Source organism: Gossypium hirsutum, chromosome D04 (genome assembly GCF_007990345.1).
Source record: "Gossypium hirsutum isolate 1008001.06 chromosome D04, Gossypium_hirsutum_v2.1, whole genome shotgun sequence".
In the NCBI taxonomy this organism is placed as follows: Eukaryota; Viridiplantae; Streptophyta; class Magnoliopsida; order Malvales; family Malvaceae; genus Gossypium; species Gossypium hirsutum.
The window spans coordinates 40,412,802-40,484,890 of NC_053440.1; the positions used below are offsets into that span (position 1 = coordinate 40,412,802).

At 33.8% G+C, this 72,089-nt stretch overlaps 1 protein-coding gene and 2 pseudogenes across 1 annotated transcript; all 3 read left to right on the forward strand.

The window, feature by feature from the left end:
- The first annotated feature begins 2,788 nt into the window (after positions 1-2,788).
- Positions 2,789-3,184, forward strand: LOC107898238 (uncharacterized mitochondrial protein AtMg00860-like). Its single transcript, XM_016823766.1, has one exon. The coding sequence runs from the start codon at positions 2,789-2,791 to the stop codon at positions 3,182-3,184; it is 396 nt and encodes a 131-aa protein (XP_016679255.1).
- Positions 3,185-15,496: 12,312 nt separating this feature from the next.
- LOC107898237 (thaumatin-like protein 1) lies at positions 15,497-16,180 on the forward strand (annotated as a pseudogene).
- Positions 16,181-25,646: 9,466 nt separating this feature from the next.
- Positions 25,647-28,171, forward strand: LOC107898236 (thaumatin-like protein 1; annotated as a pseudogene).
- Positions 28,172-72,089: the final 43,918 nt, after the last annotated feature.

The window sequence follows — 72,089 nt, forward strand, 5'->3', positions numbered from 1 at the left end:
GAGAAATGTGAAATTGTGCCGCTAGACGATTTGGCCCAACTTACTTCCCTTTTACGATAACAGTTTTGTGCTTGAAAGCTAAAATTCTTGCAAACGTAAAGAAGACAGGTTATAGCCGAGGCACAATCACAGGTTGGGACCTCTACTAAATAGTCGAAGACTCTGTTCTGCAGCAACGAGTTCAAGAGAGCGAGGATCTCGAAGAAGAAGATCCCACAGAGATCGAACCAATGAAGTCAGCTGAAAACCCTGATAAGGCCGAACCAATGGAACTAATAACCGAACCTGACATGGAAACCTCAACATTCAAAGCACAATCGCCTCATCCAGATCTTTGAGATGAACTGTCAAAGTTGATGGACATAATTCAACATATGTAGTAGAAGCAACAAACTTACTAGAGATATTCAAAAATATGGGATGGCTTAATGAGAAGAGCTCTTACGAAAATAATCAATGACCCGTTTACTTTTGTGCTTGAGTTTTTCAGATTTTATATTTAAACCATGGAGTCCAATATCAAAGAGGGAAAGAAGCGATTCATGCAAAAACAAAGATGATGGAGCAAAAGATGAGTCAGATTCCGAGGGATCTATAAATAAATAAAAAAATGGGGAATCTTGACTTTATTTAATTTTTCTTTCCTAGGTTATTTAATGTTTTCGGATTAGGTTCTATTAGAATTTTTATTTCTCGCATAATAAAACAAGAGGTGGAAATCACAAATAAAAATGAACAAGTTTTAAAATAATAAGTGTGACAATAGATATGTACATTTCTAGGATTGGATCTAGGGAGAGTCTGGTACTTAAGCAGTCAAATTGACTCACCTCATCTTTTCTAGAATCTTACCTGGTGTATAGTATCTATTCACTTCTAACAATTAGGACATTGTTCATCTTAAGTAGGTGGACTGAAAAATTGAAATTATTTCCTCTCCAAATAAAATTTTCTTTTAATTATGGTTAGGTTATATTTTGTTCAAGATTTTGAAATTTTGTTAAGTATGCCAAACTTCAATATGAATAAAGTTTTATCATTTCAATAAGTGTTACGCTAACTGAATTATGACATAAATGTACTCTTAATAAAGTATGTAAATCATACCATAAAATTTTAGTTCCTTAGGAAAGCTAGGCATGCATGAAAGTTTATGTCTCTAGAGTTGATTTAGTAATTTCTTGAGGCAAAAATCCTAAGAAACATGGAATGTTGAAAATGATTTACGAAACTTTTTTTTGGACCGTTTGAGCCTTTCAAGCCAACTTGATAAATTTTTATCCCTTGAAACCAAAGTGTTTTTAATTACATTTATAAATAATTCTTTTCATAGTCTCTATGGGTACGTTAACTCGAAATTACTTGTCACTTCATTACTTGTTGCGATTGTGTACACTTGCACATTTCCATCGTTCCAAGCACCGTATTAGTGATTGCCCACAAATTTTTGACCAGATGCAAGCTCCAACTCCAGGATTTATTCAGCCTCAGCGAGCAGTTCAGTTGCCTAGGGGCTGTGGTCTGGCCAGGGTGGTAATGGCATGGGTAAAGGAAAGAGAGCACCGGACAGAGGTGTTAATCGGACTAAGGCGAGGTAGTCTGCATTGGTTTATACTGCTAGATGTCGTGAGGACAGAGGCACCTTAAATTTTATTGTCGGTACATTCTTTATTCATACTGCCCCTTATTTTGCACTGATAGATATAGGGTCAACACATTCCTATGCAGCTAGCTTTGTTTCTGTAATTTGGGGATTTCTGTTGAGAGCACTTCTGGAGAGATTAATGTACTAAGTTCGTTGGGTTAATCCGTTCGAGTTAGTAGACTATATAAAAATGTACCATTGGAGATACAAGGGGTTGTGTTTTTGGCTAATCTAATTGAGTTGCCATTTTGGGAATTCGATCAGGTCAGTTTGGATTGTGCTATTAAGAGGATAGTTCTAAAATCTGATAATGATGTAGAGGTGGTTATGATCCAAAATCATCAGGATTACTTATCCAATGTGATCTCCACTCTTGTGGCAAAAAAACTGGTTCGAAAAGGGTGTGAAGCATATTTGGCTTTTGTGAGTGATTCAGTTTTTATGGATTCGTTTGTTGGGAACATCTTAACAGTTAGAGAGTTTTTAGATGCTTTCCTCAAGGATTTACTGGGTTTACCTCCGTATCAAGAATTCGAGTTCGATATTGAGCTTCTATTGGGTACAGCTCTGGTGTCCATCGCTCCTTATCGTATGGCGCTGAAGGAGTTTATGGAGTTAAAAAAGGCTCAGCTTCAGGAACTCATTGACTGTCGATTTATCCGTCTTAGTGTGTCTCATTGGGGGCACTAGTGTCATTTGTAAAGAAGAAGGATGGTACCATGAGAATGTGTATCGACAATCGTTAGTTAAATAAGTTAACAGTGAAGAATAAGTACCCACTTCCGAGGATCAACAATCTGTTTGATCAGTTTCGTGGGGCTTCTGTGTTTTCCAAAATAAATCTCTGTTCTGGGTACCATCAGCTTAAGTTAAGGAGGTTGATGTCCATAAGACTACTTTTAGGACTCATTATGGGCATTACGAGTTCCTTGTCATGCCTTTCGGTTTGACGAATGCTCCGGTTGCATTCATGGATCTTATGAACCTGATTTTCTAGCTGTACTTAGATCAGTTTATTGTAGTCTTCATCAATAACATTTTGGTATACTCTAAGACCGAAGATGATCATGATGAGAATCTTAGAGTAGTGTTTCAGATACTCTGAGAGAAACAGCTCTATGCTAAGTTGAGCAAATGTGAATTATGGTTGAGGGATGTGACTTTTCTAGGGCATGTGGTTTCTGCGGGGGGATCCGAGTTGATCCTAAGAAAATTGAGGTCATGCTTGAGTGGAAACAACCTAGGAATGTTTCTGAGATCCACAACTTTCTTGGGCTTATGGGTTATTATCAAAAAAATTTCAAGAGGCTTTCTTTAATAGCAGCTCCTCTAGCTAAGTTGTTGCTTGAGAACGCCCCATTTGTTTGGACTGATAAGCAACAATCAAGCTTCACTAAGCTCAAAACTATTTTGACTCAGGCTCCTATTATTATACAACCTAATTCTGGTAATGAGTTCGTGGTATACAGTAATGCATCTCATGTCGCTTTGGGTTGTGTTCTGATGCAAGACAGTAAAGTAGTGTCTTATGCTTCCTAACAGCTTATGTCACACGAGGGTAACTATCCTATGCACGATCTTGAGTTAGTTGCGTTTGTCTTCGCCTTAAAGGTTTGGAGGCATCATTTGTATGGTGAGAAGTGTATCATTTACACTGATCATAAGAGTCTCAAATATCTCCTTACCCAAAAGGAGTTAAACCTTAGGCGGCGTAGATGGATTGAACGACTTAAGGATTAAGGCTGAGTATCATCCTGGTAAGGCTAATGTGGTGGCCGATGTTCTTAGTCGTAAGGCAATCTCTAGTTTGAAGGCGATGTTTGTTCGCCTAAGTCTATTTGGTGATGGGAGTCTATTAGTCGAATTGCAAGTTAAACCGACTTGGATTGATCAGATTCAAGATAAACAGTTAGGGAATGATTTTTTGGTTTTGCGATTCTGTTAGGTTAAGGATGGTGGTACGTCTAATTTTGGGTTGAACAGTGATGGGTTCTGTGTTTCCAAGGATGGGTTTGTGTACCTAATAGTATTGATTTGAGGCAATCTATTCTGAGGAAAATGCATAGTAGCCCTTATGCTATGCATCCTTGTGGAAATAAGATGTATCAGGATCTTTGCAAATTGTAGTGATGGCCTAGTTTGAAATGGAAGGTAACAAACTTTGTTCTCGTTGTCTGGCGTGTCAGAAAGTTAAAGCTGAGCACCAGCTACCTTTGGGTTTACTTCAACCCGTTAAGATTCCCTTATGGAAATGAAAACGTGTGACTACAGACTTCGTTAGTAGGTTGCCCTTAACACCTAATAAGAAGAATTCTGTGTGCGTCGTCGTGGATCGGTTGCCCAAGTTTGCCTACTTCATTCCTGTTCAGACAAACTACTCCCTCCAGAAATTGGCAAAGTTGTATGTTTATGAGATCGTGACACTTCATTGGGTTTCAGTCTCGATTATTCATGGTAGAGATCCTCGCTTCACTTCTTAGTTTTAGAGGAAACTTCATGAGGCTCTGGGTTCGAGGTTTGACTTCAGTACTGTATTCCATCCTCAGACAGATGGTCAATCCGAAAGGGTGATTCAAATACTGGAGGATATGCTTCAGAGTTGTGTGATTGATTTTCGAGGTAGTTGGGAGGATTTTCTACCGTTAGTCGAGTTCCCCTATAATAACAGTTCCCAATCCAGTACTCAAATGGCACCTTGCGAGGCTTTGTAGGGTCGTAAGTGTTGTACTCTATTGTTGTAACAGCCCAGTTTAGGCCCTAGTCGAACAGTGGTTTCGAGATTACAAATTCAAGTCAAAAAATATTTTAATATTATTTTTCGTGTTTATTTTTTGTGAATTGACATGTGTGAAATTTTTTGTACTTTAATTTATCTATTTGTGTACTTAATTGAGAAAAAGACTTAGTAGTGAAAAATGTAAAAGTGACATGCTAATTGTTAAAGTACTACGGTGATATGACTTGCATGATGTAGGGTCTTATATTGAAATTATACCTTTGAAATTTTGGATGGACATAAATGCCTAAGGTTAGTGGATTATAAATGAAACCATAAAGGCTAAATAGGGAAATGTAAAATTTAAGTAATGAAATAATAAATAAAAGTAAGAAAATGAAGCCATTATGTCCATCTTTGGACGATACTAACAAGAAAAGAGAAAAAAAATTAGAGATAGGGTTCGACCATGAATTTGGGTGATTAAGGTATGCATTTTGATTTATTTTTTATAATTACCATGTTTTTATGATTGTTGTTTAACATATTATTAAGCCCATGCCTCAATTTTTGATTTGGATAAAGATTGTGAGATAGGTCATTGATAAATTTATGAATTTAATGATGTTAATTGATGAATTATTAATGATAGGTGTTAGATTAATATGTTTTGTATTGAGATTTTTTATGAATATAAGTATTTTGAGTTAAATTGTGAAAATGAAAAATGGATGGGCTAAAACGTGAAATAAATGAAATATGTAGGCTTATATGGGTATAAGAAGATTCGGCCAAGCTAGGGAATTTTTTTAAATTGTATGTATTTTGAGTTTTTTTTAAATGGGGACTAAATTGTGAAAATGTAAATTTTAAGGGCTAAAGTGCAAATTGCCCAAATTATGTGTTTATGGATGAAATTGAGTGAATATGTTAATAAACAAGACAAATTTTTATTAATTTAGATCAAGAAAAGAGGAAATCGGAATTGGATTGGGGGAAATCTAAAGTTGTCGAATAGTGGTCCAGTTCGTTCGCCTTCGTCCGAGGTAAGTTTGTAAGTAAATTGTTGAAGTTAAATTACTATATTTATTTAAAGGGTATTCGAAATCTAAATGTTTTTGCTATACTTTAATATGCTGAATTGTATTTGACAATTGATGATTAATTATGAGTTCTACTTGGTTGATTTATGACATTCGAAACATATACGAACTACAGAAATGTTTACATGTGACATCTTGTAAGACCACATCTGGGATGTTGGTCTCGATTTGATATTTACGTATAAGACCATGCCTGGGACATTGGCGTAGTATATAATTATGTGTAAGACCCTGTCTGGGACAGTGGCGTTGATATGTAATTACATGTAAGACCACGTTTGGGATGTTGGCATTGTATGAGCTTCGTGGAAATACTAGATTATCCTTTTTGTTTTTTAATGGTATATGCATCTGTAAATTAAAAAGTTTTATTTTTTTAAACATGGTAAGTAGTACTCGAAATAATGAAGTAATTGATACATGTTATAAAAGGTAAATTATATGTATATATATGGCTATTTATATTCGGCCAAAGATAGAAAAATGTGGTAAATGTCTATATATTTTTTTTATTTGCTTACGACTTACTAAGCTCTCTAAGCTTATGTTGTGTGTATTCATTTGATGTATTATAGACTTTTGGAAAGCTAGTTACGAGTTCGGGGATCGCCAAGGAAGTTCATCACACTATCGACCGTTAGTTTGGTATTTTAAAAGCTTGAATTATAAATCTTTGGCATGTATAGGCTAGTGATTATTTGGCTAAATTTTGAAGTGAATATATATATACCATGCAAATATGGCTTGTTGTTGATTTTAATTAAGATATGAATCGGCCTTGTATTTAGATTATTTTGAAAGTAAGTTTCAAGATATATCTTATGATTAATAGTGTTATAATTCAATCTAGGAAATGAAGTAGATGTTGAATGCATTTTTAATTATGATATGTAATTATAATTTGCCTTATAAGTGGCTTAGAAATGTTGATTGAGTAAGTGTGAATTTGGCATGGTACTTAAACCAAATTGGGGACTATGTTACATGTTTTATTATGTGATTATAATGTTTTTAAGAGTTTAAAATAATTGAATGAATTATTTTGGGAATTAGTCTAATTGTGCATTAAGAAATTTGTTAATAATGAAATTTCTTTGATTATTTGTAAGCTGAAATAGTATAAATGTTGGGTTTGATTTGAATTTGTGATTCAGTAATAGTGATTTAATTATGTAATTATTTGTTTAGTTATATGTTAATATGTAAATTTGTTGTATTCATTAAATGTGAATTATGTTATACCATGATTACTTAAGTCAAATTGAAATGGTAAGATTCATTATTTGGATGATTTAAAAATGTTTCATAATATGTATTCATATATTCGGTTAAAGAATTAAATTCATATTAATAAGTATATGATAAGATTTATGTTATGTATTGATTTTATTTTGGATGACCGAATATGCGAATGACTGGTTAGTATTTGTATAATTGTATAAAGTGAATTGGATATAAAGGTTTGGGTGATAAATGTCAATTGAAGAAAATGTTTAGGTCAAATTTTTCTAGCCGAATTGTTGAGTAGTAAGTTAGTTTTGAATGATAATTTGATACATTGTGAAATAAGTGAACAAGCATAAGTTGATTCGACATTTGTATATTTGAATTAAAATGACTTGATTTGATTTCATGATTATAATATAAACATGCAATATTGGTTGTGTAAATAGTTAATAAGCGAATCAAATATTGGTTTATATTCGGATTACAATATGTTAATTTAGCAATTTTAAACTTATGAAGTTACTGATTGTAAAATGGTTAACTTTGTTATGTCTATGAAATGACATATTTCAGGCTATGATTGGATGGCATAATTTTTGTACTATTCATGTGATTGATTTGGATAGCCGAATAAGTAAAGAATAAATTTGCTAATTGTGTTTAAATTTTGATATGGTGATTAGTCTATGATATTATTAATGGATAATTCAGCATTAACGGTTATTACAACTTAAGGTTTTTGTGGTGATTAGTGCATGTTTCAATAAAGCTAAATGTGCATAGAATATGTTTAAATTATGAAATGTTATGTTTGTTAAAAATTTTAAGACTCAATTTTAGGTTAAGTAATGAGTATTGAGGTGATTAAATCTTAGTTGTGAAATGAAATGACCATCTGTATGAACTTTGATATGACTAGTAATGCCTCGTAACCCTAGTTAGACGACGGATACGGGTTAGGGGTGTTACAATTGTGTTGGACTGAGTTGGGTGAGCTACGGGTTCCAAGACTAATCTGAGATCGTCTTAAGGCAGATTCTAATAGACAAAAGTCCTATGCAGATCTAAAAAGAAGGGATATTGAGTACCCTGTGGGAGACTATGTGTTTCTTAAGGTGTCTCCATGGAATAAAAAAATCTACGGTTTGGACGTAAGGGCAAGTTGAGCCCTATGTTCATTGGGACGTATCAAATTCTGAAATATTTTGGACCATCCGCTTATCAGTTGGAGCTACTTCTAGAGTTAGACCGTATCCATAATGTGTTTCACGTCTCTATGTTGAGATGGTATCGATCGGACCCATCTCATATTGTTCCTATTGAGGAGATTGAGGTGAGACCAGATTTGACATTTGAGGAGGAGCCAGTTTAGATTTTGGATTGAGATGTGAAGGTGTTAAGGAGGAAATCTATTCCATTAGTTAAGGTTCTATGGCAGAATCATAGCACTGAGGAAGCCACATGGGAACCTGAGGACTCAATTCGTCAACAATATCTGCATCTGCTTGAGTCAGGTAAATTTCGAGGTCAAAATTTCTGTTAAGGGGTAGAGTTGTGATGTCCCAAAAATTCAAGTGTTTGGTTTGTTAGATTCTATCATAAATTAATATTTGTTTAAGTGGTTAGGGGTTTCTAATTTGTGTTTGAAGCCTTGGGTTCAAATCTTGGCATGAGCAAAAAGGGTTTTGTTTTTGCAATTTTCGGTCAAAGGTGCATGGGGTGGAGTTGGTTTGAAAATAAAATACTAGGTAGTTATCAAGTTGTAGGATAGGGTTGTTAGGGGATTTTATTTTATTTTATCTGATTTTCTCTTCTTTTTCCCAACAATCCCACGATTTATTTTTTTCCCAAAAATCCATTATTCACACAACAAAATTCCTTTTACTAATATATTCCTTTGTGTTCAATTGTTCTGCTTCATTTTTTCTTCAATCTATACCTTTGTTTTTAATGTTTTCATCCTTGATTTGAGTTCTTGGAATATTTGTTCATTCCTTTGTCTTTTAAATTCTATTCATGTTTTTGGGTGGTGATTATCGCAATTGTTCATCAGGTAATGTTGCCTTTACAGGTATGTTGGGTTTTAGGGGTAATTTTGAGGTTCATTGTGGAATCGATTTTATTATCATCTTTGTTGATTATATTCTTGGGTTGTTGACAGTAGAGAATCGTGAGGATTGGAACTCCCCCTTGTAGATTGGTGGTGTTAAAAATTTTTCTAGAAGTTTGGGTAAGTGTTTGAGCGCTTGGGTTTTTGAGTTTCGACTTAGTAAAGTATTAATTTTCGTTGTGACTAAGTGGATTATTTTGGTTAAATTAAGGAATTGTGGTTGATTTGAGCGTTAATTGTTGACTTTAGGTATTGGAGGTCTCGTAGTTACTTTCGTATCAGAATCAAATCAAGTGTGTAACGAGAAACCCAGAAAATAACGAACGGTGAAAGCCAAAATTGGGGACTGTTGATGCCACATGGCCGTGTGCTAGGCTGTGTAGTAGGCCGTATGTAACATATGGCTGTGTGATAGCCCCTGTGTGATGCACGGTCTAGGCCATTTGAGGCTGTGTAGACCACACGAGCGTGTGTGGGCCATGTGGGCTACACGGGCGAGGCAATTTGGGCCATGTGGGCCACATGGGCTTGGGGGCCCAAAATTTGGAATTTTTCCCTAGGGTCATACATGTTGTCCCGATCAATTGTGAGCCTTTCATGGGGTCGATATGTGATAATATAAGCTATAAAACATGAATTTTGTTAATCTGTTAGTATGAAACCTGATGTAAATATGTGTATAAAATGTATAAGGTTTATGTATTGTGATGCGATATGTATGGTCTATTATGTATAAAGCATATTTTACGTCTGTTATATGAGCATGTATGATATGTAAATTCTGGCATCTGTTATTTCTATTTATATATGATTATGGGGCGGGATATGTATTATGTGGAGGAAGTGTTTTGTGAGAGGCGATAACTAGCCGATTAAACTGGTAGCACTGCTACGAATTTTCTAAAAAGTGTCATATCGACACTAAGTGGTCTGTAAGGCTGGATGGGTCTTTAAGACCCTAAATGGTGTGTAGGGATGGTCAGAGATGGTGTGTAGCGGATGGGGTTAGGATTGTAATTTACATATGAATCTAATTTTGTATGAGACATACATCTGTATCTGCTCGGCTCTATAGTAAATTTGGAAATAAATTTGTAATTTTGTTTTCTGTTAAGTTACACACTGAGTTATAAAAACTCGCTCTCTATTTGTCTGTCACTTTCTAGTAACCCTCAAACTTAAGCGAGTCGGTGCTACGGGAGCTCGATCATGTCCATATTTTTGTAAACTAATTTTACTTAAATTGAACTTATTTAAAATTCTGGTTTGAGAGTTTTGTAAATTTTAAACTCTTTCTGGACATTTGGGATAACTTTTTATTTTGGACTTTTAGTTTTGATTTTTGGCATGACACTCGATAAAATGACCATTTTTTCTGAAATCAACAGTTTTTGAGAAAACAAACTCAGTTTTCCAAAATATAACGTTTTAAGAATTTTTAGCTGCAACATATTTGATTTTATTAGGAAATGTAAACAAACAACAATTTTAATTAAATAAGTGTGACAAACATGTTTACAAATAAAACGGACTTTTTAGGTAACAAAGGTTCACACTGTTTTTAATAAACGGAAGTCGGATTTCAATTCATTTTATGTAATCACTCCAGATTCGGCCATAACATCCAGGTTGGGGTTGAGGTGTTACAAGCCATGTAACTCACTAAGGCCGTGTGATAGAAAAAAATCCTCAACTATAGTCACACGGCCGTGTGACTGGATCGTGTAACTAGCTATGGCCGTGTGACTAAGGAAATAGCTCAGAGATACCATAACGCATGGTCGTGTCGACCACCCGTGTGACCCCCAAAACACACACGGTTTGCCACTGATTCACATAGTAAGGACACATACCTTATCATACACGCCCGTGTAGCACTCATTCGGTTCAATTTCGATCCGATTCATTTAGATCATGTCCTTCAAACTGCAAACACATACAAACATATTAACATTCGATAATAAAGATTTCGATAAGATTTGGAAGAAATCTATCAAGAATAATGAAAGAAGGGAGTGTAGATCTTACACTCAATTGCTTAATAATACGAGATCTAAACAAATAAAGGAACTTACCACCTATAGCAATCAGAAACAAAAGTAATGGACAATAGATTTAATGCCAACAGAATCTGTAGAACAATGTGGTGATTCGACAATGAAGGAAAATCGGCAGGCAAGGAAGATGGTAGGTATGGCGACAAGAGAAGAAGGGAGGAAAAAAAGAAAAAGGAAAAGAAAATAAAAGAGAAAAGAAGAGAGGGAGAAAGATAGAGGTGTAGCGGTGAGAAGGAAAACAGAGAAGTAGAGAGGATGATAGGGGTAGGGGCAACACATGACTAGGGAAAAAAGAGATAATGGTGGCTGACCAAGAAAAAGTACGTATTTATATCTAGGTTTAGCGGCACCTTAGGGTTTTAACCCTAGTATATGCGACATAAAGAAGAAACTATGAGGGAAATAGGGTTTTTAGAAGCCCTAAACAAACAATTTCAAACAGAGGCCCAATAGTGTGACTAAACTAGAAAAATAATTAAATTCAATAATTTTCAATTTAATCCCAGAAAATTTTACCCACATTTTGGGGCATGACAAAAACTATAAATAGTTTAAGGTAAATCATGAAAAAAAAGATATGATTAAATAAGTGAGCTAAACCTAAATCTTAATTTTCTTTTTCTTTTGCTCGTAAATATTCATAAAGACTATAAAAAATTGAATTTTCAACTAATATACTGAAAGAAAATGATAGTATGTAAACGATATACTATATAGATAATTAAATATGTATATAAAAAATAAAATAAAGAAAAAAATTGCAAAAAAACAGTTGAAGTAATAGAGAAAATCAAGTAGGAGGATAAAGGCAATATTTTTTTTTTGCGTTGATTAACAGAATAATATCTTAATGTCTTTTGACTTTCCAATCCACATGGGAAAGTAAATTTTCCACATTTTATCATGGGAATTACATTACCATGTTCATGGGAACATTAGATTACAAGAGAAAGTTAGATTCTAAGAAAGTAAATAAAACTTGACATACCAAAAGTTGAAATCACTTTTTAACTGAATAAATTTCTAAGTTTGACCATATTTGCTCCTTATTTAGAGCAAATTTTATTAAATGAATTTGTTTAGTTAAAATCAAATAAAAACATTAAATCCTAAATAAAATTAATAAATACTAAAACTATTTTTTGAAATTATTGAAAGAAAAGTTTGTGTTTTGTGAATACTCAAAATTGTAATTGTAAGAAAACAATGCTGATAAGAATGTGATTAAAAATGAAAATTAAAAAAATGTTAAAAATATTTAGAAACATACTTTAGGCTATCCAAGATTTGAGCTTAAATTTTTGTTTCTATGTTTTCTTTGAATTTGCAGAGATGATAATTGTAGGATGAAAACGGGTGAACAAATGAAAGTTATAATTTGAGAAATATGTGTTTCCATACTCTAACAATCACATATATAAATATGTTTTCGAATATATTTTACCACATAAATTAATACATTAATTGATATGTTAGCATATATCAAAACGTATGTAACACCCTATTTTGGCCCGGGTCTAAAGGACCCAAATTACAAATTGGCTTAGGTGGCCCAAAATCTAAAATGAATAGAGGCCCAAATGCCATGGCCCAAAACAAATAAAGAAACCCTAGGGTTTCTACAGAATGCATCAGCGCCGTAGCCTGTCTGCGCCGCAGTCAAAGGCCGAATCTCCATGCGATCTTCACCTGCACAAAAGGAAAGAAATAAACAGCAAAGATAGAAAGAAAATCAAAGATTCGTAAATCGAATCAAACAAGATTTGTTTCTTTCTTTTATTTTTCATTCGGCTATAAAAAGCCATTGTAACACTGTAATGGGAAGGGGAAAAAATCAATAAAAAAGGACTATTATTTTTGCAGCAAACAAAACACCAAAGAGCAAAGACTAATCAAAAATCGCAAGGTTGATGTTTTAACATCGTTTTATTTTCTTTTATTTTTTTCTATTATTTTTTTACTATACTAAAGTACAATAAAACAAAAGGTAAAAACTTACATTCGTTCTGCTTTTTGAAACACCGTTGGAGAAGCCGAGGCTCGTCTCCGAGGATAGAAGAATGGAAGTCGAGGAGTTCCAAGGGATTTTGAGCGGTTTTGTGGCGATTTTTAAAGGAGTTGAGCCCAGATTTGGGCTTAGAGAGGCCTAAGGAGTCGAATAAGGGATTTTCCCCTTTTTCGACCACCGCAAATGGTGGTGTCGGCACCGGAGATCGGCGGCCGGCGCGATGGCTGGTGACCAGCCGATGACCGGGCCTTAGGCCGGTGCCCGGAGGAAAGGGAAGAGGTTGAGAGCTTTTTTTAGTTTTTTTTTTTAAACAGAAAGGGGAAAATGAAATTTTTGAAGGTTGTTAGCCTAGTGAAACGGCGCCGTTTCACTTGGCCTTCCTAGGTGCCAAAACGGCGTTGTTTTGGGGAGGCCGACCCGACCCGGCTTAGGATCCGCGTGTTTTTGAGCGGAGGGGTAAATTGTGCTTTTAGCCCCTCCGCCTTTTAATATTTTTACAATTTGGTTTCTTTATGTCTTAAAATCTATCCCGTTAATTTATTTTCAATTCCAATCTAGTCCTTTTTGAACGGCGCCGTTTTAGAGGAGAAGGGAAGATTTCCCTTCCAGCCCCTCTTGTAATTCGCACGTTTAAATGAGTCCTCTAATTTTTATTTATTTGCGGATTTACCCCAAAATTTTGAATTCCAGTTCAATTTAGGTATTTATTATTATTTTTTATGTAATTATTATTTTTTTCATTTTTTTCCTTTTTTTCTAACAAATATTCTTTTATATAAAAACATATGTATATCTATGTTTTTTATTTTCGAAAATGCTTAAATACCTATTTATTTTAACATGTATTTTATAATTTATATGTATATACATATTTTCCTACTTTTCTTTATTTTCATAAATGCATTATGTATTTTGTTCATATAAATCTTTTATAATCTAATTTTTATATATAAATTCATGTGTATTCTTCATAGTTTAATGTGTATATCATGTACCTTTTTTTTTTGCTATTTATTTGTGTTTTCATTTATATTATTTTGCTCGTTTATGTGATACTTTGCATGACATTGTTTTTTTTATGTATATTAGTTTTATTTATTTATTTGTATGCATTGTTTTTATGCCATTGTAATATTTATTATTGTATTGTATATTTAATGTAGCATCACATCATTTTTTTACTCGATTTCAAACTTTTCAAAATTGAGATAATGCTTGTATTTAGGATTTTCAAGGAAATTGAGCTCTAACGTATTGGGTTCCGATTTTCTTCGTTAAATCTAACAATCGAGCATTTCTCTTTAATAAAAAAAATAAGAACTCATTATTGGGAATTCAACACGTTGTGTCCTAATGTATTGGAAGTGACGCATTGATTTCTCGAAATGAAGATTTTTTCTAAAAAATAATAAATGAAATATTTCGAGTTTGGGATTTTGGAGAAATTGTGCCCTAACGTATTGGGCCGCGATTTCTTAAATCTTGAATAAATGGATATTATTTTAAATTTTTATTACACGAGTATTCTGGCCTAATTCATTTTTGAGGAAATTAGAACGTCGTGCCCTAATGCATTGGGTGTGACATTTTCTTTCTCATAAATGATAAGAGTCTTAATACGTAACGTTTTTAAGTTTTTGCTAAGGATTATATATTTTCAAATTTTCGACATTAAGACATTAATTAATTAACTAGGTGCCAATTTTTGGGCGTTATGAGGGTGCTAATCCTTCCTCATACGTAACCGACTCCCGGACCCGTTTTTTTTCTAAAATTTGTAGACCAAAGCTATTTTTTAGGTGATCCAATCACACCTTAATAAAAGATTGGTGGCGGCTCCAAATTTCCATCGACAACTAATTTTTATTTTTTTTCCAAAAAATAAAAATGGTTTCGACAACATATATTTTTAAAAACTACGTAATTCATATATTTAGGAATATATATTAATATATTATAGTAATTTAAAAGTTACAACCAACGAAAATATTTCAACGTGGCACAGTCAAAAAATTATCATTTGACATGCTAATTATTTACCAGGTATTTTCATTGACTATAATTTAAAATGAATATTATTTTCATCTATTTTTTATATAAAAATATATCAATGACGAGCACAGAGGGAACTTTCGCCTTTTTACTTATTGTTATTCTTTTTAGTATACTTTTTAATCAACTTTCATTCATAAATAAGGAAATCCAACTATTCTATAACATGAAAAAAAAAAGGAAATTAGCAGTTAACATTTATTGTGTATTGAGGGGCTTTAACTCAAAATCGAATACAACATTATACAATACTGATCTAGACTTCTAAATTAACCATAATTTGCTTCCAATAAACTTTTGTGGTTGTTGAAAATGTAAGCATTTAGACCTAAAATAGGCCTATATAAAGCACCATTTGTTCTCCAATGGAATCATCACAAAGGAGACTAAAGGAAGAAATAATAATAATAATAATAATAAAACCAACAACTGTTGGTGATGGAGGTTCAAGTTATCTTTGCACTTTCCCTTACCATTTTCTTCTTCCATGGTAAATAACTTCATTTGAATTCAACTAGCATCCAATTTTGATATCTATATTTGTAAATTCTTGCCCGATGAAGTTTTAATTTATTTTATTTGTTGCAGGGGCTCATTCAGCTACATTTACGTTCACAAACAACTGCCCTTACACAGTTTGGCCAGGAACTCTAACAGGACAAGGTCCTTAATTATCCTCAACCGGTTTTGAGTTAGCCTCGAAAGCTTCATCAACTTTAAATGTTCCAGCCCCATGGTCTGGTCGTATTTGGGGTCGAACCCAATGCGCAGACACCAGCGGGAAGTTCCAATGCGCTACAGCTGACTGTGGATCTGGTCAGATTACATGCAATGGTGCCGGCGCAATCCCACCAGCGTCGCTGATAGAATTCACCCTGGCAGCAAGCGCCGGACAAGATTTTTATGATGTTAGCCTCGTTGATGGCTTTAACTTGCCTCTTTCAGTCATCCCCCAAGGCGGATCAGCTGGTTGTGGTGCCACAGGTTGCCCAGCCAATGTGAATGCAGCTTGTCCTCCGGAATTGCAAGTTAAAGGATCGGATGGAGGTGTTATCGCCTGCAAGAGCGCATGTTTGGCTTTTAATCAACCCCAATATTGTTGCACCGGCGCTTATAGTCAACCATCTACTTGCCATCCAACACAATATTCGAAGATCTTTAAGAGCCAATGCCCTCAAGCTTATAGTTATGCTTTTGATGATAAGAGTAGCACATTTACGTGCAGTGGCGGAGCTAATTATCTCATAACTTTCTGCCCTTGAAGAGAATTTTCTTAAAAAATTATATTCCAAAATTTGAATATTCAAGTTGATGTATTGAATCATTAATACTAATAAAATCTTTATGTTGTTAATTGTTATTTTATTTTCTTCGTACTTATTAACTAAGAATGCTTAATCCAAAAAATTTGTTAAATAAATTATTATTATTATTATTATTATTATTATTAATGGTTAAGAATTTTAGATATTTAATCATTTGTGTGGTGTCCACATGAACACAATTAATGTATACTAGATTACCTTTTACCTACCATATGGATGACAAAAAAAATCCTTTTTATAACTTATAATTAAGTTATTAAAGTAAAACATATTTTTTTAAAATAATTGTTTTTTAAATAAAGAAAAATTAAAAAAATAATTATATTTTGAAGAAATAAAGTAGGGTTTTTTTAGTGGGTGGTTTGTTTGTTTTTTCACTAAAAAGTGGTTATTTTAACTTTAATTTTTATTAAATTTTATTTTTTTAATAATCTTAGAATTATTCAGTCCCTCCCTAATCCATAAATAGGAATCCATAAATAGGACGATAATTTTTTAAATATCCTTGATTATCATATACATCATATCCCATGTATATTTCATAAGATTTTATCTAAAAAAGGAAGTAAACAAACATGTTTACATTACAATTTTTGACACTATTGCACTCCCATTATGAACTATGAAGTACTTATTTTCAATTTGGGTCATTTACTTTTTTAATCCTTCTCTTTAAAATTATATTAGGTAAAATAATTTAAACATTAATTAATTATTATACGTATATTACATTTTATAAGAGTTTTATTTTTAAATTGATCTTATTATTAGTATTAGTGTGTTTTATAAAATTCTTTTTAAATTAATCTTAGTGTTATTCTTTTTCAAACTTCATGATGAAACATATATTTTATAGGCTACTTATATGAATTATCGATGATTAAATTTACATTACTTTATATATTTTTTTAAAATAATTATATTTCTTTTTAAAAATATTTATATTGACAAATACTATTAACTTGTACACCGTACGGATAAGCAAAATAGTAAAGTATGTTATAAGGTTCTAGCTAAATAAGGTAATAAACATCCATATTCATATTATAAATTTTAACGACACTCAATTTCAAGTACTTATTTTCAGTTTGGGAAAATTACTCTTTTACTCCTTGCATTTTAATTTTTTAAAGTTATTTCGTGTTTAATTTATTTTCTTTAGAATTTTATATGTTGTCCAATAGTAAAATAATTTAATTTAATAATATACATAATAGAAAACTCAAAGAAAATGATGACTAGATGGCCTTCATGATGAAAAGGATTTTTTATCTTACTGGAAAGAGATCAGACGATAAAGAGATTCAACATGAAAATCTACCAGAAGAGAATGGTGAACAATCCAATGTGCAAGTTGCCAAAGATCCTCAACCAATAATCAATGAAGTTGTCATTGTCCATTAACTTAAGGAGCTCATCGAAAAAGCTATCAAAGATCAAGTTGATTGTCTAACTCAACCTTATACACCTATTGTAACACCCTAAACATGGCCTAGACGTTATGGCCAGACTTGGAGAGATTACTGCAAATTTATTCGAAAAAGCCCAAAATTTTTAGTTTTGAAAAGATGTCGTTAACTCTTGTAATGTAAAAATCCAATTTATTAGAGAACATATCTTTTTAACCGATTTACTGAAAACATTGATTTTACATATATAAATATTATAATCATTTGAATTTACAATGGAAAAATTAGAGTAACGTTCAGTTTTGAAAATGCGATTTTTCGTTGTAAAATCCATCGTTTAGCAAATCAATTATAACCCACCAAAAACTTTTAAACAGTTAAAACAAAAAAACAAATAAAATCCAAATGTTAAAATAATTCCAAAAATGTCCAAACAGCATATAAGCCAAAACAGAAAATAATGAAAAAAATAGCGTAATTAACAGAAATGTTCAACAAAACTCCCGTCACCCTGACCCATTCTAAGCCCGAGGGTTACCTGAAAGTAAACAGACAAATTGAGAGTGAGCTTACAAACTCAGTATGCAACATAACATAATATCAACAGATATTAATCAGACATGTATAAGAGACTGAATTCGTATTAGATCATAATAGATGCAAATTTACAATCCTACCCCCATCCGCTACACACCATATCTGACCGTCCCAACACACCATATAAGGTATTTAAATACTCATCCAACCATACACACCGCTTAGTGTCGGTATGACACTTTTCAGAATATTCGCAACTTAACTACCTGATCATTAGGTGATTTTCGCCATTTACAGAAATATGTGTGGTTGTGCCACCAGATATGGCAGAGGTATATCTGCCCACACTTCCTCCATATTCACAAATCCCATCCAAATGCACATACAGAATTACAAATGTTCAAAATATGCATATTATACATGCTCATATAACTGATACAGATCAGACATATCAGAATACAAATCATTTTTAACGTTTCACAAAGTATACATATTATGCTACATGATAAACATGCATATTCTAACCATACTTATATCAAGTTTTATGCTACAAATTATAAAAAATCATGTTTCATAGCTTAATTTACAATATATGGATCCTTAAGGAAGGCCTACGTTCGATCAAAACGATGTTTACAGCCCTAGGGAAAAATTTAGATTTTTGGGCCCACACGGTCTGGCACACAGTCTCACACACGCCCGTGTAGCCCACACGGCCCAATTAGCCCAGACCATGTGTCTCATACAGTCCAGCACACGGCCATATGACGTCGACAGTTTAGTTTTTTGGCTTTCGTTGTTCGTTGTTTTCTCAAGTTTTTGTTGCACACTTGATTCGATTTGATATGGAAGCAATCACAAGACTTATCGAACCTAAAACCAAAGTTCAATTGACTAAATTAGCCAGAACTCCTCAATTTTTTCCAAATAACTCACTCAATCAAAACTTGAATATATGCATTACTAAATCCAAAATAGAACTCTTAAACGTTCAACAACTTACCCAAACATCCACAACAGCTCTTCACACAATTAATTCGTAGAAGGGAATACCCAACCTTCTTGATTAATGTCTAACAACGAATGTTTCACAAGATTAACCTATGCTCTAAAAGAGTAATTAAGCCATTAGCCATAAACCCCTATAAAAGTCTACAGAAAACATTTACTTACTAAAACCCAGAAAAAATACAATCATAAAATGGAGTAGAGATTGATCCTCGCCAACACAAGAACAAAGTTGAAAGCACCACTACATAAGAATCAAGAACCGATTGAAGAGAAAGAAAGAAGAAAAAAAACAAAAGGGAAAGAAGGGAGACACAAAATGATGGAACAAAAAAACAAAAGAAATAAACAAGAAAGAAAAAAAAAGAAACAAATGTGAAACAATTGGGAAATATGGGAGTAGGGAAAATCCTTAATAAAGGGATAGTCTTCCTCCTCAAGACCTTAATGTCTCACTCCAGAATCCGAACTAGCTCCTCCTCGAAAGTCAAATCTAGTCTAACCTCAATCTCCTCAAGAAATACAATATGAGATGGGCCAGAACGATACCGTTTCAACATAGAGACGTGGAACACATGATAAATACGATCCAACTCTTGAGATAGCTCTAACTGATAGGCAACTGGTTCCACACATTTTAGAATCTAATAAGGCCCAATAAACCTAGGGCTTAGCTTGCCCTTTCGTCCAAATCGAATGACCTTCTTCCACGGAGATACCTTACGAAAAACTTGATCACCCACAGAATACTCGATATCTCTCCTCTTCATATCCGAATAAGACTTCTGTCCATCAAAATTTACCTTAAGATAATCTCGAATCAGTCTAACCTTGTCCTCAGCCTCAGAAACCAATTAAAGACCCAAAACCCGTCTCTTGCCCAACTCAGTCCAACACAACGGGGTATGACACTTACGACCATACAGAGCCTCTTAAGGAGCCACATGAATACTGGATTGAAAGCTATTATTATAAACAAATTCAGCTAGTGATAGAAACTCCTCCCAACTACATCGAAAATCAATCACACAACTTATTAACATATCCTCTAGTATCTGAATCACCCTCTCAAATTGTCCATCTGTTTGAGGATGGAACGCAGTACTGAAGTCCAATCTAGTACCCAGAGCTTCATGAAGTTTATTCCAAAATAGAGAAGTGAAGCGATGATCTCTATCAGAAATAATCAAGACCAGAACCCCATGAAATCTAACAATCTCAGAAATATACAACTTAGCCAATTTCTGCAAAGAATAGTTTGTTCTGACAAGAATAAAATGAGCAGACTTGGTTAAACGATTCACAAATACCCAAACAGAATCCTTCTTAGTGGGTGTTAAGGGCAACCCACTAACGAAGTCCGTAATTACCCATTCCCATTTCCAAAGGGGGATTTTAACATGTTGAAGCAAACTTAAAGGCAGTTGGTGTTCAGCCTTAACTTGCTGGCACGTCAGACAACGACAGACAAAATCTGTCACCTCCCGTTTCAACCCAAGCCACTAGTATATCTCTCAGAGATCCCGATACATCTTATTTCTGTTGAAATGCGTAGCATAAGGGCTACTATGTGCTTCTCGCAAAATAGATTACCTCAAATCAGAGTCATTAGGAACAAAAACCCGGCCTCAAAAACATAGAACCCCATCACTGTATCAGAAGTACTACGATCCTCTACCTGACAAAACTGTAGAATCAAAGAGTCATCCCCCAATTGTTTAACCCGAATCTGATTAACCCAAGTCGACTTAACTTGCAGCTCGGCTAACAAACTACCATCACCAAACAAAATTAGACGAGCAAACATAGCCCTCATATCAGTCATTGCTCTGTGACAAAAAGCATCAGCCACAATATTGGCCTTATTGAGATGATACTCAATAGTGCAGTTGTAGTCCTTAAGAAACTCAATCAATCTGCTTGCCTAAAGTTCAACTTCTTCTAAGTAAGGGGATAATAGAGGCTCTTGTGATCAGTGTAAATGATACACCTCTCACCATACAGATAATGCCTCTAGATTTTTAAGGCGAAGATAATCGCAACCAACTCTAGATTGTGCATAGGATAGTTACCTTCATGTGACTTAAGTTGTCAAGACGCGTAAGCCACTACCTTATTCTCTTGCATCAGAGCACAACCCAATCCAAAATTAGAAGAATCGTTGTAGACTACGAATTCTTTACTGGACTCATGCTGTATCCGAACAGGTGCCTGAGTTAAAACAGATTTAAGCTTCTCAAAGTTTGATTGCTACTCATCAGTCCAAACAAATGGTGCGTTCTTACGCAACAACTTAGTTAGAGGAGTTGAGATAAGCTAAAATCCCTCAACAAACCTCTGATAATAACCCTTTAAAATGAGGAAGTTGCGGATCTCAAACACATTGCTAGGCTGTTTCCACTCAAGCACAGTCTCAATCTTTTTAGGATCAACAGGAATCCCTTCAACAGATACCACATGACCTAGAAAAATGACTTCCCTTAACCAAAACTCACATTTACTCAACTTAGCATAGAGCTTCTTCTCACGGAGTATCTACAAAACTACTATAAGATGCTCATCATGATCATCCTCAATCTTAGAGTATACCAGAATGTCATTGATGAAGACCACGATGAACTGATCCAAATATGGCTAAAAAACTTGATTCATAAGGTTTATAAATAAGTTGAAACATTTGTCAAACCAAAAGACATGACTAGAAACTCGTAGTACCAATAACGAGTTCTAAAAACAGTCTTATGAACATCAACCTCCTTAACCATAAGTTGATGGTAGGACAGAGATCTATCTTAAAAAATACAGAGGCCCCACGAAGCTGCTCGAACAATTCGTCAGTCCTCAGAAGTGGGTACTTATTCTTTACCATCAATTTATTTAGCTGACGGTAATCCACACACATCCTCATAGTACCATATTTCTTCTTTACGAATAGAATTAGTGCTCCCTATGAAGACACACTAGGCCAAATGAACCTTCGATCAATAAGTTCCTAAATCTAAGCCTTTAATTTTATAACGCGGTAGTGAGCGTTTGACACTAAAGCTGTACTCGGTAGAATCTCAATACCAAACTTGACCTTCCTGTTCGAAGGTAACCCCGACAATTCTTTGAAAAAATCTAAAAATTCCTATCAGTCTGAATATCCCCAACAGATGAACCCAAAAAAGTTGAGTCATGCACAAAGGCCAAAAATGCCTCACACTCTTTTCGAACTAACTTTTTGACCATAAGACGAGAGATCACATTTGAGAGGTAATCTCAACTCTCTCAGATTAAAATAACCTCCAAATCATCATCAGACCTCAAAGTTACCTTCTTAGTCGCACAGTCTAAGCTGACTTAATGCTCCACAATCCAATCCATTCCTAGTATCAAATCAAATTTTCCGTACAACAACTCTATCAGACGAGCCGGAAGCATAACACCTTGTATCTCCAATGGTACTCTCTCATAAACTTTGTCAACCTAAACTGACTGACCTAGTGGACTGATCACAAAAACTCCACCAGAAGTGCTCTTAATAGGAATACCCAAGTTCATAAAAACAGAGGTAGCTATATATAAGTGTGTTGAACTTATATCTATCAGTGCAAAGTACAATACAGAATTAATAAAGAATGTTCTGGCGATAACGTCTACGGTGTCTCTGCCCTTGCGACATCTTGTTGCATAAGCCAATGCAAGTTGTCTAGCCTCTGCCTGATTTGCACCTCTGCCCAATGCTCACTGTCCTCTACCCAAACCATTACCACCTATGGCTTGCCCACAGCCCCTAAGTGGTTGCTAAACTGCTTACTGAGGTTGAACTAAACCCAGAGTTGGAGATTGCACCTAATCAGAGTGGAGCAGACAATCATTGATGCGGTGCTCCATCAGCCCACATCGCAAGAGAGCTCCCAACCTCCTACAACATTCGCCCAAATAGCGCTTACCACAATTTCCACATGTCTGACCCACAGTAGAAGCAATAGATGCCTCAACCCTCGAAGGCCCATCAAATCTGGCCAATTTCTTAGGCCGCTGAACAGAACTAGAGGGCTCTGAATCCCTTTTAATCTTACCCCTCTCTGTCCCTCTTTTTACGCTCAGTGTGCTTAACCTCCTTAGCAATCATTACATTTTTCACCAAGACGGTAAAAACTCGCTCCCTTTGAGGAGTTATCAGAACCTTGAGGTCATACTTTAACCCTTCCTCAAATTGAATGCTCTTTTCATAGTTGGTCGACATGAGCTCACAATTATATCTGCTCAATATCAGAAACTCGACCTCATACTCAGCCACAATCCTATCCCCTTGAGTAAGACCTATAAACTCGCGTCTACGAGCCTCCACATAACTCGCCCCCACATATTTACTCTGGAAGATGCTCTTAAAATATTCCTACGATATCTACTCAGGCTGAGTACCCTCTTCAATGGTCAGCCACCACCAATAAGCTTCATTACGAAACAAAAACACTACACTATTCAATTTCTGCTTAGGTATGCAGTCAATATCAATCATAATCCTCTCTGTGGCCTCCAACATATACTTAGCCACATTTGAGGCAACTCCAGTGACACCCCTAAATAGCTTTGCACCATTGAACCGGATTCGTTCAGTTACCGGCCCGCGTCTCTCAGATCTAGAATGGGTCCCAATGACCTTCTCAAACACTTTCAACATGGCTTGGGACAATACGTCATCCCCAATTGTCTAAGTCTAAGACCTAGTCTCAGTAGTAGGCCTACTCGGTATTTCACTTGTATCCAGATTGGGCATACTACCCATCAAGGACAGCTCAGCTCAAGCCCCTCTTTGACGCCTATCGTGCCTGCTATTATTGCGTCCACAAGTTCCACGCACACTCATAGTATTTTATCTAAATTACAGAGTTTTATGTATCATTTTTTATGTTTATTAACATACATTTTATGCTTAGAAATTTATTAGAAGATTTTACGGAGTTGTTACAGTCTCTAACGATCGTAGAGTAGTTCTAACATTTTAGGGTTTTTCTAAACTAAAGTTTAGTTAAGTCAAAAGTACTTACAGGATCAGCGCTGGAGACTCAGTATTTAGTAAACCTACGTTTCTAATTTAAATAGAAATAAATTTTATTTTAAAATAGTTTTCACAAAATTTTTGAACCCAAAATCAAATCTCGAGTTTTGAACTCGACTCTAATACTACCAAATGTAACACTCCAAACTCAACCTAGATGTTATGGCCAAATTTGAAAAGATTACTGCAAATTCATTTGAAAAAGCCCAAAATTCGTTAGTTTTGAAAAGATGTTGTTAACTCTTGTAATGTAAAAATCCAACTTATTAGAGAACATATCTTTTTAATTGATTTAATGCAAAAAATTGATTTTACATATATAAAATTATAATCATTTGAGTTTTCAGCAGAAAAATCTTAGTAGCGTTCAGTTTTGAAAATGCGGTTTTTCATTGTAAAATCCATCGTTTAGCGACTCAATTCCAACCCACCAAAAACTTTTAACTAGTTAAAATAAAAAAATAAAATTGAAATGTTAAAATAGTTCCAAAAATGTCCAAACCATCCATAAACCAAAATATAAAAATAATGGAAAAAATAACGTAATTAACAGAAATGTTCAACGGAGCTCCCGTCGCCCTAACCCATCCTAAGTCTAAGGGTTACCTGAAAGTAAACAGACAAACTGAGAGTGAGCTTACAAGCTCAGTGTGCAAGTAATTAAATTTTTGGCACACGGCCCAATTAGCCTAGACCTTGTGTCTCACATGGTCCAGCACACGACCTGGCACATGGCCATGTAACGTCGACAATTCAAATTTTTGACAATTCAGAAGGGACGCACAAAACGATAGAACAAACAAACAAAAGAAAGAAACAAGAAAGAAAAAAATAAGAAACAGACGTGAAACAATTTGGGAACGTGGGAGTAGGGAAAAAATAATTCAAAAACAAAATGAACCTGAAACAGAGCGAAAACGTGGTATATTTTGGGGAAAATGAAAATTAATTAGTTAATTAAAAACATATTTATTTTCAAAAAGAAATCAAATCCTATCCCACTAAGTAATCAAATTTTTTTTAGTTTAAATTTAATCTAAATTCATCCACAAAAGCAACACAGAAGTAGCATAAAAAAATATTTCCAATTTGCTTACTTAAGGATTCAAACACAAGATCAAAGGATATACAGAAACTTAATCACTGAACCAATAGACTCATTCTATCACTAATCGAGTGAAAATAATATTTAATTCAAAAGTAATAAAATAGGATTAGGGAAAAACGTAATTGAAGTTTTTTCAAAAGAGAGATTTGAACCCATGACCTCCAACATAGAATCAAAGCCCCAAACCACTAAAGCTAATACTTAATTATGACAAAATTTAACAAATCATATATTCAAAATTTAGGGCGTTACACCTATACCAAGCCACGCTCCTGCAGAATTGATTATCTCAAAATGCCAGCAAGCTATCAACCTCCTAAATTCCTAGAGTTTGATGGAAAAGGGAAACCACGGCAACATGTTGTTCATTTCGTGGAGACCTGCAATAACGCTGGAATTGATGGTGATCTCATGATGAAGTAATTTGTTCGGTCACTAAAAGGAAATGTCTTCGACTAGTACACTGGCCTTGAGCCTGAAACAATTAATAGTGGGAACAACTTCAATGCGAGTTTCTCAATAGATACTACAACACTCGTTGCATTTTTAGCATGATCTAGTTTATAGCTACACTAAAATGGAAAGATAAACTAGTCATTGACTACATCTACCATAAGAGGAATTTGAGTCTGAATTGCAAGGAAAAATTGTCTAAATCTTCAACCTTCGACATGTGCATCTAAGGAATAAATTGGAGGTTGTGCTACATTTTTTAAGGTATCAAGTTAAAGTCCTTTGAAGAGTTAGCTACTCGAGCTCATGATATGGAACTGAGTATGAAAATTATTGGAAATCTAGAGTCTCTAGTCCTAGAGCCAAGAAAAGGGAAAAAGAAGCAAGAAATTCACAAAAGGGGTAGTACCATTCCCAACAAAAGAGAAAGCAAGCAATCTATGACTGTTAACTCTAAGTCCCTTAAGGTGTCTTCAAAGTCTAAGAAGTCTCGAGAAACAAAGCCTTCCCCATCTCAAGTTAGAAGTAAGGGGAAATTTAATCTAAAGGAGAGTCAAGAAAATAAGTACCCCTTTCCCGATTCTGACATCATAAGTATGTTGGAAGAACTTCTTAAAAACTGGTTATTTTAGTTGCTAGAAATGTAGCGGCCAGAAGAAGCTGATAAAGTTGATGATTCAAACTACTGCAAGTATCATCGCTTGATCAGCCACCCTCTTAAGAAGGGATTTTTATTGAAGGATAAAATTCCAAAGCTCTATAAAGATAGAAAATTTGAGGAGGAAGAAGTAGTGTCATCACACCTGACTTAAGTCAAAACGGCTTCTCAACTAGATTTGATGATAAAGTTTGGCTATTTTGATCCCATCATTCTAACCCCATATGTGAGTTGGATAGTCAATCTGCAAGAGACTAGGAGCAAACATCTTTCTCGAAAAGATAATCATGATGATGGTTGGACACTTCTCACACATGGAAAAAGTTGAAGGAAGTATCCCCAAAGCCATTAAAAGTCTTGATATCAACCAAGTTAACAAATCCTAAAGTGTCCCAAAGAAAGAAAAAGACCACTAGGCATGTGAACTCAAGAAAATTGATGGCACTGAATGAATTCATGGCATACTATAGTTAATTATATTGTTGGTAAGCTAGAATTGATGTCTCTAGCTGAATATTGAGAACTAATTTAGTTTTATCTATACTATTATTGATTGAGTTTAATGGCATAGGTTAAGCAACACTATTTCCATTAAAAAATAAATTATAATCTAAAATTAATATACATACACTATTTATGTATTTCAATATATAAAAATTTACATGCCCATTGATTGAGTTTAATGGCATAGGTTAAGCAACACTATTTCCATTAAAAAATAAATTATAATCTAAAATTAATATACATACACTATTTATGTATTTCAATATATAAAAATTTACATGCCCTGCATTAATTTTTTTCTATAACTACCTATAATTTTTAAGATGACAACGCATATATACATATATACATATAAAAAAGAGATTAAAGGCAAAAATAAGAAGAAGAAAAACCTAAAAACGTTAGTGATGGAAGTTCATCTTTGCACTTTCTCTGACCATTTTTTTCTTCCATGGTGGATAATTTTACTCATTTGAATTCAACTGGCATCCAATTCTGACATCTATATTTGTAAATTCTTACCTGATAAAGTTTTTTTTTTATTTTATTTTATTTGTTGCAGGGGCTCATACATCTATATTTACATTCACTAACAACTGCCCTTACACAATTCGGCTAGCATCTCTAACAGGACAAGATCCTCGAAAGCTTCATCAAATTTAAATGTCCCGACCCCATGGTCGAGTCGTGTTTGGGGTCGAACCTAATGCGCAGACACAAATGGGAAGTTCCAGAGTTCCACAGCGGACTGTGGACCCGATCAGATTACATCAATGGTGCCGGTGCAATCCCACTAGCATCAGTGATAGAATTCACCTTGGCAACAAATGTTGGACAAGATTTTTACGATGTTCGCCTCGTTGATGGCTTTAACTTGCCTCTTTCAATCACCCCACAAGGCAGACCAGCCAGTTGCAGTGCCACGAGTTGCGCAGCCAATGTGAATGCAGCTAGTCACCCGGAATTGCAAGTTAAGGGATCGGATGGAAGTGTTATTATCTGCAAGAGAGCATGTTTGGCTTTTAATCAACCCCAATATTGTTGCACCAGCACTTATAATATACCATCTACTTGCCATCCAACACAATATTCGAAGATCTTTAAGAGTCAATGCCCTTAGGCTTATAGTTATGCTTTTAATGATAAGAGTAGTACATTTACATGCAGTGGTGGAGCTAATTATCTCATAACTTTTAGCCCTTGAGGAGAATTTTTAAAAAAATAATAATATTCCAAAATTTGAATATTCAAATTAATTTATTTAATCATTAGTACTAATAAAATCTTTATGTTGTTAATTGTTACTTTATTTTCTTAGTACTTATTAACTAAAAATGCTTAATCCAAAAAAAAATAAAAATGTTAAATAATTAATTAATATTAATGGTTTGTTTGTTGTCTTCATGGACACAATTAATCTATATAGATTACCTTTTACCTACTATGGGTGACAAAAGAATTCTTTTTATAACTTATAATTATGTTATTAGAGTAAAACATAATTTTCTTAAAAAAATTTTAAGATAAAGATAAATTTAAAAATAATAATATTTTAAAAGTAATTATATTTTGAAAAAATAAAGTAGGTTTTTTTAGTGGGTGGCTTGTTTTTTTAGTAGGATCCTACCCCCATTCGCTACGCACCATCTCCGTTCATCCCTACACACCAAATAGTGTAATAAATACCCATCCAACCCTACACATCGCAATAGTGAGCTTATGTCACTTTCAGAATAGTGTAGTCAAGTTGGCAGAAATAGTGCAGTAACCCGCCAGAATCAGATAAGTATGGTCAAGCCACCAAAATGCAAATAAGCTACCAGAATCAGATATGGGTGGTTGAGCCACCATAATAGTAGTCAAGCTGCCAGAACAGATATGTGGTTAAACCATTAGATAAGGCAAATCATTAAACTACCATCAGTTACTCCGTCACAGTATCATATCCCAACCCAATGCACATGCTAACAAAATACATACTTAGATGTGCATAGACGAATCATGCTTTAACAGATCATAACATGCTAACAGAATTTCTCAGATTGCAAATCAAATGTAAAATTCATCACAAACATGTCAGAATCACTTATAGAAGAACACCTTTCACTGGGAGACCGACCGATGTTCCTCATGCCCAATTCTAATCTGATTCGCCTAAATCAAGTCCTTCAAACAACTTTTGCACATGAGTTAACGATTGATTTTAAGAATTATCAAGATTATCAAAAGATCTGTCAAGAACCGAAAAAGATTGATTAATCAATCAAAAGATCTTTGTAGATTAACAAGATTACGGGATTACAAGTTCTACTTATTGAAATGATTGTATTTGCCGAGCTTTGATAGAGATACGAAGGCTATCGATGATGAATTAAACAACAGGTAGAAAAACAATTTAACAAGGATTGATTTGATATGAAAAATAAAGATTTTCAACAGCAAAAAGACGCAAAATATGGTATAAAGAAGAGGACAAGAAAGGAAAAAGAGAAGAAATAGAGAAGATGAAGAGCAATTCTATTAGGATTTGAAAAGAGGGTAAGTGAGGACCAAATAGGAAATTAATTGATTTAATACCTAGGGTTTACAAACCCTAGGGGCAGCATGGGCAATTTAAAATTGTTCGGAACTAAAAAAAATGGAAGTGGAAAGAGTGTGGCTCAAACTTGGGTCAACAAGAGAAGCAAATACAACAGGTATTGACCAAAAAAATTTAACAAAATGCAAGGTAGAGGGACTTTACCATGAATCGATTGATTTTATATGACTTATTTCCAACCATTTAATTGCTTTTATTCGGACATGGGGTTGAGGGTGATTTTTTTTTATTTCACGTTCCCAAATAGGCATGCTAGATTATGCATTTCATCTATCTATATATAGAGATAAATAGATTGACCTATAGGTTCACACACAATATCTTTCTATACATAGTGATAGTATCAACTCATATGGCCATGTTCGATTCGGTGGAATAAAAATAAAATAGAAATGGAAGGGAAGCAAACTTTTAATCATTAGGCCTGAAACCTATTTCTGATTTAGTTTTTACTCCTAACCTTATTTATTTTAGTGTGGTTTTTATCCTAGGTTGCTGAAAATAAAAAGAGGAGAAATGAGAGAAAGGTAGCTTAAACCTAGGATCTCTAGAGAGGGTACTAACTACTTAACCAATAAACCTAATTCATTTCTTGATTAATTATTTCAATTAACCCCCTATATTTTGGGACGTGATAATTTTTTAGGAAATTCAGTAAAAATTCTAAACAAAAACTAATGTTATAAAAATATTATAAAAATAATATACGCAACATTGAGTTCTAGAGCAATTCTTTGGATGAATTTGTCACCACTAATTATCTGGTGCCTAAGCATTTTAAAGAGTAATGTTTTATACGTTGGATTTATTCTCCATACGTTGCATGTGTTGATTGTATGTATTAATTAAAATATATTATATTAAATTATTAAAAATTGGTACAATTTTTGTAACATTTCATAAATAATATTATTGAAAAAGTAAAAATAATATAAATATTTAATTTCTATAATGATGATAGTTTAAATTATAATCAATATAAATTAAGATAAAAAAAATCCATATTTAAAATAAACTTGAATGATTTGATATTACTCCAATTATGATTTTAGCATTAATCTTAAAAAAGAGTTAGTCTATGTAAATTGAATTATTAAACAAAAAAAATTACATAAAAAAGTTGTATAAAAAATACGCTGATTCAAAAAGAAAAAAAATGCAATTGGTAACTAAATTAATAAATTAATCTATATGATTTCGATAATATCATTAATATCTTTGTCATTTATTTATTAAGGAAGGAAATATTTTTTTATATATTATATATGAAATTCAATTTTCAATAGTTAAAAAAAATGAGTGAATGAATGAATGTGTAAATTTTAAATTTTATGGACTTGAAGCACATATTTATATTTTTCCAACGTTAGATATTAAAAATCATATATAAGGACTTAATATTAATAAAAAAATTAAAATTGGACTAAGTGTGTACATATTTATATTTTATTCGTAATTTATGACTAAATCAATTACATCAAAGATTATTGACATATATGATCCTTGTTATATGAATGAGTATTCAATTATAACAAAGGGGATCATTACTCTGATGATATAACATAATAAAAGGTTCTTCTAACTCACATAATGAAGCGAGAAAAATAGCTAAAAATAGCTAAAGAATAATAAGAAAAAAAAAGATAGAATTGAACAATCGTACAGACATTTTTTTTGCATTACATACGGCTTTACAATGGAATTATCTTTTTTCTTTCATCGAAAAAAGAAAAAGAGAAAATATAGAGAGCGTCTATTAGACCCAGATCACTAAATAATTCAATTACCACCCTTCTTTTTTTTCTTTTTTTTTTGGAAAAGTTCAAAAATACTATGATGGCTTCGTTGCTTTATATTTTTATTTCGTCTGTAATTCAGCAATCCCAAAGTTTCTTTTTTTCAAAAAAAAAAGAAAGAAAAAAATAGTCTTTTTTTTTGTACTCTTTTATTTTATAACATAAATATTGTTATAAATATTGTTAATAGCCTCTAGTGTGAAAAGCAAAAAAATTTGTGAGGTTGAGATGGGCCCACGAAAGCTAAGATAAAATTGGAAATGACATTTCTCTCGTACTACTCTTTCGATACATAATCTAATGTTTTGAAAAAAAAAGATTCTTTAACCAGAAAGAATTCAGTTCAGATGAAGGATACCTATCCAGACGTTTTCACAACTCAATCATGTATGATGGAATCATCAAAGATTTGACCTTTCTGAACTCTGTCTGCAACTCACTATAGGCTCAGGAAACAAAGAGAAGATGTGCACGAACGAGATATCTAGCAACAAGAAGAAGGAAAAGGTTTGAATAGAGGAACTCCTGAACATTTGGCGATCTTAGATGTGTCGATATCAATGGTGACTCATTATTTCGATGAATCATTTCTTCAGACATAAGAAAATTATGTAAACACTTACTCGAAATCTCACTTATCAGATTCTATTGTGGAAGACACAATTTTTTCAGAAGAATTCGCCATGATATATCTGATCCATGCATAATATCATGAAAGATGGATACAAATTTTTTACTGCTACTTAGTATCGGCAATAGGTCTGAAAAAGTATCTAAAAATATCAAATTTAGAAGCCTTGTCAATTGGGAAACTTTGTGTCATGGGACTAATGAAGGGGATCTTGGATTTTGTAATATGGCTCAAATGAACAATAGCATTCTTTTTAAGAAGTGCTATATGTTGGTGGCTCATACGAATCAACTATGGGTACAAGTTCTTCGAGCAAAGTATAAGGTTGATAGTAAAATTTCAGAGGTTTTTTATCCGAGAAATGGCTCTCGGCTATGGAAAGGTTTATGCAAGGTTTAGGGTGAGGCTTGAAATGGAATTATTTGGGTTCAAGGTAATGGGCGATCTGTGGATTTCTAGAGAGAAGCTTGGCTCTAGGACAGCGAGGCTCTTGCGACTTATGTGTCACAACTAGACTATTAAGGAAATGCTCGCTAGCATTCCACTGCTGGAGTAATCCAATCAATAAAGACATGTTAACTAAATTTTATAATTTAAATATTGAGGATTGGCTTAGTCTTAACCTCACCAAAACTTGGTTGTTTTCCAATAATGTGGAAGATTGAGATATCTTCTTTGCGGTCACGTGTTGGTCTTTGTGGAAAAAAAATGATTGTATTTCCAAAGCTGGCTGTATGGATAATGAAGGATACATTTATTGTTGCATGAGATATAAAGAAGAGATTGTATATGTCAGTCAACTGAATAAGGGGCAAGGGTCCACAAGTCGGAGAAAATGGACGCAGATTTCATGGTCTCCATCACCAGTGGGAAAATGGAAAATTAATGTGGATGGTGGCTAAAATTTGGAATATGGGATAGGTATGGCTGGTGGAGTGATCCAAGATGCAAATGATTTGTGGTGTTTTGAATTTACAAGTAACATAGGGTTGTGTAGCGTATATGAGGCAGAACTCTGGGGCATACTTGATGATCTTGAACAGGCTTGGAAGCTTGGTTGTCGAAATGTGTTGTTAGAATCAAATTGTTTGGAAGCGTTGCACCGTATTAAGGGAAACCTGATAATTAATTAGCTAGAATCGCATGTCATAAATGCTATTCGATATTTGTTAAGGCATGATTGGAATGCCAGCTTAACTCATGTGTATCGAAAATGCAATTGGCTGACTCATTGTTTAGCAAAGGCTGCAGAAGGAATGGACATTGGCTTTCACCTTTGGTCTCAACTCCCTAATTTTGCTCTGAATGTGCTATATGAAGACCTTACTGGTGCTCTTAAATTAATTATTATGTAATAATTTGGAATGTTCATAAGAATAATAAAGTAATGATTATCCTTTTATGGAAAAACATGCCTAGTATACTAAATATATGCACATCTGGGTGAAAAATTATATACATTTTGAAAATTAAAAAAAAAACCTTATATATGCATCGTCTTTTTATATATAAAAAGACCTAGAAAGGCCAAAAAAACTCAATTAATAGCATCAAACATTAAAAATTCAAGAATTTCCTTGGGATAATCCATGCTAAAATTCCAACAGCAACTGTTTTTTAAAGCAAAATTACAAAGAAAATCAGCCACTTTGTTGCAACTTCAGTTAGCCCATTTCACTTTAACCAAATATAAAATTGTCCAGCTTCATGCAGGCTTTATCCATGCATTGCCCCAAAATAGTAATGTCCATCCCTCTCTTTTTAATCTTGTTGACCAAACTAGCACAGTCAGACTCAAACGCTGCCTTCGGGATATTTAAATCACCTGCCACTTTCACACTTTCTTCAAAAGCTATCAACTCAGCCAACTCAATATCTATAACAATTTCTTTAAAACTCCCACTCCCACCCAGTACGAAGCCATCAGGATCCCTAACAATCATCCCATAGCCCATCTTTTCATTAGAAACAGTAGCATCAAAATTGATTTTTGCAAAACCGCAAGGGGGCTTCTCCCATTTCTTACAAGCAGGGGTAATAGGTAGCATCGGGGTGTTAACAACGTTGTGAATCCTGAAGTCATGGCAAAATGTTTTAGCCAGGGATTTAAATAGCGTTTCGATATCGAAATATTTGCCGCTATATAGCAGTAGCAGCGCCGTCTGAAACCGCTACTGCTGAAAATAGCAATGTGAAGCGAAGTCACACCGATAGCGGTGGATTATGACAGCAATTTAACGGGTAACGGCTAATTGTGGCAATAACGGGCCGCTATTCCTGTTATTTTTCGTTACAGTAAATTAAAAAAAAATCCATCTCGTCTAAACAAAAATCAATAGAAACACAATAAAACAAAAGGGAATATATTCCCCTACATTCAAAATCAGAGAGTTTTCAACCAAAAAAGTAAAAAGAAGTCCAAATAAACAGAAAAAAGCAATCAAAACTCAAAAGCAATAGAAAATATGAAATTCTATTTCTCAAATTTCGGCAAACAACATAGCAGCAGATGAAAGCGAGGAGCCGAGGACTTGAATCTGAAAAGCAAACCCTGCCCTGATCACTTGCACATTCAGAGATTGATAATTTTCAAGTAAGTACCTAAAATTTTGTCTTGATTCTTGCTTGCATGTCTTGAATCTGCAGTGTAAATATGTTCTTTAGAGCTGGAGGCTACTGGTTAGGGAATAGAATCGTTTCATTTTCATTTGATTTTTTTGTTTTTGTTTTGGTTTATGCTACCCTGTTGTGTTTTTTCTTTGGTTCTCGTTTTACTCATTAATTAGGGGCGGCCACCGTCCGTTTTATCCACTAGAAAAGAGCCAACTGTTGTACATGCCCTCAGTTTCTGTCAATTTTTTGATAAAGTAAATTGTTAAAAATTTTCTTAAAACAATTATTAGAAAATTCCTTTATTAAATTTAAAATATATATAAATCTTTGGACACGGTTTTTAATATGACATGTAATAAAGTCTTTATAGTTAATTTTCCCTTTAAGTCCCTTGAGTCTTTGTTATCTTCTTTGTTCCAAATAAATGAATAGGCCAATGCGCAAATTTAGTCATTAAATATTAAATTTTCCTAACTAATATGGAATATGAGACCTGTGCAAAATTAACCTGTACTTTAGGGATGAAGGGAGAAGGCACAACCAGCATATTCCAAGAATTTGATATGCAAAGTAAAGGAGAATTTGATATGCAAAGTAAAGGATGTGAGTTTTCAGAGGAGAGGATGATAGAGTTTCTCTTCAGTTTTTCTTCTTTCTAAGTTTTGTGTGTTTAGGGATTTAAGAACAGAGGCGTTTTTGCAGTTTCAATTCCTTTTTCCTTTATTTTTTTCATTTTTATTTTCATTTACTCTTAGGCAAAACCGAGGCACCGTCTTGACAGGTGTTAGGATCAATTTTTTTGATTAGTGTACTGATTATTAAATATTCTCTTTTAATGCATTCAGATTTTTATTTCAAAAAAAATCACTAAAAAGTTATAGATTAATAAGTTAGAATTGTTTGGAGAGATTTTACTGAAAATGAAAATTACTTTGACGACAATCATATTATTATATTTTTTTAATATGAAAGCTTCAATCTTATCAGATTTATAATTTTACTTTATATGTTATTTTTTAATTAATATTATAATTATAATTTATAATGATAATTATTTTTTATTTTTTATTATTTTAAAATTTCATAACTTTCATTACTCAGGGTTTGTTTAGGGTTACACACAAAATTAATGAAAAATTATAACCTCTGTTGCTTGGGGTTTGCTTAAGGTTACACACAAAATTAATGAAAAAATTATAGCCTCCATCACTTATGACTTGTATTATAAAAAGTAAAAAATCAAGACAAATTAATTCATTGTGTTTTTCTTTATCAAATTTGATAGATGACTTCAATTCAACATTAGATAAATATCTATTGATTTTAGTTTGCATAATATGGAAAACTTGAATTTTTAAATTTGATCCAATTTGAATTTAAATTTTATTAAGATGGAACAAGACAAACTATTTATACCAAAAACTTTGGAACCAAGTAATAATGGGTTATGGTGTACTGTTGTTTTTAATAAATAAATAAATTATGTATGGATTATGCAATAAATTTAAATTTTCCATGTTAATGATGTTTACTTTTTTTGTATTATATTGTTGATAATATAAGTAATGAGTTGCTTATATTTCTAAATATAATTTTATGTTTCTTATATATAAATAAAAATAAAGCATGCCACCATGTGAAGAGTTCCCGACTAAAGGATTGGAGGGTGCACCAAGTAATGATATAGGTTGGCACTTTGGAACTCCAATGCCAAATGTGAAAGGAAATATCGTATTTAAACTTTATGGTAAAGTTGTGAAAGGAGGATAACACGATTTAAAGAGCACATTGCTCATAAAACCGGCAATGTTGCACCATGCCCTAATGTTACTGGTATATGATACTTTATTATTATTATTATTATTATTAAATGTTATTGTAAATTTATCAATAAATATTATATATAATTGATAATAATATAAAGTGTGAATTATTTTTATTTTATTAATAGGTGTCATTAGAGAAAGTATGATGAATATACTGAAAGAAAGCAACACAAAGAAAATAGGCAAAAAGAGGAGAAAAGTTGAATTCTTATCTCAATTAATAGAAGAAGAGGATGAACACGAGGAATTCATTGATGAGGTTTCTGCTATAAGGCAAGCAACTGGAGAAAGTATCCAATCACAGCATGAGTGGCATAGAAGGGAAGAATTCAGACGAAGTACTGATGGTTGGGATGACATTTATGAAGAAGGGCGATCTTCTCATGGATCGGCTAGAGAATATCATAGAGAAAGAACAAGTAAATCCATCCTAAGTGAGTCTAAGTTTACCTTAAGGGGAGCTATACTTGAATTGGTTAGAAGCAAAAGTTCAAAGCAACCAAAGGTCAATGACTCTTTTTTAAAGAGTTTTCGAAGGAAGATAGGTGAAGCGGTATCTAAATTTTTAATATATGAAAGACTTCCTTTTCAATTAGCAAACTCTCCATGGTTGTATAACTTAATTCAAGTGTCAACAGAAGTTGGACAAGGTGTAAAGCTCCCAACACCTTATGAGGTTTCAGATGTGTATTTGGAGTCAGAGTATCAACGAGTTCGTAATTGGGTAAATGGACTAAAGACTCGTTGGAAGGAATTGAGTGCAACTCTAACCTGTGATGGTTGGACCAACCGTTTGAATCAAATGCACATCATTAATTTCCTTGTTTATTTCATTAAAAGGAACCATTTTTTGGAAATCGATAGATGTCTCAAGTGTCCGTAGTAGAGATTTTGAATTCTACTACTGTTTGTTAGATTCAGTTGTAGAAGAAATTGGAGAAAATTACATTGACCAAAAAGTGACTGGTAATGAGGTAGCAATGAAAGCTACTAGAAAAAAATTAATGTTGAAAAGAAAACATCTATATTGGACCTCATGTGCAGCTCACTGTTTAGATTTATGCCTTGAAGATATTGGGAAAAAACCCAGTGTAGCAAAAGTGTTAGATGAGGCAAAGAAAGTGACTTGTTTTATATACAATCACATTTGGACTGTTGATTTGATGAAGAAGTATACACAAGGGAAACAAATGCTTCGACCCGCTCTTACTCGATTTGCAACTCATTTCATTCAACTTGAAGAGATAACAAGACAAAAGCAAGGTCTGAGAGAAATGTTTAATTCAAAGGTCAGTATTTTATAATTAGCTAATATAATTACTTAAATATAGCAACCTTTAATGATTTTATTAGTTCCAAATAATTTAAATTATATTATTTTAAAATTTTCTTATGAATATATAGGAATTTAAAGAATCAAAATGGGGACAGAAAAAGCCAGGGCTTGCTTATGAAGCCAAAAAAATTGTTTTAGGAAAAAAAATTTGGAAAAAAGCCAATGACCTCATAAAAGTTTACGAGCCCCTAGTAAAAGTATTGAGACTTGTGGATAGCGATGAAAAACCAAAAATGGGCTTTATTTATGAGGCTGTTGATAGAGCTAAACGAGCAATTCAACAAGATTGTTGATATTTTATTGAGTACAAAAAGATTATTGACAATAGATGGAATTTTATGCATTCCTTGGTAAGATAAAATGTTTCATATAAATAAGAACTATTTTTATATTTTATTATTTTAAGCTTTAGATTATTATTATTTGATGATATTCTTAGAAATTATACTTAGGTTATTTTCTCAATCCTCAATTTCAATTTGGGGTGGAACATTCTGAGAATGTACTAATAGAAACATTAGAAGGTATACGACAAGTAATTGAAAGATTAGAACCTTCTCTTGATACTCAAGTCAGAATGGTTAATCAGGTTAGATTCAAGTACTATTATTTGTAACTTAGTTACATAATTTGAAATAGAATTATTTTTTTTATTTTTACTCTATCTTTTATTTATGCAGTTGTTACTATTTAGAGATAAACATGAGACATTCGGTACTCCACAAGCACAAAGAGCTTGGAAGCAAATGAATCCGGGTAAACAGTTAATTAAATCATTTTATTTAATTTATATTATTTAATTATATTGTACATTTTGAAGTTATTTTGAAATTTAAATAATATTATGCAGCTGAGTGGTGGATAATATACGACACATGTGTTCTCGAATTACAAAAATTAGCAATTAAAGTGCTTAGTCAAACAACTTCAGTGTAACACCCCAAACCCCTTACCCGTATTCGACGCCGAAATAGGGTACGAGGCATTACTAGAAGACATACATTTGCATACGTATTAAACCGAGTTACAAAATTTCATCCGAATTAAAGCTTTTAAATTATTAACGTGCTTTTATAAATCTTTACAACATATCCTCGAAATATTATATTCATAACAAATAGGGCCTATGAGACCCAATATTTACTCATGTAATTCAAAGCTTCATTTCCATGTCATTCAATTCACAATTTCTCATGTTCACAACTCAAATCAATTTCTCAATCCAATATATATATTTCAATCATCTAAGAATATAATTCAAGTTACACGAACTTACCAGGCTAAATTGCAGAAATACCAAAATTTAGGGACATTTTGGTAATTTTCTATTTTCCTTGAATTTCCACCCAATCTTGATATAAATTAATATTTCATTCAATTTATTAATTTAAATAATAAAACAATTCATTTCATGCAATTTGGTCACTTTTTGACATTTTTACCAATTTACCCTTAAAATATTACTTTTATTCAATTTAATCCTTGAACCTAAAACATGCAAATTGGTCATTTTTAATGAGAACTCATGCTAGTTGAATAATCATTTATTTTTCTCATCCTCCTCTCCATTCCACATCCTTAATGTATAATATGCTTATATGTAACATTATCTATAATTCCACCATTTATTTATATATTAATTCAAAGCTGTCCACTTGAGTCATAGTCACTAAATTATTTATATCTTGAGCTACGGAACTCCAAATTAAGATCTGCTAAATTCCTATCAAACTAGGATCACATATCTTCTTACCATAAGATTTTTAGAATTTTTGGTTTAGCCAATAAGTACAGTTTATTCTTTAAAATTTCCCCTGTTTCACTATTTGACAGTTCCGACCCCTCTTCACTAAAAAATAATTATCTCTTTGTACAGCATTTGGATGATGTTTCCGTTTGTTTCTATTGAAAATAGGCTCATTCAAGATTTTAAAAATATAAATTTAAGCCTCTAAATATTTTTATTCAATTTTTAATTATTTTCCAAATTTAGAACAGGTGAACCCGACTTCATTCTGACATTGTCTCACATAATTTATTGTATCTCATGATTTACTATTCCATTACTTACACTGTTTCTTCTATGAGAAACTAGACTTAATAATATTTAATTCCATATTTTTTTCATTCTCTAATTCGATTTCCACAATTTATGGTGATTTTTCAAAGTTAACCTACTGCTGCTGTCCAAAATTGTTTTAGTGCAAGATGTTGATTACTAAGTGTATAACTCCTTAATTCCCTTTCTCTATAACATTTCCCGTCATTTTTACTTATTTCTCTTCACTAATATATCAAGAACATAAGACTTTATTTAATAAAACTCTACTATAACATTATTTTCATGCTTTTTCAACAATAACAAACTTAAAAATATATTGAAATCTTGATGTTCTTACCTTGTGCTATTGATTTCAATCTTTAACTTGATTTTCTCTCTCCTCCAACTTCTATTTCTTGAATCTAACTTGACATTCTAGCTCTCCATTGTCTCCTTATTATTTTTCTCTCTTGGAAGCTATGGAAATTCTTTTGATTTTTAGGTGAAAATAGTGAATTTTTGGTGAAATGACCAAATTGTAAATAAAGCAAAACTTTCTTTCTTCTCTTCTCTTCTAACGTTGGTTGCATGGAAAGATGATGATTTTTTTCATCATCTTTCCTTCTTTTTTTATTAATCATTTAATAATAAAATAATACTAAAAATATTAATAAAATATTAATTAAATAACATTTATCTAATTAATTAATTAAAAATATCACAAACATCATCATTACCTTCTAGAATTCTTTCTCTCTATTTGACCATTTTACCCTTTATAATCTTTTGAAATTCCATCCTTGAGTCATCACTTAATTTGGTAAAATTGTAATTTAGTCCCTCAAAATTCTTCACATTTTCAATTTGGTCCTAATTCATCCATTTTCCTTAGTTTCTAGATTATTCCACCCTTAAAATATTTACACTATTGGTGCTTCAACTTTTTCGTATTTACACTTTAACACCTCAAATTTTGAGTATTTACTCTTGGGTAACAAATTTTTTCTCACTTTTGCAATTTAATTATTTCTTGAATTAATATGTCATAATATACTTCCCAATGTTGACATAACTCAATATTACCCTTTTTATCACTTTATTTCCTTATTTTCCTATATTAAGGATATTATCTTACTTTTTTACTGTAGTAATTTTTGGGGTATTACATTCAGCATTAAATTGCGAAAGAAATTGGAGCACATTTAGTTATATTCACACCAAGGCAAGAAATAGGTTAAAGTATAAAAAACTTGAGAAACTAGTGTTTAACAATTATAATATGAGGCTTCAGATAAGGCATCAAAAAAGAATGAGCACTGATGATATAAACGCTAGTTTTAATCCTATCAGTCTTGATCATATCTTTGAAGATGTTGATCCACTATCAGAATGGATTCATAAGAAAGAGAATCCATTATTAGATGGTGAAAATGTCGGTGTGTTGCTTGTGGATACCTCTGATGATGAAATGGATGTTAATCAATCTAAACAACAAAATTTGTCTCATTCAAGTTCTAATTCAACACCAAGTCAGAGTGGTGATGGACCCGATGGTGGTGTTTTTATTCCAATTGATGAGGATGATGGATATAGTGGTGATAGAGGTGAAATTAGGTCTTCTAGTCAGTATGGAGGAGAATATAGGGTTAGTACCACTAGTGGATATTTCCGTGATAGATCAAAGTTTGATGGAAATATGTTTCCTGAACCTAGGAGAGATAGAAGTGAACCTAGAGCTCCATCAAAAGGAAAAGGCAAAAAGCATACTTCTATAGGCTTTGCATCTGGTAAGAGATCGAGTTCTAGTAACCTTAGGTATAGTGATTCATCTACTAGCACTCAAGGTTTTTATCCACCAGAACAACCTTCATATTTCCAACCTTCACATGGTTATCCACAATCATATGGTTATTATCAACCATTTCCTAATTATGATGTGTCATACCAGCCTCAAATGCATCCTCCACCACCAACGTATCACCCACCTCCACCTCTCATGTATCTTCCTCCTCAAATATATCATCTATATCAATTATATGAAAACCAATGTGAAAATGTTACTTTTTTGGATATATTTTTGGACAAAGGCTAAGAGAATCAAGTCAAGAACGCTCTCAAAGTGAAGGTGAAGGATCTGATCTTCCTCGTCATTCCACTAATTGGTGAAAACTAAATCGTACCACTACCATTATTTGTAAGGTATGTTTTTTTTAAAGAAAACTTTTGTTAATGTTCTTAATTTTGATGATATTAAAACATTTAAAATATATCTTTAGATAAATGAATGGAGTATATTTTATGAAAAGATAATTAAGAATCGATGCATGTTAAACTATATATGAAAGTAGAATGAGAGTGAGAATAAGTTGTAGGAAATAGGAATAATTAATGAGAATCTATACATTTATCTATTCCTTTTTTCCTTTTGCAGCATAGAATGTTTATATCTTCACCATCTTCAAAGCTGTCAAGAAATATTGAAGACATCTCTTAGGTATGAATTTTCAATTATTTTATCTATAAAAACTTTCAAACTTGTTAATATGATAAATGTTTAATATTTCTTTTTTTTTACTTTGTCATTATTTAATATAGCATTCTTAGAAAATTCGTAAATAAATGTAAGAATAATTAATGATTATAAAAGTTGTGTTCTCATATCATATTAATAAAAATTCATAAGTGTTAGAAAACACTCTAAAAATCATTAAAAGTGACTTTTTATAATTATAATTATAATTATTATGTTTTACAATAAATTGTGCAAATTTTAAAAAAATTCACGGCCGCGATACCTGCGGTGACCGCAATAGCATCCGTTATGTTCGCAACTGCGATAAATGCAATGCGACTGAAAACACGGCCGCAACGACAATTTAAATCCCTGGTTTTAGCTCTCTCCCAAACAGTTCTCGCATCCTCATCTTGACCCCAAAAAATAAAATTATTCCTACTATTCCAGCTATTCCAGAGGGTCGCAAAGAAATCAGCAACAACTTTCATATCCAAGGCCCTCATAATATCCTCAATCCAGTCGATGTAGCATGAATAATCACCCTCCAGCAGCCTATTATCGAGACCACATACAGTCAAAATGGCTCGAGGCTTAGGGTAGTCCTTGAGGGCATGAATAAGAGTTTCTTCCTTCTCACCACACCAAGGCCAGACCTTGTTAAAGTTCTGACGGATAGAGGAAATATTAGCATAAGTAGGGAGAATGTCATGACCGACCCTCTAGCAAAAAACTCAAATTTTTGGCAAGGTTTTCAGCTTCCAGATAGTCTTCCAGTAGAATCTATGGGTGCCAAAACCCAGTTTTTTGAGAAGAAGCCACGAATAGGCTGATTTCGACGTGTAAAAACCATGCGATTCGTGAAACCAAACCCTACTGTCCTTGGGGCCATTAGCAATCATTGGTAAATTACAAATTCGGTCCCGATTAGTGCAACCAAAGAGCTCATTCACCCTTTCCTTGTTCCAACCTGTATAATTATGGTTCCATAAGTATCTCATTAATCTTTCATTGTCCGATAACAAAGTAGGACACAAATAGTCTCCGTTTAAGCCCTCAAAACCCCAATTCTCGTTGCGGATCTTAATGCTAGTGCCATCACCCACCAACTAGCCAAAACCATTCGCAAGTGTTTTAGCAGCAGTGGCAATGCTAGTCCAAGTATAGGACGGCTTATCAACATTCTTAGGGTGAAAAATATTGCCACTGAAGAAGTACTTTGAACTCAACACCTTAAAACACAAAGTGTCTTTGAAATAGATGAACCTCCAAACTTGTCTGCCAAGGAGGGCCAGATTGGAGAGGTGAAGATCGCGGAAGCCTAGCCCCCCATGCCTTTTGGATAACAAACTCTATCTCAAGCCATCATTGACCAGCCTCTGCTTCTCTCGTTGCTAGTAAATATATATAGTGAAATACATGAATACTTCTTGTATATTAATCTTATCTTATATTTATTTTTTCATGGAGATAGTGCGATTTGACTTAAAACATTAAATTTAATCAAACATTTTATTATTAGTATAGATAAAACTAAGTTAGTTCTATATAATTCTATAATTGTTTATGTTGTTAATCTTTTAACAATTCGATCATTAAATTATATCAATTTTCAATGTGCCAATTTAATTTTACAGTAACCAATTACAATCATATGATGATGACACTACCTGGTTAAGTTAACTTGAACTTCATAAGTTTACAATATCATTGCCAAAAAAATTAATACTCAATTGATAATCTTTATGTTAAATATGCTCATTATTAATTTACCCTTTTTTTAACCATCTTACTACACTTAATTGGCAATTTTTGAATCTTTGCAGAGGCATACGAAAAATAAGGTTTTCATTACAACAAATAATCAAATTTACATTGAATTGCTTCTCTTTGTACCCTAAGTTTTAGAGGTGTAAATTGTATTCAAATATAAAGTGTTTTAATTGGTAATTTTTGTATGTTTATAGAGGCATACGAAAAATAAGGTTTTCATTACCAAAAATAATCAAATTTACATTGAATTGCTTCTCTGTGTACCCTAAGTGTTTTAAACGAGTAAAAATCTTGACAAAACAAAATTCAACATTACATATTTCTCTTGAGGAAAAGAAACTACCATAATTTTTTAATCAATATTGTTTTTAAAATATTATATTGAATTTGATATCCTCTTTAAGTAATCTCAACATATTTAAAATATATATATGTTGAGATTTTTAAATGTGTTGATCTCCTTTTGTGTTGCAACGTTAATTTTTATATATTTCTAGGGATGTCATTGTCAATTGTTGGGTAGATGCTTTATTCAAAACTAATAAGTTTTTATTAGTAAAAAGAAAAGAAACAATATTTATAAAGATGTCCTGTCATTTACTATTTTCAATTAAAATTTAAATTCATCTAAAAATTTATGTATAATTTTTAGCCATTAAACCATCAATATACTCCATACCCTTTATATATTTAAAAAATATTTCCCCCAAGAGTTAGTTTCAGGAAAATAAAGTTAATCTGATTCTTTGTAAATTGAATTTCACAATATAACTCGTAAAGCATTTTAGAATCTAACATGATTTAGTATTTTGATCCGCAGAATTCAAATAATTATATCTTTTGGTGCTACCTAAATTCATCACATATGAACTGTTTGTGATCTTTTCGGAGGACATCTTGCTTTAGGCCATCATCATTTGGAGCACGCAACCGATTTTTCCAGTTTGAACTCCTATCTTCACCTAAGGTGAAATTACTTGCTTGAATGTCTTCAACTTATTTCCTTTTTGCTTCCAACTTTTCATCACACATTTGCAAATTCCAAATCTCTTGAAGAAAAGTTGGTCTCACTTTCAACTTTACCAAAGTATTTTTATATAAATCCAAATGTGCATTCATAGCCCTCAAAGCAAACAAAGATTTGTGGCTCAGAGCTTCTGTCGCAACGTCAACTTTTCTCGGGTGATAGTCGATGTCTAGATTGTAATCCTTAAGCAATCCAATCCATCTTCTCTACCTAAAATTCATTTCCTTTTGAGTGAGGAAATACTTTAAACTCTTATAGTTGGAGAAAATGTGACACTTCTCACCTTAAATGTAGTGCCTCCAAATCTTTAAGATGAAAACAACCACAACGAGTTCCAAATTATGCGTGAGTAGTTTTTCTCGTGAGGTTTGAGTTGTCATAAAGCTTACATAACCACTTTGCTATCTTGCATCGATGCACATCTAAGTCCATTGTGAGAACCTTCATTTCAAATCACAAAATCCTTCCTACACTCAAGTTGTGTCAAAACAGGTGCCTCGGTCAAGGTTGCTTTTAATGTTTCAAATATTTGTTGACACTTGCTCATCCAATTGAACTTGAAATTTTTTTGAAGTAGCTTGGTCCGTAAAGAATCTATCATCGAAAATTCTTTCACAAACCTCCTATAGTACCCACTCAAACTGAGAAAACTCTTCACTTCTGTAACAATCCTGGGTGGTTTCCAGTCCAATATAAGTCATAATCTTGCTCAGGTAGACTTGAATATCCTCTGTAGACACAAAATGTCCCAGAAAATTCTACCTTTTGAAGCCAAAACTATATTTTTTTAACTTGTTATACAAATCTATTTCCCTAAAAGTTTGCAAAACAACCCTCAGATGCTTATCATGATCCACTTTATCTATTGAGTAAACCAAAATATTGGCAATGAACACTACTACAAAATAGTCCAAGTAGGTTGGAAGGTCTGGTTCATCAAGTTTATAAATGCTACTAAAGCATTCATGAGTCCAAAAGGCATCACCAAAAATTCATAATGGTCATATGTAGTGTACCACCCCTTACCTATTCAAACATACGATATAATTATGAGGTGCTACAGAACACTTTCAAACTTAAAACAAAAATTTCCTATAACACTCCAAACCTGACCCGAATATTGGGTCTGAGCTACAGGGTGCCACACTCATTTTTAGAGAAACTACAATCAAATTATATTCAATTCAAACCATTATATATTTAATTATGAGCAATACATGCTTATGATCTGATATGCGACCACTTTCGGGTCTTGCATGAGCTTACGAAAGCTCCATTTCTAACTCAAGGTTGAATTAGAACCAAAATGTAAAGATTTCAAATTTTCAGGTTGACATCGCAACTTCGGGGGTTCCCCTTTGTGATGCAACATACTGGCTTGGTCTCATTGTGACATTGAGATACCGACGTCATGACATGACCTCTATTTTCTAACAATGTCCAATTTGGTACATTTCCAAACTTTTCCAACTACCTAATTCATACATAATTTTTTTTCCATAGGACCCCAATTCAACCATTCACATATCTAGACAAGTTTAATATACAATTTCTAAGACATTATGTAACACCCCGAATTTTGGGCCTAGAAGAAATAGGTTTTGAAAAAAGGAACAGATAGGAAACTGCACATAAATTTTTAGTTGTGCAATGAAGTGACATAAATGAATGTATGCTTCAGTGGTTAAGAGATTTAAGAGTGTTTGGAAGTGTCTGAGAAGTCAAGGGTTCAAGCCTTGGCTTATGCAAAAAAAAAATTTAAGTGAATAAAATAATTGGATCTAGATAGTAGGTTCTTAAAGTATTGTGGTTAAAATATGATACAAAGGAGTTGTTGGTCTAGTGGTAAGGGGGTCTAAGGTTCGCGTGCTGGCGCATCAAAAAAGGGAGTATTTATTTTGCTGCCTAATTTGTATGGGTGGTAGAGTTGGATTGAAATACTGTTAAATGGAGTTTGAACTGGTCTTAAAGAGAATTGGGGAGGGATATTTGGAGAGATTTTAGGAGAAAAATATGGGATTGAGGGAATATCTAATTTTAATTAATTCTTTTCCCAAATTCGGTTTCATTTTTTTCCTAGAATCCCTCCAGCAAGTCTAACGTTACTCTCTTCCTCCTCTGCCACATTTCTTTTTTTTTCCTATGCCTCCATAGCCGAATTCTGTCCTTTTTTTTACCCACATCTTTTGTTTCATTTTCTCTTGACTTATTGCTGCCGAAATCTCTTCTCTTCTCTATTGGTGATTCGCTTCTCCTTACTTCTATCAAAACTCCCCTTCATTCTCTCTTTTTCATCAATTTCTTCCTTAAACGGTCTTCTGTCTTTTCAACGTTGGCTGCATCGGTAGGTAAGTCTTTTGGTAAGAGGGATATGCCTCACTTGATTTGGAGATGTTTTCATTTATTATTTATTTTTTTAGAGGTTCATAACTTTCTGTTGTGTCGAATTTTTTTTTGCAGCAACAAATCGTAATGAAAGGGGTTTTCCTGCAGGATAGTTCTTTTCATATTTTGGAATGGTTGGGATAAGCAATATATTTAGAGATCATTTGTTGTTGGCTTAATGGCAGTAGTTTAAGTCATGAATGATTTTGGCATGGGATTGTCATTCTCAGGTGCTGTTCACATCAGGAGCGTTTGCATACAAAAAATCGTGTCAGGTGTGTAAACACCCCATTCAACTGTAGAACGGTAAAAAGCCAAAAAGCCAGAAATACGGTGTTTGAGACCACACAGGCATACGATTGCTCGTGTGACAAGCCCAACCCGTGAAACATGGGCGTTTGACTGTAGAGGCCTCCATGAGTATTTTCATGGGCTTAGGCCGTAATAGGCCACGTTGGGCCAAAATAGGCCGTGTGGGCTCAACGGGCTCGTGGGCCCCACACGGATGAAATCCACGGTTTGTGATAAATACTGCACTGGCTATGTGGATTCCATGGTCGTGGCAAAATCTGGGCTGAACGGGCCGAATGAGCGTGTGGGCCTACTTGGGCTGAATGCTGGGCCTTGGGCCCATTTACACTGTTATGACCATTTAGGTTACCTGAGTCGCTCGAGGTGACTGCGGACCTTTCAAGAGGTCATTAAATGACTGAATTACCTCCACCATGTAAAATGACCGAATTACCCCCATAGGGTAAAATGACTGTTATACCCCTAGGAGATGAAATGACTTTTATGGCATTATCTTATGACTGATTTACTTTATGATATGTATGATTGTGATTGAGCACGACATTTTGCATACACGTACGATATTATGTCACGACATATTGCATGGGATGGGTTGTTATATTTGGAGGAAGTGTACCGTACTGATAAGGTTGCACGGGTCGCCCAAGATAACTATGGACCTACTGATGGCTATATGCCGTTTATTTTATTGGCAGCTTTGCTGCGATATTGATGAGTTGGCTGGGTGTGTCAATTTTATCCCTACATGGTGTGTTGACTGGATTGGGATGGGTTGCATTATTGCATTGTACCGATACTGTATTGGGCTAAGGCCCACATTATTACTGTATTGGGCTGAGGCCCACATTGTACTGTTACTGAATAGGGCTCAGGCCCAAACTGTCACTGTTTTTTGTATATTGATTGACTGATAGGGGACTACACACTGAGTTTCGTAAACTCACTCTTTCCTTTTAACCGTGCAGGTAATCCCCAATCTTAGGCAATTTGGTGCTGCGAAGGACTCGGAGGTGGCCACACAACTGCAACAGTTCTACATTTGCTTTCATTTAAATTTAATGTTTATGTTGGGTTTTGTTTATGTAATAAGGCCTTTAAGTTTGTTTAAATTTTTAATTGGGCTCTTGCTTACTTATTTTAAACTGCTAGTTTAGGAGATGACAAATTTTCAAAATAATTACTGTTTTCAAAGACACAAAATTTAAACATTAGAGTTTTCAAAAGCTTTCGCAATTTTAGATCAACCTTTTATAACAATAGTAGATAACAAGGTAAACGTTTTTGACTAGATGATTTGTTAAATAATAATAAAGGGGTTTTTAAACCTAGAAACAAATTTTTACCAACAAGTTTAATTTTTGCTAAACACCTCAATGTGACAACGCCAGATCCGACCATAAGGTCTAGACCGGGTTTGGGGGGTTACAAATTAACACCTATTCCATGCATAAATATTAATTATTTCATTTCATTTACAACCTTATAATCTAAATTGACCATTTGCAAACCTTATACAAAATAGCCCTAGGTACATGTCGTATACTAAATGAAAGAGAACTTTATAAACATTGTTGAGTTGAGGATTGCTTCTTGGATGTTGGAATCATTTCTTGGGATTTGGAAATGTACCTATACCTGTGCATAGAGAAAACAAATCGTACTTGAGCAAAAATGATCAATGGTAATTTCTATAATTCAAGTCAAGACAATACAAGTATGAATCAATGCAAACATTCTACTCTAATTCAAATTATAACCAATTCACATACATACTCATACCAAAACTTCATTTACCACATAACTTGCATATATACATTTTGCACTTCAATTAATTACATAAGCACCTGAACGTACCAATCATGTTAATCTACGTTAAGGTATTTGTTGAGTATGACTCCTATTTCAGTCAAATTTGAGATATAATCTTCCAGTTAAACTTTACTTATTTATTTCAATCAAACTCTTATTAGTCTAGATTATTTTATTATTATTTTACCTATAAATTTATCCTATAAATAGACTCCTTTACAACCTTAGAAAAGACATCCATTAGAGATTAGAACTCATAACACTTTTAGAGAATTTTGTGTTTACATTTTGAGCGTTCTTTGTTTTCAAGTTTTCGGGGTTTAATTTTTATCTCCATCTTTTTGTACTCTTCGTTCTTTTGCCATTATAGTAAAATCATATTTGCCTGTGATTTTGTATCCTCTTTGGAGGGGTTTTTCAACATTAAATTTGTGTGTTCAATTTCTTAATTTCTTCCGCTATTTTTACTTATTCGTTGCTTAATCGAGCTGATTCTAATCTATGGTATCAGAGCTAGTTTAATTTTCATATATCGACTCGTTCAAAGATGGCAAGAAAAAGGTTTGACATTAAGAAGTTTGATAGTGTCACAAATTTCAATATGTGGCAAGTTCGGAAAATGGCAATTTTAGTTCAGACAAGCCTAAAAAAGGTCGTTACCAGGAAAAAGCCCAAGAATCTAAATCAGTCAAAATGGGAAGAACTTGATGAAAAGGTCTTGTCTGTAATCTAATTGTGCCTCGCGAATAGGGTATTGCAAGAGGTATTGATGGAGAAGACTTCATCCGCCTTGTGGAAAAGGTTAGAAACACTTTATGCGACTTAGTCTCTGGCTAACCGTTTAGTGTTGAAACATCTATTTACATTTCGTATGAACAAATGTGAGCTTCTTAAATATCACATCAGTCAATTCATTACTCTTTTAAAAGGTTTAAAGAACGTTGAAGTTCAGATTGACGATGAAGATCAGCTATGCTATTATTGTGCTCTTTACCCCTTTCATACAAGTCTTTCAAGGAGACCCTGATTTATGGCAGAGACAAACTCTCGTTCGAAGATGTGAATGGTCATTTGTTGAGTAGAGAAAAACTCAACAATGAGTTTGGTTTGGATAGTAAGGCAGATAGGCAAGCTTCTATTTTGGTAGCATCAAAGAAGCGAGACAAAAGGTGTCGCTATTGTAAAAAGTTAGGTCACGTCAAGTAGATTGTTATAAATTGCAAAATAAAAGAGTTGCTGAAAGTAAGGAGGAAGATGTAGCTAGTGCTAATTTGGCTGATGAAAGTGGTGATGATTTCTTGTTAGTGTCAATAAGCGATAACTCCAAGCTTAGGTCCGAGTGGATCCTAGATTCGGGATGTTCTTTCCACATGTGTCCCAATAGAGAATGGTTCTCCATATAGAGTTCAGTTGAAGGTGGAGTTGTGTGCATGGGATTGTGTGCATAGGAAATGATTCATCCAGTAAGGTAATTGGTATTGGTACTGTTAAAATTAGGAAGCACGATCGGATTATTAGGACACTCTCAGATGTCAAGTATGTACTTGATTTACGAAAGAATCTCATCTCCTTGATTATTTTAGACTCGAAAGGTTGCAGAATCAACTTCGAGTTGAGCGGCATTAAAGTATCTCGTGGAGCTCTCGTTTTGTTAAAAGGTAAAAGGACTGACAGTCTTTATATTTTGGAAGGTTCTATAGTGACCGGTGAAATCGGATCTCCCTCGTCCGTTAGGGAATTAAAGTTAACTCGTTTGGAGTGAAGGCAACTTGGTCATAGGAAGGAAAATGTATGACCATTCCATTGAAGAGAGGTTCTCTTTTGGATGCAGGTTTTAAAAAGTTAGGGCACTGTGTTCGTGAAAATCAGACCTGTGTTAGTTTTGATTTGGCAGTGTACAAGTCGAAAGCTAGAAGTCTTCCAATTTCTAAGCACAAATTCGACTCAATTAATTCCCTGCATAGTTCAAGATAGGCTCATGGTAGGCTTTGGCAAAGATGGCATTGTGGAAATATGAGTCAAGGTGGAGATTTGTTGAGTATGACTCCTATTTCAATCAAATTTGAGAAATAATCTTCCAGTTAAACTCTGTTTATTTGTTTCAATCAAACTCTGATTAGTCTATATTTTCTTATTATTATTTGACTTATAAATTTAGCCTATAAATAGACTATTTTACAACATTAGAAAAGACACCCATTATAGATTAGAACTCATAACGCTTTTACAGAATTTTGTGTTTACATTTTTAGGGTTCTTTGTTTTTGGGTTTTTAGGGTATAGTTTTTATCTCCATCTTTTTGTACTCTTCGTTTTTTTCCATTATAGTAAAATTATCTTTGCCCATGGTTTTTTATCCTCTTTAGAGGCATTTTTTCACATTAAATTTGTGTGTTCAATTTCTCAATTTCTTAATTTCTTCCGCTATTTTTACTTATTAGTTGCTTAATCGGGTTAATCCCCAACAGTATCATTTCTTTCTTTTGTAACGTATCAACTAATAGCATAAACTTAATGATCAATTCACATAATGAACTATGTTATATATATGTACTTTCCATATCATTTTTTTTTGGAAAATTAGGTTTGGAAAACATAGCGGAAAATATGTTTTAGGGAAAACTAGAGTTTTAAAAATTTTCCAAAACAATAACTTGGTTGTGTTATCTAAAGTAATAAATACTTAATCAAAATCGTACCTTTTGATTTGTCTAGGATAAATGCTTCTACTGAGTAGTCTTTTTCGCTATCCTCAAGCTCACATCTGCTGAGTGTAGGCTCGCTTTAAATAAAAAAAATTCACAAAATTACCAGTGCAATTTCTCTAAACTTTTGAGGTCAAGTTGTAAATACAAAAAATATCCCTAAAAATCTTCTAAAAAAATTTCTTCAGAGAATTTTTCTCTCTACAACTTTCTCTTGAATTCAAATGTGTGAAAAATAATGACCCTGGACTCTCTTTATATAGGGAGAATTTAGATAGTTCAATTATAATTAAACTTAATCACTTTAATATTAAATTAATATTAAATCTACTTATCTACAAGATAAATAATTTAATATTAAATTTATCAAAATAATATTATTTTTGGAATAATCAATCTGAAATCAAATTATCCGGACGAGTCCAAGTAGGAGTGAGATTCTTCCACTGCTCAACCACCGAAGAACCATCATCGTCGACCATCTATCGACCGATGGATTTCTGTCGTCGCAGACACCAGTACTACCGTGCCCGATGGTGTAGGCGTGACACACTCGCGACATCCCAAGCCAGTTCAACTGTTATTGGTTCGATCTAGGCCAATGACCGGCCGACCGGTCCTATCTAGCCACTAGTTGGTTAATCGGCCTGGTTTTACATACCAGGCCTGATTCAACCAATTTTTGGGTCAGTCTCGATTTTGGGTTCTTGAACCCAATTTTTTATATCAAGTTCAATTACATAGTGGGCTAATTGGCTGACTTAATAATTAATTTCTAAAAATATCATATTTATTTTAATTAATTTGAATAATATAATTTTTCTTGATCAAAATTAATTTTCCCAAAAATCACTTAGATTTTTTAAGAAAATTCTTTAATCAAATTCTCTAGTTGAACAATTCTCACAACCGCCTAATTTAATTCCACATTGAATAAATTCACTCAATTAAATTATTTCCAAAGTCATAGAATTTTCTTCTGATTTAAATGTAGTCTGATTGAGCTTTTGTTGAGCTAGTGGATGGACCAATCAGACATATACAATCAGGCTCTAGTAATTGTAATTATGTTTAGAATCATCGTTCCGATTATTCGCAAATTACTTAATCAGGGAGTCAGTCTACAAGAAGTACCATGATTGAAAACTCATTATTGTATACTATTTATGAAAATAAATCATCCAGCTGTTTTGTCCAATGACCTTGTCATTTGAGTGCTACCCTCATATGACATCCTTGATTCTTTGAGTTAAATTTGTTCACTCAATACAATCATATTTTATCTCATTGTCACCGTTGTGTCTTCTTAATGATTAATATAACCACTGTCAACAAAGGACTGTGATAAATTGCTTGTTTGAGAACAAGCAACCCGTGGCCACGTTCCATATTTATCAATCCACACAATGTCAATGAGAGGATATCATTTACTCTTTAATCGAGCTATGAATTCCATTATTTCTAGTAAATCCATGTTATACACAAGTCATGTACCCAACATACTGACTATGGGCTTGATCATTTTTAGAGCATAAGCCTCCACTTATTTAAAGCACATGAGTTACATACACATTGTCAGTAACTAACTCAGGATTTAGGTAAATCTCACCATGAATGTCACAAGTGAATTAATTCACAAACGGATTTAGAATTAATTCATCTTGACTCCAGTCCAATGTATCATTCTTCCAATGAATAAATCTATGTCTCTACCTATGGAGCCAACTGCTCTGATAGCCAAGACTAGCCATCTCCCAAATTGGAATTTTAGACAACATAATAATCCTTTTAAGTATTTGAATCAAATGTCAACTTTGATTCTTTTACAGGACTACGCACTCTTTTAGATTATCTACTAAAGTAAGTTGTCTTTCTTGCAATGTAAATGTTCTTACAGTGCCACTTATCATCAGTTTGAACTTAGACCAACAATGAGCTAATATTTGCTTGTCACAATTTCGTTATGCATGCAAAACATGAAAGATAGAAACACAAAAGACATAATAGTGAAATCTGAAATTAACTTTATTTATTTATTCATCATTCAAATACATAGAAAACAGTTACATGTTTACTACAATATGGGTACATTTCCCAATAATTTTTCATTCATTTCAAATTATCATTTATAAGCATATACTTATTCATACACAATCATCAACTTGTCTATATACTCAATTTCATCTCATCATTTCAATCATTTCCAAGCTTAATTGGTCATCTATATTCAATCAGCCCCCAGGGATCGTTTTTAGCCAATTCGCATGGTCTTTCACATGCAATCAAATATCACATTTCATATATGTGCAATTAAACCAAATCAGTTCACATTTCATTTCAATGAACCATAAAGCCAAATCATGTTTGTATAACCCTATTAACTTGACTCGGATTTCAAGATGAATATGCGGATTAGTCAACCTACATCCCAATCTGGCACCGCAATGCATCATCGGATAAACCAAAGCAAATATACTGGCATACATAGTGTTGTTGAAAAAATCTGAATCAAAAACGATTTTCTTCCATAGTAGAAAATTAAAATTTTGAAAAATGAGTTGGTTTGTGATATTTATATTAATTAACCCTAAATGGAATTCGCACCTATGTTTTCAGATAGACGGATCCTTGTCATTCTCGGATTTCAACCTTACAGCCTTCTCTGCTATTCTCGTACCATGAACTATTTCGAGTGTAGGCTCAAATGATTCAAATCAAAACACAAAATTATAAATAGTATTCTTTATTTAAGTGTGAAAACATAAAATCTCTTCTCAAATAGAAAGCAGCAGAAATTTTTATTCCGGTAAATAGGTTTAATAGTTAAGAATAAATTCTCTCTATTTTCAGGCAATGTAACAATATCTTAAAGTTGTGTAAATAGCCCTACCTATGACATCTATTTATAGGGAGAGGAGACAGAACCCTTGTTGAATTGTAGAATTTATTTCAACTAGAAAAATGAACTCCTAGTCTATCTAGGAGTATAAGGGGTGACAACACTAGTTAATAACACTAGGGTTTGTCGTCGCCCTCATTAACATGAAAGGCTTTTGGGTCTTTCCCATATCGAGTTCAATTACAAGTACTTTCTAGGCTTTAACCTAATACTTTATAATTTGATCCAACCCAATATTTGCTTTTCTATTTCCAAAAATAAACATCTTAATATTTTTCCAATTAAATAATCTTCTCAACCCAATCCTAATTCCATTAAAATCATGAAGACTTTACCATAAAATAATCTATGAGAAAATATATTTAATATTTCTACTTTCAACGGTTCATTATTACCAAATTTCCATTTTCGAACTTCTTTTAATTCGAAAATCATAAATTCAGTTTCATTTTTCATTTTCATTTTCATTTTCATTTCCGTTTTGGAGAAAACCAAGTTCATTTCCGAATGATTCCATTTCTCCATTTTCATTTTCATTTTCATTTTGGAGAAAACCATATCATTTTCAAATAATTTCATTTCTCCATTTTCATTTTTATTTTGCAGAAAACCATAATCATTTCCAAATGTTTCTCATTTCTACATTTTCACCATTTTTATTCATTTATGCTCATTTGATTCAACATGCAATTCATTTTTTGTTTCAATTAGCTAGCAGAGGGACTGATTGGACATATGCAATTGAGGCTCAAATGATTTATAATTAAGTTCCAACTTTTTACCTATTATTTATAAACTTTTTGCCTATTACCAAATTGGTAATTGCCCAAGTGTTCTTTTTAGTGTATAATGGAGGCAGACACAATTGTGTGTTCAAGATGCCAAGAGCTTCACGCTAGATTATTGTGATGTTGGAAGAAGGATTGTGATTAGGTAAATAGATACTAAAGTTATTATCCCACGTTAGTAGTAGTACACCCTTTTCCCCTTGATACTGTACAGGTTAAGTTATAAGGTAAGTTGGTTAGGAACTAACTGAATGTGAAGTAAGATAGTTAAAAAGAAAGGAAAGCATTCAACTAGTTTCTTCGAAAGTTGTAGACCCTTGATAAGACAAGTCAGTAGCGATGCGACATTTGTCAAGTTCCAATAAAGACTTGAACTATTTTAATAGGTCTTCAAGTGGAAATGAAGGGAGTTCTCTTCTTCTCTTTTGAAGATATTGAAATCCAAAGTTGGAGGAAAGAAGAAGCATTTTTCTTTAAGCTGGATCTAAAACTCTAGATTCTCTAATTTCTCCATGTCGATGTGAGTTTTATAGCTCTAAAAAGTAGATATGCATGAATGTCTGAAGAAGTAAGGCTTTGTTCATTGGTTAGTTGTGTTTAAGATGATGGAAAGGTTATCTGAATGTGTAATGCCCCAAAAAACTCTTATATTTATTTTTGTGTTTGTGACAGAAATATATGTCTGTTTCAGTGGTTAAATGTTCTGGGGAGTGTTTGAAAGGTCCCAAGTTCAAGCCTTAGCTTGGGCAAATTTTTTTTTTAAATGAATAAACCCCTATCTCTAATCAGTAGGCTTATAAATAAATATTGGTGAAATATGTCAGAATGGGTCTGCTGGTCTGGTGGTTAAGTGGAGTGTTAAGTGGTTAGAGGTCTAGGGTTAGAATCTCTACATGATCAAGGCGATTTGTTTTTATTGCTTGTATCGTATGAGTGTTGTAGTTTGACCAAAATTCTAAGTATTTGAGGAGTGTGGAGATGTTCTGGCCAATTTTTAGGGGGATAATGAGGGTGATTTCGGTAATTGCGGGATAGGTGGAGGAAAGCAAGGTATTTGAGGTGCAGCGGGAAAGTGGTCAGTTTGTGGTGGGTTAGTAGTGAGGATTTTTAGGAGAGGATTAAGGGAAGTGATCAGAGTTTTTCTACCCCTTTCGGTTTTATATTTCCAATTTCGGTTTTTCTACCCCTTTTGCCATTTTTGAATCTAATTTCTCTACCGTTCCTTTCCTGCTTCACTGCTGCTGACTTGATCTTTTGGATTTTCTCTTCTTCTCCTTTTATTTGTTGTCGATTGCTTGCTGAAAAACTTTCGTCTTCAACTACTTTGGCTTCTCCATTAATCCAGTCTTTCTCTAAACTCTCTTACGTGTCGCAACTTGTCTTCTCCGTTGTGCTTTTGTGCCATTGGTAAGTAGTGTTTTCACATCTTGTTAATTGATTCTTGGTTGGTGACTAAGGAGATTGTTGTTACTTATCGTAGGCGAAAGGCAGGGAGCGATTTGTGTTGCTGCTGAGGTTTGAGAGTTAAGGACAGAGTTGTCGTTGGTAAGTGGATCATGCTTATTAAACCGCCATCGGTATTGGAGTCTTGATTGAATCATTGTTTTACGACTAATAAGGGTGTTTTAATATTCATTTTTAAGTTGGTAATTGGGGAATCTTTGTTAATTGTGATGACAGCCAAAACTCTGGAGCAAAGGCCTGTGCTGGTGCCAAATTATAGAGAGAAACTTTCGGTGTTCGTAAGGTAAAAGTCCGGTTAATGTGTTAAAAGTATGGTTTTCGTTTGTTTGCATGGGGAATTACACACTGAGTTTACGTAAACTTACCCCTTTTATTTAATCCGTACAGGTAATCCCCAAACATAGGCGGTTCGGTGCGACAGAGGACTCAGCGGTGGCCACACAACCTATTTTATTTGACTTAGTACCTAATTATAGTTTTGCTTTTATTTTGGGGGTATTTTACTGTAATAATGGCCTCTTTGGATTTTTACATTTAAATTGGGGTTTTTATTTTGTTTTGACATACAACTGCTAGTAGTAGGGATAATCGAGTTTTCAAAACCAATCAAATGTTTTAACAAAATCACTCAAATACGCACGATTTTAAGAAAAGCTTTCGTAATAAGTGACGTTTTGAAATTAATAACGTTTTAAAAAGAGAATAACTTTGTGATAATGAATTTCGTTTTGAAAATGAACAACACGTCCTAGAATTAACATAAGATATTGTAAAGAGGTTATATAGAAAAAAGATTTTTTAAGACAACTCACTTTTTTAAAAAATGTTACCACGTGACATCGCCAGATTCAGCCATAACGTCTAGGCCGGGTTTGGGGTGTTACATTTAGTGGTATCAGAACCAGGTTACAAAACTCGGTTGTGGATTTAGGTTTAAAACTTGGTTTTCAAAGCACTGATTTCTGAATGATTCGAAACATTTTTACTGAATGTGTGGCACATTGAGTCTCCATCGCTGCTCCTGTAAGTCCTCTATACTGATATCTGTTTAAAACTGAAAGTGCTATAGATAGTATATACTGAGACTACTATAAATAAACTGTACTGAAAACACTCAGGTTAGTGTATATTTGTACTGTAGTAAAATCGATAAACACTAGTAGACATTACGTTGTATGAAAACAAACTCTAAACTACTGAAACTATTTTCATAAAACATCTGCTAATAACTATTGAATCGTAAACTGACTCATAAAACTTTTAATACAGATAAGCGTGACTAGACAATGAGCACTTGAAGTACTCGCGGACGGGGTACTAAAGGCCGAGGTAGAGACCGTAAAAGGGCTCGAGCTGAGTCCTCTTCACTGGGCAATATGCCAAATCTAGACACTAGCGAGACGCCAGTGTCACCTGCCACTGAGACTAGGTCACAAGATCGAGTGGCTGGGGACAACGCACTGTCCCAAGTCATGTTAAGGATTCTAGAGAGGGTAGTTGGAGCCAATACTTGAGCTGGGGGCCGAAGGTCGGTTACAGAACGACTCCGGGCCAATAGAGCTGATATTTTTAAGGGTATCGCTGGAGTTGCCCCTAATGTGACTGAGTACTGGATAGAGGCCACTGAAAGAGTTATAGATGACCTGGACTGCACCCCCGAGCAAAAATTAAGGGGGATTGTATCGCTGCTACGTGACGAGGCATATCAGTGGTGGCTCACTGTGAAGGAAGGCACTCAGCCCGACCGAGTGGCTTCTAGGGGAAATATGTGGAGGCTAGTTACGTGGCCCGTAGGAGAGAGTTTTTGAATTTGACCCAGGGTGATAGATCAGTGGCCGAGTATGAGGTCGAATTTCTGCAATTAAGCCTCTATGCGAGTGGTATGGTGCCGACTGAGTATGAGAGATGTGTTTGATTCGAGGATGGCCTCAGGGATAGTCTAAAGGTATTGATAGCTCCACAGAGGGAGCAAGACTTTACAGCACTAGTCGATAAGGCGAAGATCACCGAGAAAGTGAAGCGCGTTGAGTGTCAGAACAGAGAGAGAAGTAGGAATAAGAAGGATTCGAATCCCTTGAGTTCCGTTCAGAGGCCTAAGAAAAAAGACAGATTTGCTGGGCCGATCAGAGTTGGGGCCCCTATTGCTAATACTAGACAGCCGCTGTGTACTGACTGTGGTAGGCGCTATCAAGGCAAGTGTTGGAAAAAAACTAGGGCATGTTTGAGGTGCGGTTCTCTAGAGCACCGTATTAGAGTGTGCCCACGGAAGCCCGATCAGATGCAAGCTCCAGGTAATAATACTGTACAGCCATCAAGAGTAGTTCATCAGCCACCGAGAGGTCGTGGTCAGGCCAGAGGTGGTAATGGTTTGGGCTGTGATCAAAGAGCACCGGGTAGAGGTGCTAATCAGACTGAGGCAAGGCAGTCGGCTTTAGTTTATGTTGCATGTCGTCGAGAGGATGGGGATACTCCAGACATTATAACGGGTACATTCTTTATCCATAATATACCTTATACTACATTGATAGATATAGGATCCACTCATTCTTATGTTGCCTATTCTGTTACTGAAAACTTGAGGATTCTGGTTGAGATTACTTCGAGTGAAATTACTATATTGAATCTATTGGGGCAGTCCATTCAGGTTAATAAGTTATTTAGAGATGTCCTTTAGAGGTACAAGGGGTTATCTTTCTTGCTGATCTTATGGAACTGATGTTTGGAGAATTTGGTCTGATACTAGGCATGGACTGGCTAGTTAAACACTGAGTGAGCTTGAATTGTGCCACTAAATGGGTTGTATTGAGAATTGAGGAGGACAGCGTGGTAGTTGTAATTGGGGAACGTCGGAACTACTATTCGAATGTGATTTCTGCATTGAGGGCTGAAAAGTTCATTCGTAAGGGATGTGAGGTGTACCTGGCTTATATCATTGTTTCGGATTCTAAGGATTCTTCGGTCATGGATATCAAAATGGTTAAGGAGTTTCTCGATTTTTTTTCCTGAAGAGTTACCTGGGTTACCTCCAAATTATGAAGTAGAGTTTAGGATTGAGTTATTTCCTGGTACAACTCCGGTATCCATCTCCCCTTATAGAATGGCACCAAAAGAGCTTGTGGAGCTTAAGGCCCAGATCCAAGAGCTATTGGATCGTGGGTTCATCTGCCCTAGTGTGTCTCCGTGGAGAGCACCGGTTCTGTTTGTGAAAAAGAATGATAGATCTATGCGTATGTGTATTAATTACCGGCAACTGAACAAGTTGACCATAAAGAATAAGTACCCCCTACCGAGAATAGACAATCTGTTTGATTAGTTTCGATGAGCTTTGGTTTTCTCTAAGATTGATCTGCGGTCAGGGTATCACCAGTTGAGAGTTAAAGAGGCTGATGTGCATAAGACAGCATTTAGGACTCGCTATGGTCACTATGAGTTCCTAGTGATGCCATTTGGACTGACGAATGCACCGACAGCTTTTATAGATCTGATGAACTGAGTGTTCCAACCCTATTTGGATCGGTTCGTAGTGTTATTTATTGATGATATACTGCTGTATTCAAAAACTAATGATGAACACGATGAACACCTCAGAGTGGTTCTACAGATTCTGCGAGAGAAACAATTGTACGCCAAATTCAGTAAATGTGAGTTTTGATTACGTGAAGTAACATTTCTGGGACATGTGGTTTCTGCTGAGAGGATTAGAGTCAATCCTTGAAAGATTGAGGTTGTCTTGGGTTTGAAACAGCCTAAGACTATATCTGATAGCTGCAGTTTTCTAGGACTAGCAGGGAATTATAGACGATTTGTGGAAGGGTTTTCTCTGATTCTTGCACCCTTGACTAAGCTATTAAGTAAGGGTGTGTCATTTAACTGTACTGATTTGCAGCAAGAGAGCTTTGAGAAGCTCAAGACTGTATTGATTGAGGCCCCTGTTCTAATACAGCCAAAGTCTGAAAAGAAGTTTACTGTGTACAAAGATGCATCACTATTTTATTCGGTTTAATCTGTACAGGTAATCTCCAGACATAGGCAGTTCGGTGCAACAGAGGACTCAGCGGTGGCCACACGACCTATTTTATTCGACTTAGTACCTAATTATAGTTTTACTTTTATTTGGGGGGTATTTTACTGTAATAATGGCCTCTTTGGATTTTTACTTTTAAATTAGGGTTTTTATTTTGTTTTGACTTACAACTGCTAGTAGTCGGGATAATTGAATTTTCAAAACCAATTAAACGTTTTAACAAAATCACTCAAATACGCACAGTTTTAAGGAAAGCTACTATACATTCTTGTCAGGTGAATCGCCAAGCTGACTCTCATATGTAAGGTAGTATTTGAAATGTTTCTATAGGTAATGGTCAGGCTATGAACATTAAATGAGTTGTGCATGAATAGTTCGTGAGGAATATGATAGGTTAAGCATGAGATGGATGTTCTAATGACGAAATTATATTGTATGAGTACTTTTGTAATGTATGAGATGGTCTGAAATGAAATGTATGTTAATTTTTATATGGAGTCAAACCAGGAAAGATTTGTTAAGTGAGTTTGTGTCTGTTTCTGCGGAGTCATCTAAAAGGGTCTGTCAAGACTTTAAACACGATTCTCTAAAAGGAAAAGCCCATGACAACATATCGTGTAAGACCATAACTAGTGGGTTATGGCATCATATGGAAAGAACTAAAGGAAAGTTATTACCTAATTGGGTTTTCTGTGTGACCCAAGACGATGAGGGGCAAACCTCACAACATGTAAGTTTAGACGAATCTCTATTGTGAACACGCTAGAAAAAAAAAAGAAGCCTTGGTGGCAATCTAAGAAATAGAAGTCGTATGGTAAATGGAGAAAGGACGCCTTTATGGTGCACTCTAAAGAATGGCCTCTGTGGCAACCTTCTGAAGGAAACGCCTTTGTGGCAAACCTTGAAAGAAAGAAATGATTTCTATGACGTATTCTGAAGGGAAAAAATTCTTAACGAATAAGGAAGGAACAATATGAAAAATGAATTCTGGATTTAGAGTCTTCATGGAAAAGAATAAACAATATGCCCTTGTGATGAGTTACGAATGAATAATCCCTATGGCGAATCCTATAAAGAAAGCTTTCACGGTGCACACACAGAAAGGGGTATTCTAGCGTGTTCTGGACAGGCTTCCAAGAATAAATCATGAATGACACTTCTTGTGGCAGACTCCATACTAAGTGATAGGGGTATTTCTTATTATTCCTAAATGCAAACAGTGAGATAAGTAAGTATAAAACGTATTTATAGGTATTACGGTAAGGTACTCGATATGATTAAGATTTGTGTATGGATGGAAATTTTAAGAGATATAGTGAGGCAATGAGAATGATTTATGAAGATGAACATAAACATGATATGCTCGAAAAGAAGTAACGATCACCTGTGTACAGATTTCTTCTTGAAGTTTGAGGAAGTTATGGCTCAGTGAATGGAGAAAGTAAGTAAGGTCTCAAAAGCACTAAAAGAAGGAAATGGTCTCAAAGTAAGGTATGGTAACGAATATGAATAAAGAAACGGAAATGAAAGCAGCTTCCATTAGAGACTCAATGAAGAATAAGAGCAAAAAAATGGTTCTTTAAACATTAAATGTGGCGTGCAAGTATGATCCAGGTAAATGGTGTTTGCCTCACTAAGTTTTGTTAAACTTATTTTTATGTTATGTTTCAAGTGGGTTTAAGGGTCTTCGCCTGGAGGGATAATGCTAGGGCTACACTGAAGAAATGGCGTAATAGGTTATTATGCATACAGAGCAAGTATGATAACGTGTTCTAGTCTGAGCTATTTTATAGAAGTCTCTCACACGGGATAATTGCAATAGGCTAGGACATCAATTCAATCATAGTTGTAAATAATCTCTTTGTGTAAACCAATTAAATTCTCGTATTGATCACACTTATGTATTTTTTAGACAAATTCATAATTAAATAGTTGAAATCAAATGCAAATTGTATATTTGAGTTAGATTCATTTGTACATTAGTAGTAACACCTTGGATTCGGTCTAGATCATATGATTGGGTTTAGGGTGTTACAATGAACGTCACAAGTGAATAAATCCATAAACGAATTCAAGATCTATTCTTCTTGGATCTAGTCCGATGTACTATCAGTCCAATCAGTCACATCTATGTATTTATCTTCTAGGAGTCATCCGCTCCGATGCCTAAAACAAAGCATTTCCCCAATTGGACTTGATAGACGACATCTTTCAATTGGTTTGCTCATTTTCTATTAGACTAAGAACATGTTTAGGTTTGCCTACGAATATATGTTTTCTTTTCGTATTACGATCTGACCACATAATAACGCTTAGTATTAGTTTAAACATTAGACAACTAGTGAGAACCATTTCTTTCTCTTTTGCTTTGCGTGCAAAAACCACATAAGGACAATTATACAAAACATATTAATGTAATCAATGAATTTTTTTTATTAACCAATCTATTTGAAAAAAATTCCTAGTTTACAAACGAATATAATACACTCAGAGCACTAGATCCAACAGTCTCCCACTTGCCCTAGTGAAATAGACAAGTCATATTCTACATTCCTATGCTCTCCACGTGTTTCTCAAAACTCCTGGCTAGTAGAGTCTTGGTAAACGAGTCTACAAGGTTTTCCTCGAAAGCGATCTTGACTACATCCATGATTCTGTCTACAACTGCCTCTCTAATGATATGATACTTTTGATCAATATATTTTTTGCTCTTTTGGTTTCTTGTCTTTTTGGTATTAGTTATTATCGCACTGTTGTCACAAAACAATGTGATAGTCTTTCCCATACTAGGAATGACATCAAGATCCGTAAGGAACTTCTAAAGCCATTTTGCTTCTTTGGTAGCCTTAGAAGCAACCACATATTCAGCCTTCATAGTGGAGTCAGCAGTACAACTTTACTTTACACTTCTCTATACAATAGACCCGTCGTCTAGGATAAAAACACAGCCCAAAGTCTATTTCTCAAATCCCGACACGTTTGGAAGTCAGAATCAGTATATCCGATAGGAATGAAAATAATTGAGTGGTTAGGTTGATTTCTAGCATATTTATCAGAATCGATCTATTATGGAAGTCAGAAGTATTGATACTTTGAAGAAAGTATTGATACCTTTCACCATGTATCAGTACCATCATCAATTTTTCAATTTATCAGTCAACACGAATCCAAAAAATAGAAATCACCAAAAGCTCTCCAAAATAATAATAATAAATGCACATTTACACTACAAATTTCCTCTCTTTCTATATATAAAGAAAGCCTAAAATTTATTTACAATACCTTGGTATTGAACCTGGTGAAGGTTTAATTGGAGGCAAACTCGACAAAGGAAACAAATAAGTAGAGCCAAAAGAAGAAGTTTCCAAAAAAATTAGACTCATCTTGTTCACCACTTGCACTTCCAAACTCCACTCTTGCACTCCTCAAAGCATCAACAAACCAGCTCTCTCATTTCGGATGAGTCAACTCAGCTTTATCGCCATTACCAACGGAAAAAATGGAATAGTCTGATTCGTAAATGAGAGGCAATAAAACTAGAAGAGTCTCTCTTATGCTCTTCCAACATGATTTGGAGATCATAATCGGTTGAGATGGAAAGAAGAAAGTCAAGGTCTTGATCTAGAAGTTGGTATTTGAGAATAAATGGGGTGGCGAGGCAAATGAAGGTGGAAAGGGAAAAAAGAGTTGTCGGTGGTGGGGATGGTGATCAAGCGAGTTTCACCACCAGAATAGTAGAACGATTTTGTTTGTGGACGAAGGATGATATGGTCGCCATAGCAACACATTACTCGTAGCTTAAGGGTGGAGGAGGGTGGTGAATCCATGGCGATTGACTTGGGTGGTGGGCAGCAAGTGTAAATCTAGTTAAGTAATAAAAGAAGACAAGTTGGAGCGTATATTTTAAGGGTGAGTTTTGATGGGTGGTGCGTTTACCTGCGATTAGTGTAAAAATAGCTGTGACAGTCATATTAGATACTGCAGCGATGTTGTAGCGTGAGACAAAAAGTAAGCTAAACGCACCGCACCCTACCACCTATCCGAATGCACCCTAAGTTGGAGGATACTTTCTTAAGGGTATCAATACTTCTGATTAGGCAAGAAAACGCGTCTAGCTGGATACATTTTCAGCTGATTGTGCAAAAAATCGCACCCAGTTGGATGCATTTTTACCTTCTTTCTCCAAAATCGACCTATTACGATAAAATGACAGAAATCGACCTAATCACTCAATTATTTTTTTTAAATCAGCATTTTTACATAATTTAGCCTGTGAGAGAGTTGATAAAGTGCTAAAAATATTTTTTTAATATATATATATGTATGTGGGTTTTTTTTTAATTTTTAAAATTATAACTAAATTGACAAGTTTTGTAAGAATTTTTAAGAATTTGATATAAAATGATAAGTTTTGTAAAGGGTTAAACTTGTTAAATTTTTATATTTAGGTCAAATTTTTATATTTAGAGTCAAATTAATAGAATGTATAAACATTATAAAAATAAATTTGCTATTAGACTAATAAAAAATTGCACACTAGTTTTTCTTCATTCATCTAATAACAATTAACGATTAATGGAAGAGTGATTAAAATATTTAATTTCAAAAAGTTTAGTGATTCAATTGAATAAAAAATAGTAATTGAGTGATGATTTAGTTGGGTGAACGAAGTCTACCTTAATAAAATGACTTTTTTCATTCATACTATGCAGCGCATGGAAGGGCCTTGGTGAAAATATGAAACGGTCTTATGGGTCTCTGGGCTAAAACATGAATTTTCAATATGCACGGGTTTCAACAGCAAAATCCGAACAAACTCAAAGTAGGCTTCTAATGGTGCCTAGTCAAAAAAATGGGCTGAAATCAGACCGAAACAAGCTCTAAGCAGGCTACATAGGACCTATAGGCTAATTTTGAAATTTATTTAGGCCTTTAGGACCGGTTTTAAAATTATTTAGGGAAATAGGCTGGTTTTGAGGAAAAGCTCGTTCAGCTAAACATGTTTTCCCTTTTAAGTTTCAAATTTTGACTTTTTTAATACAATTAATTTTTTTGGTAAGATGGTTAAATGCTGGTGATTTTGTCCTTGAGTCCTAGGTTCGATTCCTCTCCCACTTATGTTTATATTTTTTTATTTCATGTTGTTTTAAGCTTCTTCTTCTTTTTTAATGAATGTTTTTAACATATTAGCTTCTTTAGTTAAATGATTAAATAATAATGATTTCATCCTTGAGACTTAGGTTCAATTCTATTTTTCTAAACATATTTGTAATTTTTATTTCATATTATTTCAAAGTTTTTTTTTATTTTTAATTAATAAATATATTGTTTTCAATTTTTTATTTTAATTCATCTTTTTCAATAATAACTCTTTTATTCATAAAATCAAATAATTATTACAAATATGATTTCTTTTAGTAAATTAGTAAATATTTTTGTATGTGTATTTAAAATATTTCACATATAAACGTAATGATATTTCAAATAATTAATTGAAATATTTGAAATATCATACTCATAATGTAGATGAAAAAACAATGATATTTGAAATCTTTTACATATAAAAATAATTATTATATTTGAAATAATTACTTCATTTCATAATTTTAGAAATCACCATACCCACAACAAACGTGGAGAAAATAAATATTTGACATATAAATATTATATATAAAGAAAAATATATCAAAAAAATTAGTTGATGTTTATATTATATATAAAAGAGTTATTAATTTCAAATATTTTTAACATAATGATATATGTAAAGTATATATTTTTATTATATAATTACATATTTATTATTTGATTTTACGAATAAAAGAGTTATTAATTAAAACGATGAATTAAAATATAAAAATTAAAAATAATATATTTATTAATTAAAAATAATAATAAAAAACTTGAAACAATATGAAATAAAAATTACAAATGTATCTAGAAAAGGGGAATTGAAATTGGGTCTTAAAGATGAAATTATTATTTAATCATTTAACTAATGAAGCTAAAAAAGAATAAGCTTTAAACAACATGAAATAAAAAATATAAATGTAAGTGGGAAATGAATTGAACCTAGGACTCAAAGATAAAACCACTAGCATTTAACTATCTAATCATAGAAATTAATTATTTAAAAAAGTCAAAATTGCAACTTAAAGGGAAAACACGTTCAGCTTTCGTGACACGTGCATGGAAAGTTCGCCCAGCTGGACGAACTTTCCCTCAAAATCGACCTATTTCCCTAAATAATTTTAAAACTGACCGGCTTAAATAAATTTCAAAATCAGCCTATAGTACTTATCCCTCTAAGCAATATTCAAAACATAATTTCAAATAACTCCAACTTAAAATCTAATTTTGGATTCCAGAGGGGCTTAATCGTGTTGTTAGGCTTCAAACTGGGAATTGGGCTTGATTTTAAGACAATTGAACTTAAGTTTTAAAACAGAATTTGTACTCCAAGTAAATCAATTTAATGGGAGAATCGACTTCATTTTAACCCAAAGAGGAAGTACAAATAAATCCAATTTTTATCCTTTAAATCAACCCAACTTTATTTAATTTCCAATTTTAAAATTAAGCTAGTTTTACAATCAAATTTAAGAGTTAATTTCAGTAAGACCCAAGCTCAAAATGCTTGAAATTGGATCAGAGTTTACATGGTAAAATTATCAATTTCATCTTTTTTATCTCCAAGCTCAATTTCTTTACAAATATTAAACACTTAGTTGTTTTAATATATATTGCAAGCCATCGCCAACTAAAAGTGAAGCCCAAGGCAGTTTTTCACTTCAACCAAGGTGTCGCTCCACTTGTATCTGCCTTTCGCTTTCAGCATTTTAAAGAATACAAGGAACTTGTTTATTGACTTCCAAACAAACCTATTGAGGATTCCCAGGCGAGAAACAAAACTATGGAGAAACTGGACATTTTACACTAAACTTGAGAGGATAACTATCTTTAACCCTAATTAATAAATACAAGACTGCATTTAGTTTCAAGGTTATTTCCGTTTTCCTTTTTTACTTTTTTGACAAATAGAAAATAAGGAAGAAAAAAAATTAGAAAACAATAAAAATTTATTTTCATTAAAAACATTTTGTGAAATTGGAAATCACGAAAACAAGAGTTTTAAGTTTGCCCTAATTAAAACCTATGTAAATGCAAAAGAAATATTAAATTCGGTACCTTAATTCGATGGTTATTTTATCTTATTTCTCCTGTTTTTATTATAAAAAAATGCCAAACATGTTTTAGAAATAAATTTTTATTTATAAAGTTTATTTTTCAATTTTCAAAGAAAATAAAATTATTTTCTAAAATAAAAATATATTTTTAAAAAATATGAATTTTTTTTATAATTTTCACTCACTGATGTGCAATATCTATTATTCTCATTAAATACTTCCCAAAATATGAAAAGTTCTAGTTAGGCAAGTAACAATCAATACCTCACATCGCTTTTTTTAATGGGTTAGTTACTAGATTCAAATTCAACCCCAAATAATTATTACAGAGAGAGATACACTTGCATAAGTGTAAAACTTACACTATTTTATATCTTTTTTATGATCAATATTTCAACGATTTAATCATAGATTTTGTTAATATAATTATACTAATCATACATGTAAATTTTCGAACTGATCTGATATTTTTATCATATCGATATAAAATACTATTGTTATATAGCAGTAATCACAAACCCGAGCCCTACTAGGGACCCGGGTCTCCAACCCATGACCCAGATAGGTCTCACCAAAAGATTGAGTGTGAAGCGAACCACGAGAGGACAGCAAGGCAAGTTCGCGGGCTTTGCTCGTATAACGAACTTGCAGACTCAGCTCGCAAGGCAAAGCCAATGACCCAGCTTATAATGCAAGGCAACGAATCTAGCTTGCAGGGACCTAGGGAGCTCGTAAAAAGGGTTGTGTGCTCTGTAAGCCACTAAGACATGAGCCCAGCACACCTGGAGTTCGTAGAGAATGTCAGTACTAGGGACAGAGAATGTTAGTACTAGAGGCAACAAAGTCAAGACAAAAAAGTGGGGCCCTATCATGAGCTGTAATAGCATCTGTAACATGTATAAATACCCGAACACTCCTATAAATAATATACGAGAAAATATTACCCAATAATTGGTGTGGTGAGCATGGATAAACTTTTGATCATCAGATTTTTTCGAGTTTGATTAAGTTTTCTTCAATTTTTGAAGCAAATGTCTCACCCGAGTGAAAATTTCCCCTTCAACTCTTCATCAAGATAGGCCGGAGCATCAGGTTTCGGGGACCAATATAATGAAACAGGCTTATTCGCTGAATGGTTCATCGATAGACCAAAAAACCTCGATAACATGATTTATCGGTTTAGACTTGAATACCTTTACCAATCAAGGGTTGCCACTCATTCTCAACCAAGAGGCACTCCCGCAGTAGTTCTTGGCCCTTTAGGAGCAAATGAGACTTATGATGGAGCAGATGGCTGCTTAGGAAGTACGATTCAAACAGCAACAAGCTATTCAACAAGAACTGTTGAAGTAGAACGAGGAGATGCGAAGAAAGGCACATTCTGATAGCCCTAATTTTAGGACAAAGTAAACACGTAGGATTGACCTCAGACACCCAAGCTAAAGAATGACAGAATGAAATAGACTAGTTGCAAAGAGACGTACGAGCGTTACACCTTAAATCACAATGCATGGATTGGTTGTTCTGTGTCAATAACCCACTAACCCCTAAGCTCGCAACAGTAAACCTACCATGTGACTTTAAGGTCCCGAAAGATATGTTTGAAAGAAGAAGGGGCTCACAAGCTCATTTGATGCAGTACAATGACTACATGAACATACTGGGAGTATCAAATGCGGTAAAATGTAAAGTATTTTCCACAACGCTTAGGGGGAGCGCCAAAGATTAGTACTTGTCTCTTTCACAAGGTTCAGTTCAAAACTTCTTACAGTTAGGAAAAATGTTCTTGGGTAGATTCAGGGCCCACAGAACAATTATGAATACGCCCATGGGACTCATGTCTGTGAAACAAAGGGAGGGCGAATCCCTTCAAGATTACATAAAGAGGTTCCACGTGACAACCCTAAATATGAAAAACTTGGAAGGCTAGTGGGTCATAGATGCCTTTATCATGGGGGTAAAGAACGACCATGTATAATATTCCTTCACATATAACAGATCGTAGAGTCTGGTTGACCTTTACGAGTGAGCTTACAAGTTCGCGAAAGCGGAATAGATCAAACAGGCATAACGTGCTACCTTCCAAAAGGAAAACAAACAATTCAAAAATAGAAAGAAACCTCGCAGTGGGCAGTGCCCCTAGCCAATTACTGCGAGTAAGAAGCGAATGGCCATAGAGGAATTAGCCTCAATGTGATATACCCAAAGCTCCCCAAAGACCTCAACAAGACCATGCCAGAAGATACATTCCTCAAGGAAGGTTCGAAGCTTACACCCCTTAAAATACCACTCGTACCTACATTCTCAACCAAGTTAGAAGCCTTGGCATCTTACCAAAGCCACCTTCGATGAGGAGTATTTGGAAAAGGATGAACTCGAGAGACCGATGTACTAACCACGATGACATGAGGCATAAAATTGAAGATTGTTTCACATTGAAAAACGCTATAGAATAAGTCGTTCGAAATGGTAAGCTCGTGGAATTCGTAAATTGGAGTGGCTTTTAATAGGGCCAGAGCTCGTGTGACAATCTCAAGGGCAAGCAAAAAGTTAGAAACAACATCCATGTGATTGTAAGCACAAATGAAGATAGGGCAAGCTCCAATGCGAAGATGAGGGAGCACATAAGAAGTGTGATGTCAATCAATACTTTTAAGAGGTCACGGCAGCAGGAAAAATAGAATGTTAAATTTGGCAGTGATGACGAATAATTGGTCCAAGATGAGGAAATAAACAATCCAGTGGTGGTTTTAGTAACAACCGTGGGTTTTGAGGTCAAAAGAATACTCGTAGAGAGTGAGAGCACAGTGGAAGTGTTATCTTGGGATACGTATCGAAAGATGGGACTAAAAGAACAGAAGCTGTCCAAGGTTAGTCCATTGTATGGTTTTAAAAACCATCTCATTGAGGTGAAATGATCAATCATTTTGCTAGTCACTTTAGGGGATGACGAGCATACAACTACTAAATATGTTCAGTTTCATGTGGTAGATCACCCAATGGCATATAACACCATCTTTGAAATACTAATAATGAGGATGAAAAAGATGGTAATTACACGTTCTATATAAAAATTAAGTTTCCGACAAAGAATGGAGTTGGATTTCTACTATCTAATTAGTGAATTGCGAGGCAGTGCCATATGTTGTATGTCAAGCAAGTGAGAGAGCCTGTAGCTAAAAGACAAAGTTCTTAGGGGGATGAATTGGCGAGCCAAGTTCTTGATTTAGACAGTTTGGATGTAAGAGATGAGCATTGGAGTAGAAAACCTTAGGCTACAAAACATATTGAGACTCTACAACTATTTTGTGATAGCGGGGAAAAATTGTCAAAATTTCGTCAGTATTAGAAGAGGAAGAGAAAAGTATGTTGATCTAGTGTTTGAAGAAGAACTAGGA

Excerpts from the sequence above, each read along its gene's own strand:
- LOC107898238 (XM_016823766.1), top strand. The coding sequence starts at position 2,789 with ATGGTTGAGGGATGTGACTTTTCTAGGGCATGTGGTTTCTGCGGGGGG.